This window comes from Camellia sinensis, chromosome 3 (genome assembly GCF_055761805.1).
Source record: "Camellia sinensis isolate YWXY chromosome 3, ASM5576180v1, whole genome shotgun sequence".
In the NCBI taxonomy this organism is placed as follows: domain Eukaryota; kingdom Viridiplantae; phylum Streptophyta; class Magnoliopsida; order Ericales; family Theaceae; genus Camellia; species Camellia sinensis.
The window spans coordinates 148757572-148829660 of NC_138963.1; the positions used below are offsets into that span (position 1 = coordinate 148757572).

General features: G+C 35.7%; 2 protein-coding genes and 1 long non-coding RNA gene across 5 annotated transcripts in view; 2 read left to right on the forward strand and 1 right to left on the reverse strand.

The window, feature by feature from the left end:
• The first annotated feature begins 4715 nt into the window (after positions 1-4715).
• On the forward strand, positions 4716-16986 carry LOC114290280 (replication factor C subunit 3). Its single transcript, XM_082921121.1, has 9 exons — positions 4716-5011; positions 5120-5336; positions 11657-11736; positions 11828-11987; positions 13337-13418; positions 15332-15461; positions 15646-15709; positions 15785-15853; positions 16544-16986. Exons 1-9 carry the CDS (start codon positions 4861-4863, stop codon positions 16641-16643), a joined length of 1053 nt encoding a protein of 350 aa, XP_082777247.1. The 5' UTR covers positions 4716-4860; the 3' UTR covers positions 16644-16986.
• A 1077-nt stretch (positions 16987-18063) lies between these two features.
• Positions 18064-37256, reverse strand: LOC114290283 (protein CELLULOSE SYNTHASE INTERACTIVE 3). Of its 3 annotated transcripts, none has more exons than XM_082921122.1 (8): positions 37110-37256; positions 36595-36725; positions 36147-36246; positions 32724-35787; positions 29242-31786; positions 19343-19797; positions 18798-18914; positions 18064-18573 (listed from the first exon to the last, which is right to left on the reverse strand). In XM_082921122.1, exons 3-8 carry the CDS (start codon positions 36206-36208, stop codon positions 18397-18399), a joined length of 6420 nt encoding a protein of 2139 aa, XP_082777248.1. In that variant the 5' UTR covers positions 36209-36246; positions 36595-36725; positions 37110-37256; the 3' UTR covers positions 18064-18396. The 3 variants fall into 3 exon arrangements, with proteins under 3 accessions (XP_082777248.1, XP_082777250.1, XP_082777249.1); XM_082921124.1 differs by having other exon boundaries at positions 36147-36243; positions 37110-37242; XM_082921123.1 differs by having other exon boundaries at positions 36147-36272; positions 37110-37242.
• Positions 37257-68666: 31410 nt separating this feature from the next.
• The window catches only part of LOC114290284 (uncharacterized), a 5041-nt gene continuing 1618 nt past the window's right edge, over positions 68667-72089 (forward strand). Inside the window, exons 1-2 of the long non-coding RNA XR_003638960.2 lie at positions 68667-68883; positions 70133-70189. This is a non-coding gene — a long non-coding RNA (uncharacterized LOC114290284). The remainder of the gene's footprint in view (positions 68884-70132; positions 70190-72089) is intronic.

A 72089-nucleotide genomic window follows, 5' to 3' on the forward strand; every position in this document is an offset into this window, starting at 1 on the left:
TATCTCAAGCATAAAAAAAATAATTAACTAATTAATTTCTACATTAGTGCCACATCAGCCGATCCACATCATTTCGGGCAAAGCTGGGCTTACATAAAATCGGTGGATCTAGCACCACCCAAATTTATGTCTTATGGCCTTAAGAGTAAAAAAAAAAAATTTTTTTTATTATTTGTCAAAACCTGAAAAAACAACTGTATAAGCATTTATCAAACACCACTTAAAAATGTAACAAAACAAGTAAAAAAAAAAAGAAGAAAAGACAACCAAATAAGCAAATCTCAAACAACCCTTACTTTTTTAAACTACAATTGTCAAAGCAATAAAATAGGATATACATACGACTGAGTAAGGAATCCAAAAAAATTGGCAATTGAATCAGTTGAACCTAATCCGATAAGTTTAGTCTGGCTTTTTTAATCCATGGTTTGATTTTGATTTGGAAAATTGGGGAACTGGTCTCCATATATTGGTTATGGATTTAAGTCTATGGTTCCAAATTGGAACCGAACCAAACCGTGTATAACTTAAGTCATAAGCCTACCATACACCCTGATGCATACGATCCTAACCTCTTGTATATAAAACTAAACCGAAATTCATACCGTTTCAGTTTTCTCTTCTCTTCTCTATGCTGCTGTAGACACCCTATTTTGACCAGCCTTAAGACTTAGGCGCTCTTTTCTGAACACCACATGATAAAAGTTTAGGTGTGCTAATCTTACAAATTCTCAGCAAAAAGTTCAAACTCGGGCTTTAAATCCAACCTTACACCCGTTTTGGCCAAAACATTTGGTTGCCTAGTTTCAAACATTTTTACAATATCTCGAGGTTCGCCTTTTTAAACTTCAAAAGCTGTCTTTTTTAGTGGACCCAGTGAAGGATATATAGGGGGAATGAATTGAAATGATGAAATCCTCTGAAAAACTTGTTTCTCCTTTCAAGTCATGCTAGCTTTACCCTATTGATCTAACAGTATGTTTTTCCTCTGGCCGTACAACAATTCATGATTGAATGAAAAATGTAGTCAGTCGGATGAATGACGGTACGATCGGCTGAAATGTCTTGATACAGAGCATTTTCGAGAATTTTGACTTTTTTTGTGACTTTTTCACAAATATCTTAGATATTTTGGCCCCTAAAGTCTATAAAAGCATGACCCAACTTCAATCTTGGGGGTTACCAAATTTTCAAAGGCTAAGGAACTTGTTTTGAGAGCTTATCACTCTACCTCTCCTCCAACCTCTATTTTTCACACACCCACTACCCAAACTCCATCGAAGCTCAATTCCAAGATTTTTGCTGAGGATTTCAAGAACTCTAAGCCATATCTAAAAGATCTTGAGAGTGCAAAGAAGGAGTTTGACAATCAAGAAGCTTATCCTCTTTTAGGAGGTGAAACTTTTGAACTTTTCTTATTTTCTCCACCTCTTTCTCTCTCTTAAGCTTTGAATATTGTTGCTCTCTACTGTAATTACATGATAGGTCCTCGTAGATGTGGTTGGAAATAAGAGGTAGCCATCTATCTATTGAGTTGATTGATTTTCCTATTTATTTGTGCTTTTGCATTCTTATCCTTGTTTTGTAAGGCTTTGATTAATATATGTAAAATGGAACCTTGTGGATGTGATTGGGAATTAGAAAGTAGCCACCTATCCACGAGTTTGATTATGTAAAGTAGTTTCTTTAATAGTTTTTGACACTTTCTCATCACCTATATAATCATTTAAGCATGTTGTTTCATGTGCTTCAATCCATACTCAATTTTGATGAGTGCATATGGTTATTGCATATAGTCATTTGGATGATCCTTGAGATGTGATGTTGAGAAGGTCGTTAGTTTGTGTTTTGTTTGTTGTTTTCCTTGGAAGCAAAGTAAGCGATTTTATGTCAAAGATGTTGAGAACTCTTTCCTTGATCTTTTGTGAACATGGAAGATGATGGAAACATCCTTGTTCTATGAATAGGAGATGAATCTTCAATAGTCTTTGATGAATCTCTTACTTTGAAGGCAAAGCTTCCACTAAGAAATAATGTGCATTAATCTACTCTCTCAAATTAATAGTATGAATTTGGGTATTAATCTGCCCTTGTTCACATGATTGTAGGTTCTCATTAATTTTTTGGGCTTGAATTTTTTCAAATACCTAACTCTTTTCATTCGATTAATTGTTGTAAATATCTGTTGTATATAGTTTTGTGTTATTAATTTGTGAGTTAACACTTCTCTACCTCTTTCTTGGGTCTAATTGTGAAAGAAAGAGGTAGAAAGGATGAACACCTCATAGAAGGTGTATTTTGGTTCTACTTTGGTGTTGTTGCACAAAACAATGTTCATATCAGAGGTTAGACATAACCAACATTTTTTTCCATTCGGTCGAATGAATTTATGTACAACCCAGTGAACCTTGTTCCCAAACAAAGTAGAGCATAACAAGGTAGTTTCTGGGAAGTGCTCTCCTAGACATTTTGTGGTTATTGTTTGTAGTTTGCTTTTCATTTTAGTATGATTTGTTAGATTCCACTTAATTTGGTTGACTCAATTCCTTGTTTTAATAACCTTCAACACCACGTCATTTGTTCAATTCTTTGTTGTAATGACCTTCAATCCCACGTCTATTCATTCATTTCTTGTAATAACTTCCAACCATAAGTTTTTCTATCCCTTTCATTTCTACGCTTTTGATATATGTTGTAAAGCATTATGTTTTATTTATCATATTCATGACTTGAACCCATTTTTCATGTATCTGGGTTTGGCTCATTTGCATTTGTGAGATTTATCATTTCCAAGATGATTATGTGCACTCTCTCATGCCTTGAGATGATACACATGTCATGTGTTAGTAGCCGAATCCCTAGGTGCATTTGATGAATGTATTACATTAGCTATTTGTATATAGGATCATGCATATATCTTTGACATATTCTTTGGCTTACTACTGTGCATTTTTTAGCTTTTGCATCTTGTATGTGCATGTTACTTACTATACCAGGCATTATACCATGTGGCTATATGCATAAGTAGAATATCTATATGAATTGGATGTAGGTTGTTTTTCTTGTATTAGAATGCGTTTGATTCTTATGTTTTTGAACTCCCTGTTTTTGGAAATTGTGCAAAAAGATTTTCTAAAATATACGAAATCATAGTAAAGCCAAAATAGTGACACAATCTATACTCATTTGCCTTAGATAATAATGATAGCATTATTAAAATTGGAACATGAACATATGGAAATTATAAAACTCACATTATGACTTAATAGAGGTTGATCTTTCGATCGGGCAAGTGGGGCTACTCAATTCATGATATTCGCCCCTCATACCTAAGTTTCTCAATTGAGACACTTTAGTTATGACGCACAATGACCTTTGGCACGAGTCACAGGTTTCCTAGTTTTCCCAAAAAATTAGGTGGTGATTCTGAGATCTGGTAATGTAGTCCATTTTTTTGGCAAAGGTTTTTTCAATAAAATGATTTTTTTGTACAAATTATAGGATTTGAACTCTCATTTATGTTTTCACATTACACTTGTGAGATTAGATTAGGAGATTAGGAGTCCGAACGGTTAGGTGCGCTCGGTAACCCTGAAAGGCATCCTAGAGCTGCTAGAACTAATTTTTTTAAAAAAATTATTTAGCATAATTTTAATTCTATAATTGTTTTTGCCACAACAATATTTATTTGATGGGAGTTTTATACTTATTACATGTTGAACAATATATTTCTTTACTAGATATTATATTTGTTTAAGTTAATGGTAGAATGATATATTTATGTTTTGAAAAATCATAGGTAGATTAATGTTGAACAATATTTGTTTATTAGTAGTTTGTTTGGTGAATGTTATATGATTTTTCTTGTGAACATACTCTGTTTGGTAGAGCTGTGGGAAAGTGCTTATAGCTTATGCCTAAACAGCTTATAGCTTATAACTATGAACATAAGCTGATTTCTGACTTATAAATTAAGTATCTCCTGTCCTACTCAAAGAATAAGCTGATTTCTGACTTCCAAAAAGCTATAAGCTATAAGCTAAACCAAACACATCAAAATAGCTTAAATTAAACTAAAAGTTGAAATAAACAGCTTTTAAGCTGCACCAAACAGGCACATTATGTGGGTGTTTGGGAAGTGGGTTTTTATGTAAGTTTTTTTAGTTTTAGGATATTATTGGAGATTTTTTTTTTTTTTTTTTGTATTTGGGAAGATAGTTGGGTTTTTTTGTAGTTGGATGTGATGTTTGTGAGAGAAAAAGTGAAATAATTATGAAGTTGGATGTGATATTTTGTTTGGATTTTTTTTTTTTTAGTTTTGCAAAAAATTTGTCTTTTAGTAAAAAAAAAAAAAAAAACCCCAATACACAAACTTTCCAAACACCACCGTATGTAGTTCTAAATTGAACCGAACCGTATTTAAATGGTTTGGTTCGGATTAGTTTAATGATTTAAATGGGTTGATTTGGTTCTAATTTTTATAGAACAGTATACAACAAATTGGTTATGACTTTATCAAAAATCGAATTAATCCGAACCGTACTTATCCCTAGATATACATACTAGATGGCAACCAACTAAATAATATACTTATTTGCTATATCATATTTCTTCTTTATTTTTTTACATATTTTTTTGTTTATAAAAAATTAAAAAATCAACCCCAAACAGGAATCAAAAGTGTAACCCATAAAAGTAACGGGCCGAATTTGACCGAAACCGACTTCTCCCGGTCTCAGAGAAGTCGGATCCTTTCTTAAAAACTTGGCGCCATCACTTGCCATATTCTGCGCGCGCAACGCTCAGTTACAGTTACAGTCTGTTTAGAGAGAGAGAAAATAGTAACTCACCAAGTCAACAATGGCGGAGGTAATCTCCCTCATGGACATCGACGATGACACTGGAGACAAAAACCACTCTCTCAAAAACACCAAAGCCATTCCCTGGGTCGAAAAGTACCGCCCTCAATCCCTCTCCGATGTCGCCGCCCACCGCGACATCGTCGATACCAGTATCCATCTCCTCCCTCCTCCTCCTCCTCCTCTCACTTCCTAGGGTTTATATATATATATATATGTGTGTGTGTATTTTGATTTCATTTGTGACTTTCTTCGAACAGTTGATAGGCTTACTAGCGAGAACAAATTGCCGCATTTGCTTCTCTACGGCCCACCTGGTACTGGCAAGACATCGACCATTCTTGCTGTGGCTCGCAAGCTCTATGGATCGCAGATGCACAACATGGTTTTGGAGCTGAATGCGTCGGATGATCGTGGAATCGATGTTGTCAGGCAACAGATTCAGGATTTTGCTAGCACTCAGAGCTTCTCATTTGGGTAATCCCTTATTCTGTGTTGTGTTAGCTGTTTGAACTGTTAGTATATAATTGTTAGTTGAATAGCTTTAGAATTGTTAATTAGTATATCATTGTTAGTTGAATAACTTTAGCTTTAGTATATACTTATTAATTGTATAGCTTTCGGTGGTAGTGGGTTTGTGGTATCCAATGCCTCAGATTTCTCTCTATAAAAAGAGAGTTCATTCTCTTTGTAACATACAATAAATAGAAACATTTCCAGAGTCTCTCTCTCGCTCTCTAGTTTCTCTCACTCTCTCAAACTATTCTTTCATGGTATCAGAGCCCAGTGTTACATTTCTGGCAATTTTGGTTTAGTCCCGAATACAGTGGCACTACATCAAACTGTTCGAAATTTTCTTCTGATTCCAACGGCACCAAGCCCGTTCTCAGAAAGCCTAACACGCGCCCACACGCGCCACCCTTGTCCTCGGCGCGTCAACACTTCCGCCACCACTCGCACACGCGCCCACACGCGCCATCTGCTGTCACTCACTTCCGCCACGCGCCCACACGCGCCCACACCTCCGCGGCTCCCATACGCCGCGCCTGCTACCGTACGCGTCTCGTGCGCCGCTTCGCTAGTGTGCACCCGCGTGCGCCAAACCAGCTACTGTGCGCCGCGCCTGCGCCTGTCTGCTACCGTGCGCCGTCGCCTTCCTGCCAACGTGCTCCTCCCTGCACTCTGCTAACGTGCGCCGCTGACATCATTGCTGACATCATCTCTGTCCAGCATACCTTTCCTGACTATTTTCGACCTTCCGGACTCACTGGTACACTCTGTTTTACCTAATTTTGCTCCTACGGGTCTATTCCTATTACTTTAACCCTACTCAACTAGTATTATGGATCGTCATGATGCCTCCCATCCCATTTCCGTCATTTTAAATGGTTCAAACTATGTTCTGTGGGCCCAAGCCATGTCCTCCTTCCTCAAAGGCAAGAAGCTCTGGCGAATTGTCACCGGGGATGTGGCTAAACCAGTAAAAGACAGTACCACTACTGAAACTCCTGTTCATACTGCTACATATGAAGACCGACTTGAGGAATGGGACAGTAAGAATTACCAAATCATTACCTGGTTTCGTAATACCTCTGTTACCTCTATCAGTCTTCAATTTGGCCGCTTTCAGCTTGACTCTGTCACTACTCCTGCGAAAGACATCTGGGATTTTTTGAAAGAACGATACCAGACTACTGGTCTTGCCCATCAATATCAACTTCAGAACCAACTTCACCGCATGCGCCAAGAATCCACTCAGTCCATTAATGACTTCCTTTCTCAAATATACTCTGTTTGGGATCAGCTTGCTCTTTCAGAACCAGCCTGGCATGACCCCGAAGATGCCGTTCTATTTACTCTCCATCGCAACCAGCAAAGGTTGGTGCAATTTCTCATGGCTCTTACCTCCTCTTTTGAGCCCGTACGTGCCTCTCTGCTTCATCGCCATCCATTGCCCACTCTTGAACAAGCAATATCTGAGTTGCTATCAGAGGAGACTCGTCTCAGTACTCTTCAAACTCATCATGTGGACTCTGTTCTTGCCACTCCTCCGTCCCGGCCTTCATTTACCCAGCGGACCACTGCTTGCCTCTATTGTCAGAATCGGGGCCTTCCTTCAACCCATCTCCTGGTCAATTGCCCCGTCAGATCCTGCCGCTACTGCAACAAACTTGGTCCTGGTCATCTGCAACAGGATTGTTTTCGCAATCCATCCCGCTCATCCTCCAATAGCCACTCCTCTCGCGGTGGCTCTTCCCGGGGAAGCTTTCATCGTTCCGGCAACCAGTCTCATCACACTGCTGCTGCTGCTTCCGGGAATCAGTCTCATCACACTGACACTGCCACCTCTGCAGGGTTCTCTGAGTCACCTGCTCCATCTACCCCTCGCTTTTCTCCAACCGATGTAGAGGCCATGCTCAAACAACTTCTCTCTCCAACTGGTACACCTCCTCCTACTGCTTTGTCTGTAATCCCAGGTAACTCTTCTTGGTATTTTGACTCTGCCTGTTGTAATCATATGACCTCCAGTTCTACTATCTTTTCTTCCTTATCTTCATCTCCTCATATTCCCTCCATACATACTGCTGATGGTTCCCTCATGTCTGTTCGTCATGTTGGTACTGTTTCCACCTCTTCTTTATCTCTACCTCACGTTTATCATATCCCTGCTCTTACCTTAAACCTTATTTCCATTGGTCAATTATGTGAACTTGGTCTAACTGTCACATTTTCTGCTACTGATTGTTTGGTACAGGACCCTCAGACAGGGCAGACTATTGGGATCGGCCGTAAGCATGGACGTCTCTATGAACTCATTCACCTTCATGTTCCTGCCTCTCCTCAGATTGCTGCTCCTACATCTACTTCCTCATTATCTCCCTTTCATCTTTGGCATTGTCGCTTAGGGCATATTTCTGTTAATCGCTTAAGGTCTTTGGTTTCTAGTGGACAGTTGGGTCATGTAATTCCCGATAATTTCGATTGTATACCCTGTCAGCTTGCCAAACAACCTGCTTTATCATTTAATAAGAGTTCTTCTGTTTCTCTTGCACCTTTTGATCTTATACATTCGGATATTTGGGGGCCCTCCCCTACTACCACTATGGGGGGATCCCGCTATTTTGTTGTTTTTATTGATGATTTTTCCCGGTTTACTTGGCTTTTTCTCATGAAACATAGATCTGAACTTAAACACATTTATTATCGATTTGCACAAATGGTCCACACCCAATTCTCCAAAACCATCAAAATTTTTCACTCTGACAATGCTATGGAATATCGGGATTCCGATTTCCTTTCCTTTCTTCAGCTTCATGGTACACTGCCTCATCGTTCCTGTGCTGGCACGTCCCAGCAAAATGGCCGCGCCGAACGGAAACATCGACATATTCTTGACACTACTCGCGCTCTCCTTCTCTCTTCTTCCTGCCCTGAACACTTTTGGGGCGAAGCTGCCCTCACTGCTGTTTACACTATCAACTGTGCTCCTTCCCCTGTCATCCATAATCAAACTCCCTTTGAACGTCTGCATGGCACTCCCCCTCCTTACGCCAATCTCCGGGTTTTTGGCTCTGCCTGCTTTATTCTACTTCAATCCCATGAACACACCAAGCTTGAACCTCGCTCTCGTCTTTGTTGCTTTCTTGGGTATGGCATTGAATATAAAGGCTTTCGCTGTTGGGATCCTCTCTCTCAACGTCTTCGTATCTCCCGCCATGTCGTTTTCTGGGAACACCGAATGTTTTCCTCGCTATCCTCCTTTCACTTACCCAGACTTTCCACTACTGCACTGTTTACTGATCCTTCCTTCGATCTTTTCTCTGCTGATTTTGATACAGGTTCCTCCTCCATCGAGACGCCCTTGCTCACCCCTGATCCTGTCCAGCCTGCTCTACCTGAAGGTCTACCTCTTGTTGCCACACCTTCTTCTCCACCGGCTCTTCCTCCCACCGATCCTCCTGCGGGTCGACCACACCGGGTAACTCAACCTCCTATCCATCTTCGTGATTATATTGTTGGATCTGCTACCTTCTCTACTTATGAACCTACCTCCTATCGTGAGGCTTGTACTAATCCTCTTTGGCAGCAAGCTATGACTGATGAACTCCATGCCTTGGACAAAGCTCATACTTGGGATCTTGTTGATCTTCCTCCTGGCAAGACTGCGATTGGCTGCAAATGGGTTTACAAAATCAAAACACATTCTGATGGCTCTATTGAACGCTACAAAGCTCGTCTTGTTGCCAAGGGTTTCAACCAAGAATATGGCATTGATTATGAGGAGACATTCTCTCCTGTTGCTCGGCTTACCTCTGTTCGCAGTCTACTTGCTGTTGCTACTGCTCGCCACTGGGGGATCTTTCAGATGGATGTCAAAAATGCTTTCCTCAATGGTCATCTTCTTGAGGAGGTCTACATGCAACCTCCACCTGGGTCCACTTTTCAACCTCATCAGGTTTGCAAACTACAGCGTGCTCTCTATGGTCTCAAGCAAGCGCCTCGTGCTTGGTTTGCTACATTCAGTTCTACTATTCATGACTTCGGATTCACCTCTAGCTCCTATGACTCTGCTCTTTTTATACGGACTACTTCTCATGGTACTACTCTTCTTCTTCTGTATGTGGATGATATGATTATCACTGGTAATGATAAAGCTGGAATTCTCCACCTCAAACAATTTCTCCACCAACAGTTTGAGATGAAGGACCTTGGTACTCTTAACTACTTCTTAGGCCTTGAAGTCTCTCATGATTCTACTGGGTCCTATTTGTCCCAGGCCAAATATGCATCCGATCTTCTGGCTCGTGCTGGTCTTACTGATTGCAAAACTGCCTCTACTCCGGTTGATCCTCAGATTCGTCTCACTCCTCTTGATGGGACTCTTCTCTCTGATGCTACTCTTTATCGCCAGCTCGTCGGCAGTCTTGTCTATCTCACAGTCACTCGCCCTGACCTTGCCTATGCTGTTCACATTGTCAGTCAGTACATGTCAGCTCCTCGCACTCCCCACTATACTGCTCTACTCCGCATCCTTCGCTACCTCAAAGGCACTATGTTCCATGGTCTTCACTTCTCGGCTTCTTCCTCTCTTGACCTACGTGCCTTTTCCGATGCTGATTGGGCTGGGGATCCTACGGATCGACGCTCCACCACGGGATTCTGCTTCTTCTTAGGGGATTCTCTTCTTGCTTGGCGTAGCAAAAAACAATCCCTCACTGCCCGCTCTAGCACCGAAGCTGAATACCGAGCTCTTGCTGATACTACTCAGGAACTTCTCTGGCTTCGCTGGCTCCTTGCTGATATGGGTGTTTCTTCATCTGCTCCTACACCTCTCTACTGTGACAATCAGAGTGCCATTCAGATTGCTCACAATAATGTTTTTCATGATCGCACCAAACATATTGAGATTGATTGTCATTTCATTCGTCAGCATGTTACCTGTGGAACTGTTCATCTTCTTCCTATTGCTTCAGTCGATCAACCCGCTGATATCTTCACTAAGGCTCATCCTCCTGGCCGCTTCAATGATCTTGTTTCCAAACTCAACTTGGTTGATGCTTTCCCTCCTTGAGTTTGCGGGGGGCTGTTAGTATATAATTGTTAGTTGAATAGCTTTAGAATTGTTAATTAGTATATCATTGTTAGTTGAATAACTTTAGCTTTAGTATATACTTATTAATTGTATAGCTTTCGGTGGTAGTGGGTTTGTGGTATCCAATGCCTCAGATTTCTCTCTATAAAAAGAGAGTTCATTCTCTTTGTAACATACAATAAATAGAAACATTTTCAGAGTCTCTCTCTCGCTCTCTAGTTTCTCTCACTCTCTCAAACTATTCTTTCATGAACAATGTTTTTTTGGTGTTATTAGTGTGATGACAAGTGGGTTTTTGTATGTGAAATCGTCGCAAATTGGTTGTCCTAATCCTATAATGTAAAACGTATAGTTATATTTCATTTATATTTCACCTACATTTTCCCTTTTATCTTTCAAAATTCCTCCCAAAATCCATGAACCAAACACAGCTGTAGAGAAACAAAATGCAAACAGACTGACTTGAACTCAAGACTTCCCAATATCAAATTTCGGTTACAACTCTTCTTTCTTCTATTAAATGGATGATGTTTCCAATTCACTCTTCTCTAGTCTCTCAAATTGATTAGGGTTTATGTATTATGTCTCTCTTGTCTCCAATTCATTTTTTCTCGCTCATCTCTCAAATAGTTATATTGTTTCTATTGAGTCTACTCTCTAGGAAAGGCATGCATGCCTAGTTATTTATCTCGCAACTCTATGTGCCAACCATATCATAAGAGTTGATTTTCCAATAGTCTGTTTAAATGTATATATTTTTATTTTTGGTTATTTATTTTGGTGATTTTAAGCCTTTTATGTGATTACATATTTCTTTACTTGTATATAAAAAAAGTCTTTATGTATTCTTCTATTCATGCCTTGTTTCCCTCATTTATTTCAGACAATCAGTTTGATGCAAATAATGGTAGAATTGTCACAAGCATTGGTTAGTTATTAAAAAACATGAATTTAATTTAACCTATGCAAAAATGGTCTAATATAAAGAAAATATAAATCAAGACTCAATATGTAAGGCCCTAAATGGCCCTAACATCCTTTTTTATATTGCAATCATTGTATCCCGATTGTGCTTGAACCCTGACATTGTAGAGTAATGCTTATAGTACTCTTACTATGCATGGATTGAGGTAATTTAAGTGGGATAGTATAATAGATTTCCCTCAAGTGCATAAATTACATAAGCAATGTGATCTTTTTGCAGTGCAAAATCAGCCGTGAAGTTGGTCTTATTGGATGAGGCAGATGCCATGACAAAGGATGCACAATTTGCTCTGCGTCGAGGTAAGAACTATCACATTATTCTGCTTCTTAATATGATTTTTTTGTTTGTTCATTTTTCTCACACACTTCGTTTTCCATGTTCAAATTGCAGTGATTGAGAAGTACACAAAAAACACTAGGTTTTCTCTTATATGTAACCATGTCAACAAGATTATTCCGGCTCTACAGTCAAGATGTACTCGATTTCGGTTTGCTCCTCTTGATGCCATTCATGTTTCCGAAAGACTCAAACATGTTATTCAGGCTGAAGAGTGAGTTCCATACAAATTTTTCGGTTAAGTTTATTTATTTTTGCTTTTTCCCCCTTTTTATCATTTCTGTTCGGAATGCTTTGCTGGGAATTCCCTGTAAGGATTATGTTTTTTATTTTAGTGTTTTTGGTAGCACTAATGTGTTTTCCTTATTTCTGCTTTGTCTTGTTTTCCCCTTTTTCGGGCTGGGATACATATATTCCCTCTGTTCCAAATTAATAGTCCTTTTTGAAAATTCAAACTTTTTAAGGAGACATATTCATTACACTTTGAATTCAAATTTTAAAGGATAAAATTCCAAAAATACCCTTCTATTGTCATTTTTAAATATATTTATAATTACTTTACAAGGGATAATTTTTGAAACTTTTAAATTTAAAGTTTTGACTTTTCAAAATGGACATACATTTTGGGACAACAAAAAGTGGAATAATGGACCAATAAAATGGGATGGAGGGAGTACATTTTGTTGTTGTCTACATTTGTTTTTAATGACTCTCAGCTGTTGTGGCGTGACTGACAAATGCTGTTGTAAGATGAAAAGCTTTAATTCCATTTTTTGGGATATTATTTCTCTTATATATTGGGCCATTGCTTGTCTATAAGGCATCACGTGATTTGAAACAGATGTCTCTTTTGCAGTTGTGCTCACTGCCTTAGTATATTTAACATAGGAGGATTAGATGAAGGCGTCTTAGCCAATTTTCTTTCACGTTGCCCGTGATAAGTTCCATTGTAATTTCTCATTATTGTTTCCCTCCTCATTTCTTATTCTATTTCTTCTCATGTTCCTTATCCTTCCTTCATATTGTAGGTCCTGCACGAGGGCTGGGTTTCTGGCTATTATTTACAATTTTTCCTTCAAGGAAAACATTAATCAATATTTCACTATTTTTCTGAAATCACAGTAACCACCCAGGTCCTCAGCCAAGAGAACTAGCATAGTGAATATATTATTAAATATGAAATTGAGAATATTGAGTAGATGAAAGGACAAATAATTTGTGAGAAACATGTTATAACAAAATTACATTTTTATTTATACGCATACGTATATACATAATATGCATATGTATTCTCATATTTTCAATGTATCAGTATCTTACTTTTTTAGAAATTTTCATATCAACATATTTCTATCGTATTGTACAGTTATCCTGTATATGTATCAACCATGTTTCATAGCTGCTTTTATCTTCCATCTGTATCCATGTTTCATAGCTGCCCTGTTACTGTTTTACTTTATTACCCTGAAAAATCAAACATATGTGACGCTGCAGTTATTTTGATTTGGTTGTACTTCTGCTTCTTGAGCTATGGATTGATATTACATGATTTCACCTAACTAGGCTTGATGTACGTGAGAGTGGCTTAGCGGCACTTGTTCGGCTTAGCAATGGTGACATGAGAAAGACTTTGAATATTTTGCAGGTTCTAAATCTTTTACTCCTTGCTTTTGTGTGTCAGTGCATGTGTGTGTATTATTATCTTTCAGATTCATAAGCATATGGGAAATTGCAAGTGGGTTCCTCACAATGCTACTAAATAAACATCATGTCAATAACAACCTGGTAAAACTGAAAGTACTAGTATGATGTTATGATCACACCTTTGATATTCTGTGTTCAACTAATTTTCACCTGGTACGAGGATTTATATTCTTACACCCTCCCATAATATTTTTTGGGTTGCACATTCCACAAAACCCACTGTTGGTTTTCATGTTTTCTCAATGATCCTCACGCCCACCAAATTTCTGGTCAATTAGAGTCAAGTTATAGTTCGTCCATATATCTCTCCAAATTAGAGTTACATTATACATAAAATGTGATTATATGGATGAGGTAGCTATTGATCTTTGATTGACCTGAATTGGCAAGAGGTGGCTCAACCATTAGGTTACTTAGCCTATCGCCTAAGGCCCTCAAGAAATTTTTTATTGATGAAGGCCCTATTTTTCGGAAGGCCTATTAAAATAAGGCCTCATTTTGTTGTTTAGTCTAAAGTCTCAAAGAACCTTGAGTTGCTAGTTATTATAGAAGCATGAAATGGAACAGTGGATTTTATCAAAGTTATTTATTTATTTATTTTTTTAAAACATCTAATCTAGGTAGCTCCTGCCCCTAGATATTCTAACATCACTGTATAAAAATGGAAAATTGCAAATCGGTGAGAAAAAATGAATATAATTGAAAAAACATGGTGCAAGTAGGTCTATGCTCTAAGTAACATAGACACGGACAGACAACACGATATAGACCCGACACCGATACTTCGATCTTTGAAAAATGCAAGGCATGACACGCTTGGGACACTTTAAAGTTTTATATTTTTTATAAATTTATTATATCTCATATATACGAATAATTTATTCAAATATAATAAAAAAATGTAACACAACACTTATTTTACGTTAAAAAGTTATATATTTCATAAATTAAACATTAAGATATCATTTACATAGCAATTACATTCTAAACGATGCAAAACAACTACTCCCTCTGTCCCATTTTATTGTTCTATTATTCCATTTTTTGTTGTCCCAAAATGTATGTTCACTTTGAAAAGTCAACTTTAAATTTAAAAGTTTCCAAAATTATCCCTTGTAAAGTAATTATAAATATATTTAAAAATGAGAATAGAAGGGTATTTTTGGAATTTTCTCATTTTAAGTTTGATTCAAAGTGTAATGATTATGTCTCCTTAAAAAGTTTGAATTTTTAAAAGGGACTATTAATTTGGAACGGAGGGAGTATATAACATTGTATTATACATAATGTATTTAGGATGCATAGGTTGTGTTACGAAGAATGGAGAACATTGTTATAAAGAAGGGATTCATCATACAGGACATATTTGGAGGGATTCATCGTGGGCTCTTCTAAATGCATGAGCACCAGTGTTGGACACTTGGCACTTGGGTGTATGTGATATGTGTTGGACATACATATGTAATTGAACGTTCACCTAGCGAGCATATTAGTTTGAGTTTACCATAAAAATATGCATAAAATTCTCATATTATGCATGAAACGTTATATGGCACCTTGTGAACACTGCTCACCCTAATAAAAAAAAAACCAAAAGTATGTTAAGGAAGATAATTATTTTGCTGTGTCACCGTATCCTTGGACATGGAATTAGATGAATCAGACACATGGACACGGACGCGCACCTGAAACTAGTACCTGAGTCAATATAAAGTAGCAGTTGTGTAAGAACATTCTAATAAAAAATTTCTGGGCATATGTTGGATTTCTTGTTTTAATTTGATTTGTCTATATGATTTGATAATCTGTGGTTTTAGAGTCACATGCTTGATTACTTCTCTTTGATATATGCAGTCAACACATATGGCTTCTCAGCAGATTACAGAAGAAGCTGTATACTTGTGCACTGGAAATCCATTGCCCAAAGACATTGAGCAAATATCACACTGGCTTCTGAATGAACAATTTGCAGTTAGTTTTAGACGTATCCAACAAGTGTGGTTTAGTAATGCAATTGTTATAGTAGCACAGTGCAAGTATACAGGAAATTTTGCTACTGTATTCTCTCTCTCTCTCTCTCTCTCTCTCTCTCTCTCTCTCTCTCTCTCTCTCTCTCTCTCTCTCTCTCTCTCTCTCGTGTCCTCCTTTGGCTACTTAACTATCTGTAGGAATATCTGAAATGAAGGCAAGGAAAGGATTAGCTTTGGTGGATATTGTAAGAGAAGTAACCATGTAAGTGCTCATATTCTTGGTGTTAACTAGGCATGTTATTTGCTTGATCTCATCTTTGAAGCATTGTATGAACAGGTTTGTCTTTAAGATCAAGATGCCACCGGATGTCCGCGTGCAGCTAATTAATGACTTGGCTGATATTGAGTATGTAACATTATATCCATGTTTTTCTCTATATTTCTCTATGCCTTGTTATTTGTCCTAGAATGTACCACTAGACTGAGGTCTAACAATAATTTCACTTTCAATTGCAAATAGATGCCTAAAAATAGGTTTGGTGACAGATGCATTTATTTAAAACATTTCGCACAACCACATGATCAAAGAATGGTTGAAAAAGTCGTGTTGTCCTGAGGCTCTTGATACTTCCCATAACTCTTTCTTCCACCTGTATGTTGTACTTCACGGACTTGTATAATTCAAGTTGGTTTGGGTGCATGGAATGGAAGTTATTCAGGAAAAAAGAGATGTATTAGGAATCCTCCCAAACAATACATTCTCTCAAACCTTAAATGGGCATGGATAGAAATATGGATGTTGTACATTGGTCACCTCTTCTCTGTAACATTTTAGCATAGAACAGTCAGTTAAGGCTTTAACATAGCATGTTACATGACCCACATGGCAAATAGATCACCAGAAGCTTGACACATGGCTGTGGTTATCTTAACCATTGGAATAAACTAGCACAAACTGTAAGAAATAGTAAACAACCACTTCAGATTCTTCTTACGATTATTTTGAGAGGTGCACACATAATGAGGATGGCTTTAGATTGAGCACATGCTGATGTTTTAATTGCATTGAATTGTATGATTTGTTTTGGTTTTGCAGGTACAGGTTGAGTTTTGGGTGCAATGATAAATTGCAGCTTGGGTCACTTATTGCTACCTTTGCACGAGCTCGATCTGCACTGGTTGCAGCTGCAAAGTAGTCAAAGTTATTAGATGGGCGCTTGTTGCATTCTGTATGCGTATGATTTGTTTATCATCGTGTTGCTTAAGTAAATAGTTTCATGATGCTTTCTATCTCCTATCTGAAGCTGTTGAAGTGTGAAGAAGGTCTAAGCTTTGTACCTGAAGACTTGAGGCTGTTAAGTTTTGGCCTTTTCCTTTTACCCTAGAGGTATCAACTTGTACACTATACCCAGCCATGTTACTGTATGGTCTCTATCGGCCCTGCTTGACCTGTATGCTGCACCTCTCTCTCTCTCTCTATATATATATATATATTTGAACACATTGTAGCTTGGAGTTTTTGATAATCACTTACTCAAATCTATATTGTTTTAACTTGTGATACAATTGAGTGTTCGAGAGAGAAACCTTTATTTATGAAAAAAAAAAGAAAGAAAGAAAGAAAGAAAATGAGAAACAGAAGAAAATAAAAAGAGTAATATTAGAGACTCCAAAAGTTTTATCAGTGCCTTACATGAGTGTGTGACTTACACCATGTGGGTGCTAGAGACTCCAAAAGTTTTTACCAGTGTCTTACATGGGTGTGAGTCACACCATGTAGGTCTCACACTTATGTGAGACATTTAGTAGAAATTTTGATAAAACTTTCAGAATTTTTAACATTTTTGAAATAAAAATAAGTGATTTCCCCTCGTGTACCAACCAGAGAATTTCACCAAAAGAAAACAACAAAAAGAAAAGAAGTATTGAAGAAGAATGTGATTCCAACCCCAACCCCAACCCCAACCCCAACCCCAACCCCATTCTTTCCCTATCTCATTAACGCTGTGTTTGGTTAAGAGATTTGGTAATGAATTTGGAAAGAGAAATGAAAAAGATAGTTAAAATGTAAATAAAATAAACTTATATTTTACTTAATTTTGCACACATTTTCCCTTTCACTTTCCAATTTTTTTTTCAAATCCCTCAACCAAATACAATGTAAGGTGATTCCGGAAGTGTTGTGAATATGGTTCTGTACTAGTACAGTTTGACGTGTACCATGTCAGTAAGAAAATGAGGACTGAATTGTTAAAAGAATAAAAATAGTAGCAAAAGTTGAAAAAATTATACAATTTTGTAAGGTTGTATTTAGATTATGAATTTAAATAAAAATTTGAGAAGGGCAAAGTAAAAAGTAGGTGAAATAAAAATAAAATATAATTACATTTCACTCGCCTTTTTCTTTTTCCTTCCTGAATCTCTGATCAAATCTATGTTTGTTATCTATTTTAGGTGACATTACTGCTAGGATCATGGCACCATCAATCATCAGCTATGATGGATAATAGTGCAATTACAGACCAAGAAATTTCTAAAGCAGACAATTCGTGGATGGTAACTTTTTTGAACATGTAGATACATTATTTTGAAAAACAAAAAGCACGAAGTATAGTCCATTTACCTCTGTTAAAGAGTGGGGGAGCACTATGTGCAAAAAAGCTCTGCTCCATCCTCTTAATAAAAATACTCTCTCTAACATGTTTAAATAACTAGCACCTACAGACTGATCTGTACAACAAACTTCTAGAAATGACTCAACCTTTCACATTTTACAATGGCAGCATAAAATTACAAATCTGCAAAACTGGATCTTCAGAAGATATTGAAACCCGTGAGCAAATGAACCTCCCAAACTCGATTTGGGATGCAACAATCATTGATGTTCCTTTGCTTGGCTGTTGCATATCTTGCCACGGTTGACTTCACTGCACTTACCTACAAAGTGGCTCATAATTCATCACCTTCATTAGATATGCTGTTGGACCACGTAATCTCAATTTCAAGTGTTCGGGAAGTCCCATCTTTCGCATCCTTATTGCTGTCTTGGTTAAGGCTGAAGAGTCCACTGTATACTCCTTCACTTACCACTTTGTCAATTTGGATCGTCACTCTACCAAGACTAGTCTGAAAAAAAAAAAAAAAAAAACAATCACCCACAATTACAACATTGAAAACCATTTAGAACAGAGTTGCCAGTTACAACATGCCACATCATTTCTAGGGGTGAAAAAAAAAACAATGATTTAATCAAGTTTTTTCAACTTCAATAAAATGACGATAATGATCATCTTTAACAACCGGTTGATGAGAGGCTTGAAAGTAGACACATCACAACTAAATCTAATTACCTTTCCAAAAGTAGTTTTGCTTTTGCACAGTATGTGTAGTTTTTGTCCCTTTGGTGGTACATCAAACGCCCACGTAAATCCTTCATTCCATTCTGGAGAGGTACTGTTGCTCACTACCTAACAAAATAAAGAACCATTTTATGATGAAATCTAGCTATATGTCGATGATATGATAACATCTAAACTATATTCACTTCTTATCATATCACATAATTTATGACTACCTTAACAAAATTAAAAATATGGAACAATAGCCTCATATTCCTAGATTGTTCTTAGTAGAAAAAGCTTTGATATAGAAATACTTAATACATAACCCAGGACCACTAAATAATTTTCCACTAGAGCATGGACATCCATGTGGACACCACGCAAAATGATGCATAACTATCCAAAAAGATCAATGTTAGTAAATAATGAATGCTCAAACCTCACACAATAAAGCGGTAAAAGCTCACACAATAAAGCGGTAAAACACACACACACACACAGCAAAAAAAAAAAAAATTAGCCAAATTATTTCTACTCTTATTTGAACAATTCACCTTGGTTTGCCGTGGAGGACCATTGCCAATTGTCAATTGACAGAAAGCATTTGTCCCTCCCATGACTTGCTTAAGGTTGTTTCCACGTTCAATGGTAACCGTCAAACAACCTGGTAAGCAATGTAATAGGCTGTCTGCTCTCTCCTGGAAACTTGGCGGACATGTTTTCATCAGCATTTGAAGAACAGGAATGGCTTCAGCCGCAATCGTGGCTTGCGATTTTGAGATATCTATAGGCATGTTTGACCATGAATTTTTCAACAAGCATAACGTGTCCAATACAGAATCCTGAGCAGCTTCACTCCCGGACTTGAGTGCTGCTACCAAATGGGGAACGCATAGAGTAGCTGCTTCAGAAACGTGGAGCTTAGGAAAGTTGGTGAATATCACATGTATGGTTTTCAAGACTTCCTCGGTTAAAGTTTCCGTGGACTCTGACTCTTTCCCTAGTGCCGCTGCATGATGATGCAATGAAAGAAGCTCTATATTAAGTACAATTTGCAGAAAGAAAATTTACATTGTTCACAGCAATCGATGTGTAACCCCAAATAAATAAATAAATTTAATTAAGTGTTCATTATTCACAGCAATCAATGGCGGAGAAGTCCATTGATTCTCTTTAGTTAAATTGGATCACCACTTATATGTTCATTAGTGTTCACAACTCCTTGGCATCAAAGCACTACTAGAAGAGAAACTCCTCATATCTCTATCTGAAATAATTGAGGCCGCCATAATCATGAATAATATGCTTAATTATCATGTATCACCCTCTATCTGAACCAATTATGTTGTTTCACTCTTTTTTTTTAGACCAAAATAATAGAAGTTTTTATCTATATTGTCACCTTTCATCCACGAAGGATTAATGGGACTTGAAAATCTCATCTACACATATGATCAAATATTGCAAACCAAAAAATAATGATAACAAATGCTATCCTATTCTTTCTAGTCACCCCAATAATCCATTGGTCCCTCAGTGTTAATCTTTTCCCACCAGTCAATTAAAAAAAATGGAAGACAAAACAAATAGAAAAAATGGGAGGAACCAAAGTATTTGAAGTTGACCAATCTGAGCCTGTGGGGCCAGCAGACCATGAGGGGCCAGCAGACCAAACATAAAGCAGTAGCGAGAGTAGCAGTAATAGAGGAGGATGTGCCAGAAGAACTAGTAGTCAAAGTCCCAAGTTGAGTTGGAAGTTGACCAATCTGAGCCTGTAACTGCTGTAAATAGGAATACTCAGAGACCTAGAAGCATGAGAGGCCTCCACTAAAGCAGCAGTGCGAGGTGTGCCAAAACCACGAGGGCGAGAAGGTCGTTACCTCAACTTAGGATGAAGTTTAAAGCAGCGCGCCTTGACATGACCAAGAGCCCCACAATGATGACAGGTAACTAAACCAATAGAACCCCGGGAACCAGAGTTTACGGCAAGGGCCATCTGGTCAGATAAGATAGAAGTCACTGGAGTAGTGGTGTGCGGAACCAAACGCTGACCACGCTCATCACTATCAATGGCAGCAAATGCCTCATAGAGGGATGGCATGGGGGATGTGTTTAAAATTTGAGTTCGAAGAGATTCAAATTCAAAGTTTAAACCCATCAAAAACTGGCAAGTGTGCTAGCGAGCAAGACGACTGGACACGAGCGGCGACGTCTGCTGGTAACTCAGTCAAGGGCTCATATTGAGCCAATTCCTCCAAACGAGCCTGAAGGTATCCTTTGACATAGAGCGACCTAAAGTAGACTATGAGGTACGAGCAATGTCTTGATAGAGCTCAAAGATGCAAGCATCATTATGAGCATAGGCATACATCTGAAGCAAGGCATGCCAAAGACTCGAAATAGTGTCGTAATAAAGAAACATGTGGTAAATATGGTCCTCCATGGAGTTGAACATCCATCCTAGAATAGTGCAATTATTTATATCCCATTGGGCACGTGTAGGATCAGTCGTTGCAGGTTGAATAGAAGATGAGAGCCAATGGGCCTTTCCCTTTTCCCTTAAATAGAGTTTAATGGAGCTGCCCCAAGCAGCAAAATTTTTTCCATTCAACGCCACACTCGTAATGCGATAAACAGGAGTGTCATGAGAAAAGAAAAATCAGAAGTCACTGGTACAGGTTTGGTGAGTATATTGGAATCAACATGGGATGGGTCAGTCATGGTGGATTAATAAGGGCTAGAAAACACAAAATCACAACAACACAGTCCAGAAAAATACAAGAAGCCGAAAAAAACTCAATGGCTAGTCCAAATAAATGCTACCGAATAAATCTGGTAGTCCACTAAATTAAAAAATGATAAAAAGTGCATAATACATCAGTACCACACCCTAGAGAGGGGAAAAAAAAGGACTGAACTGCCATAGAAGAGCTGCCGAAGCATCTATGGCTAGGAAACACCCTGGTCGGCAGCCAACAAGACCCTCAGCAGCACTAGGGCAGCCTGCTGAGGGGTGTAGAGGGTTGGGTAGGTGGTTTCGGGGGGTCAAAGTTGGCTGGGTGGGGCTGTTGGGTGAAATAAAGGGTTGGAAGGGGACCGTCGACACTCAAGGAGAAAGGAAGAAGATGAGCCAGTGGCTGGGCAGAGAACTAGGGTTTCTGTGCTCTGGTTGTGATACCAAAAAGAATCAAATGAATGATTTGGCTTTCCATGAATGAGGTAGAGGTGCCGTATATATAATAGATTCATGATACAATTTAGGAAACAATATAAATAAGGAAACAATATAAATAAGGCACTAAATCAGTGATCGACAATCACAGATTATATATATAATACTAAAAATAAACTTGAGACACAAAAATAGTCCTAAAGAGGGCTCCAATCATGAAAGGGCCTCTGAGATATAGGGCTCCAAGCTCAACTCCCTGGAGAAGACAAATAGGCCACCGAGCCCTCAGAATTTGTTATCATAGCAAAGAGATCCTAAAAGGCCTCTCTCAAAGTTCCCTGCCCACACCACATGTCATGCCAAAATTGAACCCTACTTCTGTGAGAATATTATGCTAATTGTGAAAATATATTAGATTGATTGTGTGAATATTAGATTGATTGTAAGAATATAGGTTTATTCTTATTTCTTTTTTTAGATTAGGTCTATATAACTCGGTTGTACTCTTTGTATTGTATACAAGGCCTCGTTTAGGAACTCTCCTGTTCAGCCAAAAAGTTACTAAATTAGTCAAAAAACCACCAACTCATACAAAAAAGTCAAAGATTCTCTTTTCTCTCTACTTTTTGCACATCTTTTCGTAAAAAGCCAAAAAGTCATCCCAAACATACTAGTTTTTTTTAGCTCATATTTTAGCCAAATAGCCAAAAAGTTATTAAATTAGCCTGTTCCCAAACGAGGCCTGAATATATAGATTTTTTTCAGAAATCTTACATGCTATTAGAGCCATGCGTGAAATCCTAGCACCATCGTTGTCGACTTTAGTTCTAGCCTTTTCGATTAAAGTTCTCTTCTGATTCTCTCTGTATTCTTAGAAGTCGTGATTGCATCGGAATCACAGTTCACGACTCACCCATCTGGTTCGCAATAAGCACCTCTGTGTTTGACTTGCCTCACGTGAATGAAACTTTGGAATCTTGTGTCTCGCGAGTCTCAACTCTTCTTTCTCTGTGCATCGACGACTTGGTCTTTTGAATAGTTGCTAAAGTTGTTGATCTGAGCTGCCTCTTTTTGGACTCATGATCCTCGTCTCCATCTGAACATGTGATCGCGAGTCTTTGACAACACATATGGGTTCGACTTCTAGAGCACATGTAACATTTCTCTCTCGCTTTGGTTCACGAAGACTCTCTCTGTCTCTTGCGAAGGTCTCCTTCTCTATCGAAAGTTTGGTTCTCTCTCTTGCTGGTATTAAGTTCGTAAAACCCCTCTCAGTGGATCGACCTTTGAGAAATCCATCTCCTTCCCTAACTTCGTTTACTGGTGTTGTATCTCTCTCTCTCTCTCTCTGAGTTAGGTTAGACCCGCGGGTAATTGACCCATTTGGTTTTTTTTTTTTTTGAATTTATTACATTTAGACCCTTGGTTGCCTATTTTGCTCTATTTTGGGTTTATTACACTTGAACCCCTCAGTTTTTTGGTTATTATGATGTCTTTGGCTTCGGATGAGTGTGTCTTCTGCCATCAGAAAGGCCATTGGAAATCTCACTGTCCTAAGAAGGAATGTCTATCTGCCTCGCCTTCTCAGCAGTTTCCAATCCAGTTCTGCGCCCCTCCTCTGAGTACTTTTCAGCCTCCCGCCAACTTTACTGCATCTACTCCAACTCTTGATCTTGACTTGGCTTCCTTGAGTGCTTAGATTAGTCAGTTTTAGCATATACTGTCTACCTCCCAACCATCCCCATCTGCCTCCATTGTTTCCTCTTCATTCAGGTTTGCTTGGATTTTCTTCAGGAATTTCTTCGTCTGTCTGGATTTTTGACTCTGGTGCCTCTCATCATATAACTGCCCATCTCTCTTTATTTCAAAATTATACTCCCCCCTTTCCTGTTACTGTTAATGCTGCTAATGGGTCTGATATGTCTGTTATATATGTTGGGTCTGTCTTATTGTCTGTTATGTCCGCTGTCTCTATTCCATCTGTCCTTTATATTCCTTAATTATCTGTCAGTTTATTATCTATCAGTCAGCTTGATGCCTCTGGATTTGATGTCATCTTTTCTTCTTCTATTTGTTTTGTGTAGAATCGGATGTCCAAGCAGCGAACTAGGACCGGTTGTAGAGTTTGAGACCTCTATGTAGTGGAGAGCTTGCATCTACCTATGGCAACCTCCTCGACTGCCTTTTTCTCTTTTCAGGTAGATTCTCCGTCTAGTCATTTCTACTTGTGGCATTCTAGATTAGGGCATTTGTCTGCTGATTACTTATGATCTTTAGCTCAGTTTGGTATATTAGGTAAAGTTTCTCCGAGCAAACTTACTGAATGATGGGGGCGTAAACTTGCCAAAATGATAGCCTTACCTTTTATAAAAGTACTTTTATATCTGATATACCATTTTCTTTAGTTCATACTGATGTTTGGGACCCTTCTCCTGTTCTCACCGAAGGGAATTCTGCACACTATGTGTTATTTGTTGATAACTACACCCGTTATACTTGGATTTATCTTATGACTCATAACTTTGACTTCTACCAGATATACCGTACCTTCCAATCTATGGTCACTACACAGTTTGGGTCTACTATTAAATTGTTGTGGTCTGACTTGGGCGGAGAATACTTTAAAACTGAATTATGTGAATATTTGACCAATTTAGGTACCATTCACCAAACTTCTTGTACTGATACACCTGCCCAAAATGGTCGAGCTAAGTGTAAACACTGTTATCTCCTTGAGACAACTAGGTCTCTCTTTCTCTCTGCTTCCGTTCCGGCTCTGTTTTGGGGTGAGGCAGTTCTTACTGCTGCTTTTCTTCCCAACTGTATGCCTACCCCTCTTCTTTCTAGTCGGTCTCCTTATGAGGCTTTGTTTTCTCAACTTCTTAATTACTCCCTCCTTCGTGTGTTTGGGTCTGCTTGTTTTGTCCTTTTACCCCGTAAAGATAGGACCAAACTTAGTGTCCGGTCTGTTCTGTGTCATTTTGGGTTACAGTCTCACTTAAAGGTTATCTTTGTTATGACCTTATTTCCCATTGCCCTTATGTCTCCCGCCATGTTGCCTTTCTCGAACGTCTACCTTACTTTCAGCTTCTTCCTCTCACACCCTAGTTTCCAAAGAAGATTTGGTTCATATTGATCGCTTTCCTTTTGAGGTCCCGTCTGATGAGTACATCTCTATTGTTCCTCCTGAGCTTGTTCTATCTTCTCCCCTGTTGAGTGCCTCTCCACTGACCCCTTGAGGCTATTCCTACTTCTCCTTCTACTTCACCTCTGGCTACTTCTCCCCCGACGGCTTCTCCTCCTCCTCCATTGTTAGTTTATTCTGGTCGCAAGGCTCTTCTTCCACCAGTTGTCTCTACCCCTGCTGCTGATTCTCCTGCTTTTAACGACCCTAATCTTGTTAACCGTAAGTATCCCCTTCGCATCCGTAAACAGATCGAAAAACTTAGTTTTGCTAAAACATGCCCTTCTTCATATTGTACGTTTTTGTCTGCTATTCATTCTTTTTCAGAACCTCAATCTTATAAGGAGGCCTGTCAGGATCCTCGTTGGATTCAAGTTATGAAGGATGAGTTGTCTGCTTTACAGAAAACTCGTACTTGAGAGTTGGTTCCTTTGCCTGCTGGTAACAATCTGATTGGTTGCAAATGAGTCCACAAAGTCAAGACTCATTCTGATGGTTCCCTTGAGCGCTACAAAGCTCGTCTAGTTGCCAAAGATTTCTACCAGGAGTATAGTATTGATTATGAAGAGACCTTTGCTCCTGTTGCTAAGATGACTACTGTCTGTACTTTAATCTCTATCGCTGTTGTTCATTCTTGGCCTCTTTATCAAATAGATGTTAAGAATGCTTTTCTTAATAACCATCTCACTGAGGAGGTTTACATGCGTCCTCCCTTTAGCCTGCACCATTCCTTTGGACAAGTTTAACATCTTCAACGTGCTCTGTATGGTTTGAAACAATCTTCTCGTGCTTAGTATGATCGCTTTTAGGCTGCTGTTACTGAGCTGGGGTTTCATCCTTTTGCTTCTAACTCTGCTTTGTTTCTAAGACATACCTCGACTAGTTTTGTTGATCTCTTACTATATGTGGATGATACGATCATCACTGGCTCTGATTCTTCTACTATCTTTGAGGTCAAGCAACATCCCTTCCATACCTTTGAAATAAAGGCTCTGGGTCCATTACAGTATTTTCTTGGTATTAAGGTAGTTTCTTCTCCTAAAGGCTACTTTCTGTCTCAGGCTAAATATGCCAATGAGTTTATTCACCGTGTCGGCTTTACTGACACTAAGATTTCTGATACCCCCCCATTGAGTTTAATGTGAAGCTTAACACTACTGATGGTGTTCCTCTAGATGATCCTATTTTATATCGAGAGCTTGTGGGTTGCTTAGTCTATCTAACTGTCACTCGTCCCGATCTTGCCTATGTTGTTCATGCGGTTAGTCAGTTTGTTTCTGTTCCTCATTCTACATATTGGGCTGCTCTCGTTCCAATTCTTCGCTATTTTCGAAGTACTATATTTCAGGGCTTACAGTTGTCCTCCATTTCTTCTTTGAACTTGGTAGCATATGTTGATTCTGATTGGGTTGGTGATATTACTGATCGTAAGTCTACTTCTGGCTTCTGTATGTTTCTTAGTGATTTCTTGATTTTTTGGAATAGCAAGAAACAGACTGTTGTTGCACATTCCATTGCCGAGACTGAGTCTTAGTTGCACGAAGCGGGAGTGGAGGCGGGAGCAGGGGAGCGTGAGCCGATAGAAGTTTCTTAGGTTGTGAGTGCCTCGGGGAGTGCTTATATATATATATATATAAATAAAATTAATTCAAAAATTTAGCATGTATTTGTTTTTTGGAGTGGCTTTATTTAAATATATTAAAAATATGTTTAGTTTGGTTTGATTTGATTTTTAAAAATAAAAAATATAATTGGTTTGGTTTGATTGGACTTTACTTTTAAAAATATAAAATATGGTTAGTTTAGTGAGAGAGAGAGTCACTGACCATATAAAAGAAAGAAAAAAAATAAGATAAAAGTTCAACGCAGAGGAAAAGAGAGAGAGAGTGACTGCGAGAGAGAGAGAGAGGGCGACTGAGACAGAGAGAGAAGATTAGAGAAGAAGAAGAAGATCGAAGCAGAAGAAGAAGAAGAAGAAGAAGAAGATCGAAGAAGAGTAGCTAAGTGTACCTTAAATAACAGCCGACGAGCTTAAACGACCATCAAAAACCGACTAGGCCTTCTCTCTTTCTTTTCTGATCTCTCTTTCTCTTCCGTGCTTCATAGCTTCTGAGTTGTTTTATTTCCACCAACGATCTCATCTTGGTTAGGATCGCGTTTCTCTCTCTACAGAAACGCGATTCTTACACGTTTCTTTCTAAGAAACGCGGAATCGCTTTTCTTACGAAGATTCGTCACCTCGTTACACGATTCCTGCAACTAAGGGTTGAGTACTGTGCTATGGCTCATGCATTGCTGAGATTGTTTGGCTTCGTTGTCTCTTATCTAATTTGGGTGTACCTTAGTCTTCTCCGACCTCTCTTTACTGTAACAATCACAGTGCTATTCAGATTGCCCATAACATTGTCTTTCATGAGCGGATGAAACATATTGAGATTGATTGTCATTTTGTTCGTCAGCATCTGCAGTTTGGTTCCATCTCGCTTCCTTTCGTTTCTGCGGCACTTCAATTTGTTGACTTCTTTACCAAGACTCACACCACTGCTCGTTTACAGTTCCTTTTTAGCAAACTCTCAGTGTTTTCTGCTAAAACACCTTGAGTTTGAACGGCGGTGTGAGAATATTATGCGAAGTATGGAAATATATTAGATTGATTGTATGAATATTAGATTGATTGTAAGAATATAGGTTTATTCTTGTTTCTTTTTTTAGATTAGGTCTATATAACTCGGTTGTACTCTTTGTATTATATTCAATTGAATATACAGACTTTATTCAGAAATCTTACAACTCCCTCCACCCACCTTAAAGCAAGAATGCGAAATGAATTCATCCCTAACCCTCATAATGTTCTTCCAGATCCCCACACCATGAGCTTCCTGGATTCAAGTTGATGACCAATCACCTCAATCATGTCCATACTTGTTACGGATAACCATTCTCCATAAACTCTCTTTCCCAAGCAAAGCACCATAAGCATTTCCCCAACAGAGCCTTATTAAATACCTCCAATTTTCTAATGACCAAATTCCCCTATCACAAGGCAAACACACCTTCTTCAGATCTACCAAGTGATATTTAAACTTCTTCCCCATGCCTCTCCACCCTCATAAGCTTTTCCAATTTTTAAGCAACTGAGAGAGAGAGAGAGAAAATGGAAGGAAATAAGTAGGCAAACTAGATAAGGTGCTTTTGATAAACATAAGCCTGCCCCCTTTAGACAAGGGCTTCAGAACTCTAAAAACTTGTCGAAAATTATACAAGTTGCTCTTGTTCAATGTAAGACTGCCCTTTTATGAGTGTACCTTTGTCTTCTATAATCTAAGAAACATGAATAAATGTGTCCAACAACATACAAATCCATAAAACTATAGATTTAAGACTCAAATTGATCCCAAATATATATAAACAAAATGTCCAAGATGTGCTTCATGTGAGGTTCAAATTTGTGGTTTTTCTTCTTCACATACCCTGCATCATAACATCGCTCTGGAATAGAAATGGAAACTAGAATGAATAAATGTGCCATTGTTTGGTAGAGTGCCAGCATTTCCACTTGCTATTCCAAACAATGACAATGCAAAAGGCCTACTAAAACATAAGTGGTGCCACAGTAGAATCCAAGTCAACAAATAAAGCTTTTATTAAGTGCAATTATTCAATTTCAACTGCCCAACATGCTCAATATGGAGCTAATATGCAAACCAATCTTCGGATTGCTTTGATTCCAACTCTCCACTTGCTAGATTTAAATATCATGACTCAATTATAAATGAACTCCAATAATAGCAGTTTATGTTGCCTTAATTTATATAAGAACGATGTTTATAACATTTATGAGTAAACCTTGCACCGTGTCACACTGATGAAGGTACACTATTGATTGTGTAAAATTTCCAAAATAAATTTTATTGGAAAAATATACCAATGAAGAGGTGAAAACTAAAGTTGAACATGGGTTGATCCAGATGCCAATGATATATGAACGTGTATAAATTGTTGAAAATATACACCGGGCATGGGACATAGAAACTTGCAATAATCAATATCAAGAAACATAGTAAAAGAGAGATTGCATTGTTTCAGTGGTAATTTACCTGTCAAAGATCTGATAAGCTCATTTGATACATATTCTTGAAGTGTGTGATTTGAAAATAAAAATTTGATGAGCAATGCTGCCTGTCCTGCAACCTCTGAATTGGGAGAGAGAAGAAGTTCCAGAATTACCAATATGCCTCCAGCTTCTGCAACAGCTCGCCTATTTGTTCTGCTGCGCATGACAAAGTTTTGCAATGCACAAATGGCCACCATTTTCATTTCCTCTGTTGGCTGATCTTCAAGCAAGCTTAACAGTGCACGACATGCGGAAACGGAATCACTGGCTCTAGCAAGTCCTTCATGCTGGGAGAGGTCACCAAGAGCAAGAGCTGCAAGAAGCTTGCCAGACTGTGATCTAGTTTGTGGGTCTAACAGATATTGTGCTAAAGGCGCTATTGCATACTTGGAAACCTTCATTTCTCGTATCCTCACATTGTTGAATAAAGCTTCAAGTAGCCTTCCAGACTCTTCTTCACACTGGTGAGATCTTAATAGATCTAACAGAGCATCTACTGCACCTGCTTCAGTCATCAGTTCGGCATTCGAAGCATCGGTTGATTCTTGAACAGTCAGGGCATTAAGAGCCACTGTTATAGTACTCTCCTCTGCTGAGTACAACATCTTCACAAGAACAACTAATGGAACTTTGAAATAGTAATCATCATTTGAACGTAGAACATTGGAGAGAACCAGAGCAGCTGATTCCCACAATGCATGGGGTGGTTGAGGGTCATCTTGAACGACAACCTTTGAAATCTCAAATATACCCCCAGCATCAGCAACTGCCTTTGGCCAGCTTACAGAGATATTTTCCAATGCTTTAATTGCTGTTTGCTGCAAGTTCAATATTCCAATTCCAGCAAGTTGCACAAGAGGCACAACTGCATTTTTAGTTGTTATATCTTGCTTAAAGTGCTCCTGCGCAAGAAGATGACTTAGCAATTCTGTGCCAAGCTGCTGGATAGCTTGAGACGGTGATTCCAGAAATGAAATCAGAGGCTCAATGACCTGGCTAGGAGTAAGTTTTAAAGTTGCCAGGCTCTGTGGTTTCTCCAAAATATTAACAAGTGCTTGCAGGGAACTATGCTGGCCCCAAAGACTAATATCTGGACGAAACAACACCAGAAAAAGAGGTTCGACAATTTTTGCTGCAGCTGAGGTTTTAGAAATTGCACTACTATTTGTCAAGATGCGGAAGAGTTCAGCAATTGTGCAACATAATGTACTGGGCGCTGTGGGAAGTATCTCAAGACAGCTATCGATAATGCCAGCTTTGACCATATCCAACTTGCGGGGAGTCCGGTCTTTCCCCAACTTAATGAGAGCACAGATGCTAGCCTCTATAAGCCGATTATTTGACCCAGAAACCAAACCAACAAGAAGATCGACGATATCATAAGCGGCTGCAAACTCTACTTGCTGTTCATCATCCAACAATCTTTCAAAAGCACAAACACTAGATTCCACTGCTGTACCCATATCAGATTGCATTAGTGATAAAAGAGGCTCTATGCATTCAGAGGCAATTGGCATCGCTCTGACTTTTGAATTACCAAAAAGAGCAAAACAAAGCTGTGCAGCATTTGTCTTCAATTCCAAGCAAGCTGTGGAAGACAAAATTTTGTATAGGCTCTCAAGGGGATTCCCTTCCACATCAGTGATCAGAACTGCTTTTGAAGGATTTCCCGAAGTAAACTTAACCAAGGTGGCAAGAGCAGCATGTTGCTCACTTTCTGATGCAGCTTCAAGCATGTCAACCAAGGGCTGAACTGCTTGCTTGGCTAATTCAGAATCCTTAATGTTCTCTGCATTGAAAAGTTCATGAAGAGCCCTAGCAGCACTCAATCTTGCACTTCTTGACCCCAAATGCAGAACAGCTACGAGCTGATTCATGGAACTAATTGATGCCTCATAATGAAGAAGATCAGGATTGCTAAATAATATTCTCAATAGTTCAGATATAGTCGCCTCAGTCAAGTCCTGAGGACTCAACGATAGGTACTTTGTTAAAGCATCTACAGCTCCAGCTTCAGCCATAATTAGTTTGTTTGTATCACTGCCATCTGCAATACGAGTCAAAAGGCGAACAGCAGTTGGAGGGGCACCTGGTCTATCTGGCATTGGTCTCAAAAGATCCACTAACAAAGGGATAGTTTTGCGTGCAGTGGAACCAACTCTCACATCTTCAATTTCAAAGAGGAGTTCCAGAACTACTTGATCCGGATTTTTTACCAGAGAAAATTCTTCAGATAAAGCCACAAGGTTTGGCATATCTGATTCTACATAACCAATTATAGTTATTAACCCTGCAACTGCACCTGAATTTGCAATTGCAAGATTCATTCCCCTGCTTCCATTACAAACAAGACTAGCCATTGCCTGGGCAGCAAAAAACCTGTCAATTACTTCTTCAGATCTCAGCAAAAGTGCAAGCGAGGGAATGATGCGCATTGTTGCAGGAGATGAAACAATATGTGCATCTTGAAACAATATAGCCAGGAGCATGGCACTTATCCATATGCCCTCAGTATCTTCAAATTCTGCCTGTGAATGTAGAAAATTGTTTGGATCAGCTACCAAACATATGCATTTTAAGCAACTCTAAACATAAGAATTTTAGACCATGCATGCAAACCATCTAACCCTGATCGACAAACTAGCATGCTCCATTATCAGCCGACACTACCCATAAATAAATAAAAAAATGAAAATTTTAAAACAGAAAAAGGTAGGTAACATTCAAAAGTTATGGTGACATCTTGTATTTTGAGCATCTTTACCTATAACATGTTTACAATATTAAAAAAGATAATTACATATTGAAGTCCCAAGTTGAATCCCTTCTCTTACCAGTCCCTGCACTCTATGCCTATTCAGTCTTTTGTTCTCCGTTTCCGTCAATAACATAAGAAAGGCAAAAATTGAATGCAATTAGTAATACTACTCTATTTTCACTAGCTCATATAAAAGTTTTTGTTTTTCATTTGCATAACATGAACCACAAGTGACTAATTTGAGGCAGCATTTCAGTTAAACCCTAAAACATTATGTTCAACACAAATACATCCCTCCCTCTGCAAATCCGCAGCTATAATTTGCAAGGAAATCCTAATTCGAAATTGTAGAGTGAATTAAAAGGCTGCAGACAGACAGCAAGATAAAATATCACTACCCTAGAGAGCAAGAGAGAGAGAACAACTTACCAGTTATACTTTTAGTTTTAGACCGTAAACAAACTCACTGCTGACACAAAAGTCAGTTTTACCTCAGTACAGATCATGTTGACTGTACAAAAATTTGTCAACTCATTCTATAAGTGGGAGCTCATTCCAAACAGACTTTGGTTTAGTATGCATCAAACTTAAATCTGTAACTATAGAGTAGCATTTAGATTCACAACATTGCTAGCAACAGGTTATTAGTGTCATTTTATTGAAATGTAAGCCACAACAAAGAATGAAAGAAAAAGTGAAACACCCACCTGTGGATTGGATGTATAACTCACAAGCTTATCATAAAGGGCCTCAAGTGCCCCAGCTTCCACTACAGTAAGTTTGTTCTTTGGGTGAAATGAAGAAATTATTGATAGCAACCACAAAGCAACAGTTCCTCCCAAGACAGTGGCTGGATCAGGAACCTCAAACTCTTCCTGAAAAGGATTTCTTTCTGCAAAACCTCTAGGAGTTCTGACTTCAATTTCCAGAGAGCAACAACTAGAATTTCGCTTCATCATATCTACCAATGCATATATCAGGGGTTTCAAATATCCTGACCCAACCAGTGCATCCATTGACTGGATTTTGTGTTCTTTAGCAGCACAGATGAGCAATGCAGCTCCTCCAACTCTCACCTCTAAACTGGTGGAGTTCATTATTCTATTAGCCAGTCCACCAACGGATCTGGGTTTTGCAACCAACATATCGCCTAATACAACTGGTTGATCCCCACAAAGCCTAGACAGAATTTCTATAGCCTTATCCTCCACCAGAGGAGGCCCCTCAGCCAGGCAGCGTACAAGAGGTTCTAAACTTGAGGGAACTTCAGAAAGGGCAGACCATGGAGGATCTGTAAGGTTCATGCTTTGTTTTGTTCTCGCCAATAGTGCAACTACTTCTAAAGCATCAGCAACATCAGTCCCATCCATGTCCATTGCATTTAAGGAATCAGCAATAGAAAGAACAACAAATCGACACTGAGCATTACTCTTGAGTACATCACCAACTGGAAAATGCCTTAGTAATTGGAGAAGGGCACATGATGCATTCTTCTTGCCTTCTGAAGTGCCTTCCCCCAATAGTCTAGTCAAAGCAGAAACAAGATCTTCAGCCAGTGCTTCTGCAGCTATCTGGGGATCAGACAGAAGATTGGCTAATGCTGATACAGCAGTCTCGGCGGAATCAATGGAAGAAGTTTTTGCCAACTTGATCAGAGGCTTGACATCCCCTTCTGCAATGTATGGCATTTTGTTGCTAGACTTAGTGTTGGTTTTACGGGATAAAGCACCCAAGGCTCGAGCTGACTGTGCAGCAATAACTTGAGTTTTGCTGGTCAAAAGCTTCATGCAAGGATGGATGACTTCATCAGTTGCAAGTTTGTCACAAATATCTTCTCTGGAGCTAAATAGATCTGCCAGGACAGAAGCTGCATACTCTTGGGTTTCTTCATTTGAGGAATTGAGAACCTGAACAAGTGATCTCAGCCCTTTATTAGCTACAGCTCCCTTATGCACAAGATCGGTTTGTGAAGACATAGTGAGTACATGACCCAAAACTCTAATTATGTGCGCCTTTGAGCTTGGAGAGTCACCCAGGAGCAAAGCTAGCAACTGATTAATGGTAGCAGAATCAGAAGTTCGGATAAGCTTTGTTAGTGCTTTAGCCGAGGCTTCTTGCCCCTTTGGTCCACCGCTTTTTAAAAGCCATAGGAATGCTGGAACAGCTCCAGCACTTTCAACGCAGGCTCGAATATCCTCACTGTGACAGCACAAATTCCACAGAACATGTGCTGCATACTCCCTTGCCTTCTGGGATCCTATCTCTAATAATTGTACCAGTGGAGGAATTCCCCCAGCTGCTGTGATTGCCCACTTACTGTCATCAACTTGGTTGGTCAGAATTGTTAGTAACTCAACAGCATATTCCTGATGCTGTTCACCGGATAATCCCAGCAATGATATCAGTAACTGAATTCCTTCTCTCTTTCCAATGGCCTCCCAAATATCCACCCCATCACAGCATAAGCTTATTAGAGAACGTATCAGGTTCTCCTGCACATCAGCAGAAGCCATCGTTATGAGTCCAATAAGCACCTTCTTTGCTTCTTCTTGGTAGAGTGATCTTGAGACATAGGTGTTGCCATAAAGGCTGGCCATGGCCTCAAGGACACGCTCCTGGACCAGCTTATTGTCTCGAGGTTTTAGTAGCATTACTAGGATGTCCTCTATCTGTGTTGCATTAAATGGTTCTTCGTCAACACCAGATTTCTGCTCAAAGACCATCAGAGAATAAGCAAGCGCTCCAATTATATCAGCAACAGGAGCAGTTAATCGTGGGGCCTGGGAAAGTTCCCCAAGATATAGTATTAGAGCAGACATTCCACCACATATGTTTGCTAAAGCTCCTGTTGCATGCCCCTGTAGTGCCTGACCACCCTCCCCTTGCATACCCTCTTTAGAAGGAGCAACTATAGCTCCAATGAGAACCGGCACACCATCTGCATCAACAATAGCTTTCTTGGCCTTGGTTGACTTTGAAGAAAGAGCCTCCAAAGCATCAGCAGCACTGGCACGGACGGAAATATTATTGTTCTGACCCACAAGTTGAAGTAAAGCTTTGACTGCTCCAGAATCTAATACTTGTGAGATGCAATCACTGAATGCTAACATCAAACGGGCCAATAGAGAAGCTGCATTGGACTGAGCGGCAACATTGCCTGAACAAAGCAGACTCACAATAATATCCACTCCTCCAGCCTCAAGGGTTGCTCTCCAGTACCCATCTTTATCGCCGCAAAGATTTCGCAAAGCCCCAGTGATGAAACCTTCTACAACTTTGTCCTGCTTGTTTTTTGAAATGAGCTGCTCCCACAAGGTTGGTACTACACCTTCTGTAACAAATATTTTCATTCCCACATGATCATCTGAAAGTCCACCGGATGAAACTTCATAAATTGCTTCTGCTGCTGCCTTCCTTGTGTCAGTTGACTCTGACTTCAAAAGTGAGAGTAATGGTGGGATGCATCCACCCAGAAGCACCTTCAACCGTAAATCTTCATCCTTGCACATGGTGCTCAGTGTTGCAGCAATATTTACTTTTGCCGTATGAGTGCCACTCCTAAGAATGGATATGAACAATGGCATTGCTTGAGCATGTGAACCAATAACAGTCCGTGCTTCCTTTCTAGCTCTGGCAATACCTAGCAAACGGAATGTAACAAGTTCTTTTTCATGTGGTGAAGACATGTTGGCATGAAGCTGCTCAATAAAACGAGCAACTGTAGCCATTGTTTCCTCTGAATCACACATTTCTGTTGGTCCATTTGAATCCCTGCAAAGCAAACAGTGAATCTACTTGTTAATATTTAGAGTATATTGCCCTCAAGAAAGAAAGATCAATTTAAAGTAAAGTGTAGAATTAATGTTTTTGGTTACAACACCAACTGATTATGATGAAATAGTTTATGAGAAATTAGTAGATATCAGAGCATCTGTTTTCTCTTATCTATTTTAAATTTCTAATCTAGTTTATTAATGTATGTACATTCTTTTACTGTTTTTGGTTGAGTCAGTATTTACGACTTTATCTTTGGAGAACAAGTGCAACAGATGGGTAATTCATCTTTAAGTGAGAACAATATAAACTTCACCAAGTTGTTATGCATCAAGCTAAAAGAGAGCAGCACTAACCTACGCCTTGAAGCAGACAAGGATCTGAGCTCCCTTGGTCCAGGAGAGGGAGACTTCGACATCTGCACCAACACTCTACTTTGCGTTCTCCTTTAGTCTTCTGTGCAGTGAGGTAACCAATCAATCCTACCAGATGAACACTAAATTACTATACAAAGATTATAAATAATGGGAAAAAAAACAGCACAAAATTGTTTTCCAATTGAATTTGCGGAAGATCCAAAATCCTAAGTAATATTTATAGACCCAAATTCAAATAAAAACACACAGTTAACAGAATTTACAGAACACAAGACCCAAATCCAAACAAGCTTAATTAATTCCACACAAAAGAAACCCAATTCAGATATGACAAAAACATTAAAATTAGTCACTCATTTCTCTCACTGAGATAGACAAACAAGATGTGCCCCATATATGGAGATCAAATCCAAACAATAACTCATACCTTAGCTGAAAAATACATATGCTGGAGGTGTTCTTTCTTTCAAACTAACCCACATTCCCCTCCTCCAATAAAGAAGCATCACACCTTCCAATTCATCTTCATGGAATCCAATATACATACCACCACCACTACTGTACACCAAATTACATCAATGTTGAACAATAAGTTCGACCCAGTAAGCTTTTCTTACAATTCAAATCAATCAAACAATCGGTATAACATAAAAACAACAACAAAATTAAATAAAAATAAATAAATTCAAATGCGAAGCAGATTACATGCATGTAATGTATACATTTGTATTAAAATTGGCTGTCATTGATGATATTTAAATGTGTAACTATGGAATGTAAACAAAAACAAATAAAGAAGAGTATGGAGATCAGATCAGGAGAAGAATTAACAGAATTTAGGGCTAAAAGAGAGCTAAAATTTTCAGACTGGCATACAAAATTATACCCAACACAATAAACAAAAAGTAGATATGAAAACAAAGAAAATGAAAATGAAAATACCTCGAGATTTCACCCAAAAAAAAAATAAACACGTAAATGCGAGCTCCGTCAATGGATGGATAAACGGAGGCTCGGAGAGAGAGTGTGTCTGATTAGTCTTTTCCGTTTTGCTTTCTCAGCGTGTGTGTGCATTCTTATCTTTCTCTCTTCCCATTTTGGTTTTTATTATTTTATTTAATTTAGGGGTTGTTTAACATGTTTTAAATAAATGTATTTTTTAACTTTTTATAAAAAAATGTATAGAAAAATAAAGGGAAGATATTGATTGATATGACCTAAAAAAAATAAAAAGATAAAAAGTGTAGACTTATTTAATTTTTCCAAACTTAGCCTTAATGTGTACATATATAGTTTAGCAAAAATTAGTGATTTTTTTTAAATATTTTTTTGGATATAACGTTAGGTGTAACAATTGTTTTGTTGTGATAATGATAAATTATTATTTTGAGAGATTTGTTTGCGTTATCTTGAGAAGTTTAAATAATTTAATAATTTTTTTTTATCAAATCTCTCATATAGTGTGGAATCTATCTATCTATACTATATATATAAACAAATGTAGTGGAGTATGAGAATTCTCCAAACTCTTAATACTAAATTCTTATGGATTCTCTCTCCTACATGTCACTTCTCAAGTCTATCCTCCCACTTTTCCTAATTTTTAATCATTTGTCAATTATCTAAATCTCAAAAGCTAAAAGGATTATATATATTTAAATAAAATGGTAAATATTTAAATATGAACAACAAAGAGGTAGAGATAAAAATATAAAATAAATAAAATAAAAAGATAACTATTCAAATTTCAACTACAAAACAATATAAAGAGTCAAATAAAAGATAAAAAAAATAACTATATAAAAAATATTACGAGTCAATTAATTATAAAAATAAAAAGTTAACTATTTATATATGAACAATTAAAAAAAATCTCCAAACTCTTAATACTAAATTCTTATGGATTCTCTCTCCTACGTGTCACTTCTTAAGTCTCCCCTCTCACTTTTCCTAATTTTTAATCATTTGTCAATTATCTAAATCTCAAAAACCAAAAGGATTATATATATTTAAATAAAATGATAAATATTTAAATATAAACAACAAAGACGTAGAGATAAAAATATAAAATAAATAAAATAAAATGATAACTATTCAAATTTCAACTACAAAACAATATAAAGAGTCAAATAAAAGATGAAAAAAATAACTAAATGAAAAATATTGCGAGTCAATTAATTATAAAAATAAAAAGTTAACTATTTATATGTAAATCAAAGTATAAACGTAGCAGATGAAAAATTATGGTCATACCTTTTTTCTGCAGAATCTGAATTGAAGGATCTCGTGGGTAAATCACGTGCTTCCTAAATTTGATCAATCAACCCAACAATGGAGTGATATTACAGAATGAATATCACCCACACAAGTCACAGTGCAAAATAGCTCTTGATCGTTGTATTTTTTTGGAAAGAGTCAGTATATAGGAAAAACATACGACATACGTTGTTTTTCTCTTAGTATTACTTTTATTTAATATATTAGTCATTTTGATTAATTATAATATGCCTTTGTTAATCTACTTTTGATTGTCTGAAGTAATTCTTAGATAAATTAGCTATTATATATGTGATGATTTACTAATGTATGATAGTTTTTTAAAATTTTCAATAATGTGAAATATTAAATATTTTTAATGATGTGAAGTAAGATTTATATACACAAACCAAATAAAAATATTAAAAAATATAAACAAATAGCAATTTTTTTATTTTTTGGAAAATTTACCCATAAATCCTATTTTTCTGAAAAGTTGAACCATTTAGTCCTAAAAGTTTTCTTATGCACCATTTAGTTCCATTTTATTTTGGTAATGTTGTTTATTTAATTTTCATTATTTTGGAGGTTACAATAGTACCCATTTTGTGGAATGTTTGTTTCCTAAAAATCTGCAACATCATAAAAACATCACCAACAACATCAATTACATCACCAACGGTGGTGGTACTGGATCGGTGTGTCATCAATGATTGTGAGACTGGCAGATCCAGGGGGTTCGGGTTTGTGACGTTCAAGAATGAGCAGCCGATGAGGGACGCCATCGACGAAATGAACGGTAAGGATCTTGACGGGCGCAACATCACCGTCAACGAGGCCCAGTCCCGCGGAAGCGGTGGTGGCGGAGGCCGCGGGTTCGGCGGTGGTGGTGATCGTGGTGAGGGTGGATACGGTGGTGGTGGTGGATGTCGCTGATGTTGATGATGGAACTAATGTTGATGATGTTGATCATGGCCCTAATGTTTAATGATGTCTAGCACTGATGTTGATGATGGATCGGCCTTTTCCCAACAAACGTTGCAGATGTTGACGATGTTGATCATGGCGTTGATGTCGCTGATGTTGATGATGGCACTAACGTTGATGATGTCGATCATGGTGCTGATATTGATGATGTCAATCATGGCGCTGAGGTTGATGATGTTGATCATAGCACCGATGTTGATAATGTTGATGATATTGATGACGACTGCTGCCCTATTTCCGTAATTTGACATTATCAAATTACCAAGCTTGCCCATTAGTCTTACCACTCACGAACACAATGTATATGCCCTCAATGGTAAATTCCCTTACAATGGGACTGTTCAGTTTATAAAATAACATTTGGGATTAAATAGTATATAAATTATTAATTTGAGATTTATTAGTTTATCATTTTTTTTTAAGTAATTATTAACTTTCTAAAATGTCGTGCATCGCACGGGCTAACCACTAGTTTATACATATATAGATTTGTATCAGTTCCACGTTACGTGTGTGATTTAATAAAAATTTTATTAAATTATTTAGGGCTCATAGTATTTTTTTTATTTTTAAATTTTTTTAATCTAGTGTATCATCTAAAAGGCCATAATTAGTTGTCCACGACAAATGGTGGAATGATACGGAGAGATAGCTTTATGAGGTAGGGAAATAAATGATACGTACCGATGACATGTCAATAGATAAAATAACAAAAAGATGATACATTGATAGATAAGTGATATAAATAATAAATACGTATAGTAGTAATACGATCTTAAATTATTATGATTTTTTTATTAAAAAAATAGAATTTTCTATCATTCAAGAAGTTTTAAAATTAGACTTATGCCCTGAGTTGTTTAATTATATTTATTAATAAATTAAAAAAAATCATTTATTTTACGTGTGTGATTTAATAAAAATTTTATTAAATTATTTAGGGCTCATAGTATTTTTTTATTTTTAAATTTTTTTAATCTAGTGTATCATCTAAAAGGCCATAATTAGTTGTCCACGACAAATGGTGGAATGATAGGGAGAGATAGCTTTATGAGGTAGGGAAATAAATGATACGTACCGATGACATGTCAATAGATAAAATAACAAAAAGATGATACATTGATAGATAAGTGATATAAATAATAAATACGTATAGTAGTAATACGATCTTAAATTATTATGATTTTTTTATTAAAAAAATAGAATTTTCTATCATTCAAGAAGTTTTAAAATTAGACTTATGCCCTGAGTTGTTTAATTATATTTATTAATAAATTAAAAAAAATCATTTATTTTTATATCAGTAAAATATATAATAATATTTTAACTAGTAATTTTAACCGTTTGTATCCATAGAATATTTGTTTGATTTTATTTTTCCCCAAGTGTAGGAGGGAAGTAGCCAGTGACGAAGGGAGCTTTATTTGCAATTGTTTTTCTCGCTTCACATTATTATTTTGTTTTGGTCTTTTTTTTTTTTTTTTTTGACAATTAGGTTAAAAATCAGTTTTTTTTTTAAAAAAAAATTAACAGCTTTTTTAAGTCACATTACATTTTTATTTTTTTATATAATTAAAAAAATTAAAAAGTTAATTTTTAAATATTAATAATTAAATAAAAATATGCACCAAAAATACCAATTAGAGATGGGAGAAAAGTGGAGATAATGTGGGTGTTGTGCAAGAGGCATATCATTATTGTGTCATTTCAGTTTATTTTGAGATTTTGTTTTGATAATTCAAACGGTTAACCTTTTAGGATACATTATATAAAAAATTAAATTCATCAAATATCATTAATTATTTCATAAAATTATATTTGTTTTTATAAAAATGAATAAGAAATTTAATTTAAATTATAATACTAAATACAAATATGATTCGATAAAAGTATTGTTAATATCCGATTAACTTAATTTTATAAAAATATATTTTTAAAAAATAAACAATTAAAATTATTAAAATAAATATTGGGTTGGTTTGGAAAGTAGGTTGACTTTTTGACTTTTTTAGCCTGGGCTAAAAAGTTTGATTTGGGAATGATTTTTTAATTTTTTTGACATTTTTTATGAGAAAATAATATAATAATTATGAATTAAATGTGATATTTTATTTATTGTAACTAAAATAATCTATTTTATTTTTTTTAACTATTATAATCAATTAAAATAGACCCAAATAATGGCACAATAGCCACACCATCCATCTCCAATAAAAGTAACGAAGGAGAAGACGTGGGCTCCAGCTCAGCTGCACGTGCTAGAGGAACATCTTCCACGATAAACACACTCCTAATGCCTACTCACTGTACAATTCATTATCCATAAAATTAAATTAACAGAGATTTAGTGTAATTTTTCAAATGTGAGGAGGTGAACTGTAATAAATATAAATCTTAGTGTCAGTATAATTTATCCAATTTAATTATTATTTCTACATTTTATTTTGGTAGGGCCTTGTTTAAAAACAAAAAACAAAAATTTCATCACTGTCAAATTTTTTATTGCCATTGTCAATATGTTGAAGCATCTTATCAAAATGTCTGTTTTAGATCAAGTTGCAGATTTTGCGATATTTATCTCTTGGGAATGTTGTCAACACAATTATTTTAATTTATATATTAAGTTATGATATCTAATAAAAAAAATTATATAATTTTTTTTTTTATATACAAAATGATAGATAGGTTTGCATCAGTTTATTTTAAATTAAATAACTTATTATTTTGAAAACACTATTCGATTAAATTTTTTTGTATAAAATTTCTAATTGTAATTAATTTTTCTTACATTAGATTTGGGGTGAGTGCTTGGACAACACATGTTCTGTAACGTCCTATGTAATTTATTCAGATCATATTTTGATGATTGGAGTTGTTCATATTATGAGATTCATTGAATATATCATTTATATAAAAAATGAATTTAATCGGATAAGTATAATCCCATGATCATGCCGATTAATAACCTTAGAAATTATTAAAATTAGCTAACCATTTAATTTTTCTAAACACAAACGTGGTTATGTTGTGGGTTATAAATGTCTAATAAACTTAAATTTTTTCATGGATGATCCTGTCAAGAAACCCTACATTATAAACGGTTCGAATTATTAAAATAAATTTGAAACATGCCTTAAAAAACTCACAATACAATGCTATTCCTATCAAGGATAGCACACACCCCAAATCCATCACTTAGGCCCTTTTTTTCCCTTCAAAATGTTTTCCAAATTTTTTGGTATAATGAAAAAATAAAATTTAATAAAAAATATTTTTCATAATCATGAAAATCAATTTATTTGAATGAAAAATATTTTGTACTTTTAAAAAACGTTGTTTGAATTAGAGTCTAAAATGTGACCATCTCCATTCCGCCACTATTACTCAATAGCTGCCTCTACCTTTGCCATTGTCACAATGATCATCACCGCTATCACAACCAGTACTTCTGTCACTATCGTTACCACCACTAATATAACTATTAATATGATAATATATAATTTAAACCATATAATTTAATATATATTTTTTAAAATTATTTTTCATAAACCAAAACAAAGGGAGCATTATATAATCAACCCACCAAACCAACTGTGCAACACTTTCATTAGATACCACATAAAATTTAATGGAAATGACCATACAGAGAGATATGATTTTGAAATTGCACATTAGTGGGACATTGAATGATTATTTGTATTTTTATAGTGGTGTAAATGTATTGTGTGCATGATATAAATTCTGAATCAGCAATGGTAGAGGGCCCAAATTTTGTGGCTCAAATGTGGCTCAAATGGCTAAAACGACGTCGTTTTGAGTACAAAACAACATCAAAATGGCCAAAACGACGTCGTTTTGGCCATTTGAGCCATATTTGAGCCACAGAATTAGGGCCTCAAACATTTTTCATTCTGAATATACATGGTGTAAGTTTTCACTGTGTGTCAGTTGCACGGCAAAAATTTCCATCTACATTGTAATAATTTTTTTTTACTGTTCCACTTATTTGTAATTTATCCTCACATAAAGTTACGTATATTAATTTATATATTATTTAGTATACTAACGGATTATGTGATATAATTTTACAAATTTTATGTCTTTATAATTTATATAATAAATAAATTTTATAATTTTAAAGTGAGAATATCATAATATATATTGATACACTAATTAATATACTAATTACATATACCATCCACGGTTTATCCTTTGATTTTTCTCCATGCGACGCAACCTGATTTGTTTGGAGAGCAATGTTTCTACCATTTATTACCAAACACTCCTCTGACCCCACCACGTGAATATGGAAAGTGTTTGGTATGATGATGAATAAATTGTTTTGAATATATGCAGACATAGGAGATTTTGTCCCTTGTTGTGACACTATAGTAATTGTTCGGGGATTTTTCTATGATACTTGAAGATAGTTTTAATGTACCATACATGAATGATTTTGGACTTTTAGATTTAAAAGTAAAATAAATCTAATTATTTACTGGTAATGATTAAAATTAGGTTAAAAAATCTAAGTAATTTCATAAAAAATAAGATAGTTTTCAATAATTTTGAAATCAAAAAGTAGTTTTCAACTTACTATAATAACTAAGTACACTTACTATTTGATATGATTATACTTACTATTTTTAATAACTATACTTACCATTCAATTATTAGTAAAATACACTTAACTTGCTATTCAGGTAACAGGTAAACTTAAAAAATTAAGGTATAATAAATTTTGAAAATCTCTAAAATAAATATAAAATTTATAAAATAGAATTTAAGAAAAAAATATATAATATAAATGTGAATTCTATACATTTTATGAAATATGATTTTTTTTATTATTTATTTATCTACTTAATAGCAATAAATGAAACCTAGTTTCCTTTTCATTTATCACACTTGAAAATAATAAACGCAATTAATGAAGAAATATAATTAATAAAATATAGAAAATTTTATAATTTATTTGAGAATTCTATGAACAAAATTTTATATTTATTTTTAAATTTTTTGAATATTTGAAGATTTAAAGATAAGATTGTTGTTGATTTGGAACTCTATAGGTAAGAATCTACATCTCTATAGTCTCTATCTCTTTTTTTACTTTAACTTTCCATGATATTTTGAATTTATAAATTTTAATGTTTTGTTGGAACAACATTTCACCTAGTTAAAAGAAAAATTATGAGATTTAAGTGGTAAGAAAAAAAAAATCAAGTTTGATGAAATAGTAAGTGCAGTCTTAAGTTTAGTTTAAATGATTGATTAATCAAGTCTACTAAAATAGTTAGTAGAGTCCCATTGAGTAGTAAGTATTGTTTAAGTGATGAGTCAAGTTTGATAAAGTAGTAAGTGTTGTTTAAGTGATGAGTCAAGTTTGATAAAGTAGTAAGTATAGTCTCATTTAGTAAGTGTTATTTAAATGAGTGGTAAGTCAAGTCTGATGAAGTAATAAGTAGAGTGTTATTGAGTAGTAAATGTGGTTTAAATGAGTAGTAATTAAGTCTGATAAAATATTAAGTATGGTTTAAATGAGTGGTTTCCAATTTATTACAACAACTATTCCACATAACTACACTTACCATTCAAACATTAATAAAATGCACCTAACCTCTAAAATAAATATAAAATTTATGAAATAGAATGTAAACCAAAAAAAAATGTACAAAATAAATATGAAATTTATAAATTTTATTATAATTTTTTACATTTTATGGAATATGATTTTTTTTTTATTTATCTACTTAATGGCAATGAATGGCAATAAATGAAACCTAGTATCTTTTTCATCTACCACAATAAATGCAATTAATGAGAAATATGATTAACAAAATATAGAAAAATTTCAAATTCATTTGAGGATTCCATAAACAAAATTTGATGTTCATTTCTAAAACTTTCGAAGATTTTAAGATAGAATTGTTGTTGATTTGGAACTTCTTAGGTAAGTCTCTCTCTTTTTACTTTCACTTTCATTATATTTTGAATTTTTAAATTTTTATGTTTTGTTGGAACAACATATCACCGAGTTAAAAGAATAATTAAGAGATTCAAGTGGGAAGAAAAAAAAAATCAAGTTTGATGAAATAGTAAATATAGTCTTAAGTTTAGTTTAAATGACTAATAAGTCAAGGACGTTCATTTCTAAAACTTTCGAAGATTTTAAGATAGAATTGTTGTTGATTTGGAACTCCTTAGTTAAGTGTCTCTCTTTTTACTTTCACTTCCATTATATTTTGAATTTATAATTTTTTATGTTTTGTTGGAATAACATTTCACCTAGTTAAAAGAAAAATTATGAGATTCAAATGGTAAGAAAAAAAAATCAAGTTTGATGAAATAGTAAATGTAGTCTTAAGTTTAGTTTAAATGATTGATAAATCAAGTCTAATAAAGTAGTAAATAGAGTCCCATTGAGTAGTAAGTATTGTTTAAATGAGTGATAAGTCAAATTTGATAAAGTAACAAGTATGGTCATTGAGTAGTAAGTGTAGCTTAAATGAGTGGTAAGTCAAGTCTGATAAAGTAGTACGGATAGTCTCATTGAGTAGTAAGTGTGATTTAAATGAATGGTAAGTCAAATTTGATGAAATAGTAAGTCCAGTCTCATTGACTAGTAAGTGTGGTTTAAATGGTTGATAAGTCAAGCTTGATAAAGTAGTAAGTAGAGTCTGATTGAGTAGTAAGTGTGATTCTAATAAAGTAGTAAGTATAGTCTCATTGAGTAGTAAGTGTGGTTTAAATAAATGATAAAATAAAGTAGAGTCTTATTGAGTAGTAAGTGTTGTTTAAATGACTGATAAGTCAAGTTTGATAAATTCGTAAGTAGAGTCTCATAGGGTAGTAAGTATGATTCAAATGAGTGGTAAGTCAAGTCTAATAAAGTAGTAAGTACAGTCTTATTGAGTAGTAAGTATGGTTTAAATGAGTGATAAGACAAGTATTGAGTAGTAAGTATGGTTTAAATGAGTGATAAGTCAAGTCTGATGAAATAGTAAGTACAATCTCATTGACTAGTAAGTGTGGTTTAAATGGCTGATAAGTCAAGTTTGATAAAGTAGTAAATAGTCTCATTGAGTAGTAAGTGCGATTCTGATAAAGTAGTAAGTACAGTCTCATTGAGTAGTAAGTGTGGTTTAAATGAGTTTAATTATCATTAAAAAACACAATGCTTACCATTCCTTCTCATTCTACTTGCAACTCTTTATGACTCAACTTACCACTTACCACTTATCATCCATTTTACCACCTAGTATTTTACTTACCATTTTCTACTTGTTCTTTCTTAATTAATTATGCTTATTGCAGATGGAAGACAACACTGAGCAAAACAAGAATAACATTATATATGAACTAGATGATGACGACGGTAATGATGGTGAGTATAATATTCATAATGAAGATGATATCATCAATTCTAATGATATTCCAACTAAAAGAGATATTAAGCGTCTAGATGAATTAACTGAAAATGATGTGTTTGAAATGACATTTGATTCAGAAGAAAACGGAGAAGGATTTTATAATTCGTATGCTACGGTGAAAGGCTTTAGTATTCGAAGGGATCAGTTGTATAAGGACAAGAATAATATGGTTATATCAAGGAATTGGGTATGTTCAAAAGAAGGACACAGACAATCCAAATACCTTGAGGTTGAAGAACGTAAAAGAGAACCAAAACAATTAACTAGAGTTGGTTGTCGTGCTTGTTTTCGTATCAAATACAATCGGAGTACTTCCAAATATGAAGTGAATGAATTTTTCAAAGAGCACAATCATTCCATGATAGGGCCTCTTGGTGTTCAATTTCTTCGCTCACACCGGAATGTTATGAGTGCCGACAAGGCACAAGGCAATGCAATGCATCATATTGGTATGAGGACAAGTCACATTATGGACTTTGCTGCACAACAAGCAGGTGGCTATGAGAATGTTGGGTTCATACAGAAGGACATGTACAACCATTTTGGGATTGAGAGTAGAGCGCAAGTTGTCGATGGTGACGCAAAAGGTGCTTTGGCTTACTTATGTGGTAAAGAAGAGCAAGATCCAATGTTTTATTATAAATATGATGTAGACGAAGAAAATCGATTAAATAATTTGTTTTGAACTGATGGTGGATCTCGAACATATTATCTATATTTTGGTGATGTGTTGATGTTTGATACTACGTATTGAACAAATACGTACAACAAACCTTTTGTGATACTACAAGGTGTGAGCAACCACTTTCAAACGATTGTTTTTGGGTGTGCACTGTTAACTTCCGAGATAGTAAAGACATACATATGGGTGTTAGAGAAATTTCTTGATGCGATAGATCACAAGATGCCTTTATTCGTAATCACTGATGGGGATAAGGCCATGCGTAGAGCAATCAAAACAGTTATGCCTACTGCTCGACATCGATTATGTAAATGGCATCTTAAAATGAATGCTCTTTCCAATATCCACATAGAGGGATTTCTTCATAGCTTTGAAAAATGCATGTCAATGCAATGTACACAAGAAATGTATTGAATTAGAGTGGAAGAACCTTGTAGACAAGTATGGCCTTCATAATAACAAGTGGATTGTAGATGTATATTGCAAGCATACTCCATGGGCTGAAGCATACCTCCATGGACATTTCTTTGCTGGTGCAAAAACCACGCAACGTTGTGAGAGATGAATGCATTTTTGAATCGATTCCTAAAGGTGCGCCTAAGGCTCTTTGAATTTGTAAGGGCATATGACAGAGCACTTGCAAGACTTCGCCATAACGAGGCTAAGGCACAATCCGAAATTGAGAATACCACTCTTATTCTTTCTATAGGTATAAAAGGGATTGAAAGACATGTAACTGATATATTTACTCGTGCCATATTTTTCAAATTTCGTGAACAAATAAAATCCGAGCAAGTGTTATTTATGTCAGGAAAAAATGATATAGAAGATATTCACGTATACTATTGGTCTATGTATACACATCCAGAATCCACATGGAATGTACAATATCGGCTAAGTGATCATGCCATGAAATGTTCTTGTTTGTATTTTGAATCATGTGGAATACCATGTTCCCATATGGTATTAATCATGAAAATGGAGCATTTGAAAGAAATCCCTTCTAGTTGTATATTACAAAGGTGGACCAAAAATGTCAAGGCTTCCACTTTACTTGGTAAGACCCCTTTTCCAGAATGGTTACGCAAACAACACGGTTTGGTGCATTGTTAAGTGAATGTACTGAGATGTGCTATTATGCTTTTGCACTTAACCAATGGATACGAAGAAGCTAGAGATGCAGTGACAAAGTTCACATGTCGAATGAAAGATTTGTATGTCCAACATGTTGAAGGAAATGGAACAAAAGGAAAAAGCAATGTTAAAGGGACATGTTTGCATTTTGGTGTTGGTGATCCTCTCTTTACAAAGATGAAGGGGATTCGTTCTGTTGCAAAAGATAAGTTTTCAAAGCCAAGAAAATGTGGTCATTGTAGGTATCTAACAATTTAATTTATCTAGTAAATAATTAAATTTATATACTAAGTGTAATGTGTTTTCTTACAGAGGTACTGGTCATACGAGGAATAAGTGTCCAAAACTAGAAAATGAGAATATTGATTCTTTTCCTACACAAGATACTTATGTATCAGGGGCAAGCATGTTGCACCAAGAAGGTGGTTTCAATGTCGACCTTACTTTTACTAATAGTGACTACAATATAATGGGATGTGGTTCCAGTGGGCACCCTACTTTTGCTGGAACTGACTACAATATAATGGGATGTGATTCCAATATCTATCCTAACTTTGTGGTAATAATTTTTTTTAAAACTTTTATTCACAAATTTTATGTTTCAGAATTTATTAATTATTGGTTACATTATGTAGGTACGTACATGCTCAGAAACTCTTGACAGCATTTATGGCCGTGTCATAAGAGGGACAATGGACTTGTCAAAGTGATTGTAGCAATCTTCGAGACAATCAAAGAAATCAGTCTTATATTTTTATTTTTTGTGTGACATTACTTGTTGTGTAAGGCTTATATTTATAAGGCATATGACTTTTTATAGGTATAAGACAAATGATAGTGTAAGATTTTTACCATTCTCAAACACAATACTTACCACTATGATTTCATTCATCATGTTCATAACAACATAATGGTAAGCAATGTAGTAAGTGGAGTCTATTTTAAGTGGTAGTAAGTGAGGTTTATTTGAGTGGTAAGTAAAACCCAACAAACTGGTAAGTAGAGTCTTCTTGACTAATAAGTATGATTGAATAAAATAGTAAGCCAAGAGTAATGAAGTAGTAAGTGGAGTTTATTTGAGTGGAAATAAGTAGGGTTTATTTGAATAGTAAGTGAAATGTAAAAAAGTGGTATGATATATATTTATAAGGCAATGCTTACTAATTGTTCTTATGCTACTTACCATTTATCAACACAATAATTACCATTATGATTTTATTCACCATGTTCATAACAACATAATGGTTTTCCATGAACACATAAACTATTTGGAAAATAGTTTACAAAGTCATCATCACTATCATCAGAGAAGTCTGAAATGTCGGGATTAGAAACTAGCAATGAATTTTCAATGATTGATGTGATAGCACTGTCACAATCAAAATGAGATTTTTTCTTGGCATATTCAATATAATGAAATCTATCCAATCTTCGTTGCATCTGTGTATTCTCTCTCTGTAGCCTTGATATGACTGTTGCATCATTGCATGATTTGTTTCTACATAGTTCAGCTGAACATGCCCTTGGAACCCGTAGCCCATGCCATCGACAATATATCTCAAGTTCACAACATTTTTCAAAGAGGTCTTGCAATTGCAAGTTATTTCTGTCAACATTGACACCGTGTGGTGGATGATCGTATGCATGACCAACAATTACATGACCCACATCTGATTGCCATGGATCATGCATGAAAAGAGGTTTATTATGGAAGTGGCGTTTGGTTCCATACCATGTCTTTCCTAATGGATCAGTATAGGAACCTATTGTTGGAGGTGTTTGAAAATCATCATCACTACCATGACTAAATGTAGAGCTAGATGATGCAATATTTTCAGATTTTCATTTAGGCGTTTTGAATACTGAGGCTTGTAGTGAAGTGTGACGTATACAAGGGAGGTTTAATAAGAGTGTCACATGTGATCTATTAGTATTATTTTATTCATTGTTAATAGTCACATGTGAATAGTCATATGTACTAATGTCATGTTCAATCATATTCAAACATTTGAATGGTCAATAGTCATATGTACTAGTGTCATGATCAATAATTTTCAGTAGTCACATGTGAATTATATGAGTCTCATTCAGCACTAAGTGGGGTTTAATTGACTTGCAAGTGAGATTTATTTAAGTGGTAAGTAGAGTGTCATTAACCAGTAAGTATGGATTAATAAAATGGTAAGCAAAGAGTAATGAAATAGTAAGTAGAGTCTATTTCACTGATAGTAAGTGAGGCTTATTTGAATGGTAAGTGAAGTGTAAAAGAGTGGTAAATATAGTCTATTTTTAATGGTAGTAAGTGAGGCTTATTTGAGTGGTAAATAGAGTTTTTTTAACTAGTAAGTATGATTGAATGAAATGGTAAGTCAAGAGTAATAAAGTATTATTTTAATCATTGTTCATAATTGATACGACCCAAACCCGCCCCTATGGGTTTAGCATCGTAACCAGCCAGTAATCCGTGGACTACCAAAGGCCTCTGAACAGATCAACAAATAATAAGGGGCTGCAGAAGCAATAATACAAAATAGATAAGGTCCAATGAGCTGTGATAACGTACATGGGACAGAACATTTCAAAACTGATTTATATATATATATATATATATGCCAGTCCAGATACACAATATTTACAAGGTATACACAGATTGTACTTCCCAAGACCTGACCTTACAGAACATATACAAAGACTAGCATGAAATACAAAACAGCCTAGACGTTAAACTTCGATCGGAACCTCCTCGGGAGGCACAAAGGTTGGCTGACAAAACGGTACGGAAGGCCATCAACTCTGGCCCTAGTCATGTGCCAGCTCACCTACATACATAATATAAACTGTGAGTGGAAGCCCAGTGAATAATAACAGGGTAAAGGGGTTATATGAATGATGTCCAACACAAGTTAGAATCCAGCGTTTAAATCAGAGCATAATCAGACTTCAACAGAAACAGATTCATATACATTTACATATTCAGATTTTGCATAAGATCATACATGGTACACCTATTAGCTATCAGAACAGATTGGTCCGGAGACCCACATACATAGTTGGTACCAACGACCATAAAGGTCCATAACTTGCGCGCAAGTAGCCATGGTATTGTTACCCCCAAGCAAGGGCCACGTGCAGATTAGCCACGGTATTGTTACTCCCGGGCGAGGGCTAGATACAGATTGGCCGCGGTATTGTTACCCCTGGGCGAGGGCCACGTGAACTAAGGGTGCCACAAATACTTTTCAGAAAATTGGACATTCATTCATAATTCATAAGATAGCATTTCAGAAAACAGATCATACAATACCAGTTAGAAAATACTTCAATTGAACATAACTTTACAGAGTTATTACTCACAGTGGGCTTGGAGACAGACAGACAGTGCAGATCGATCAGACAGGACGTGGCGCGTGACCTACATGACACATACAGATACACACTTGCAACACACATTCTAATTGTACAAAACTTACGTCAATAGTTCTTAGTGTGTTTCTAGCCTTAAATCCTCACTATAGAGTCTTAAACATGGCCTAGGAATGCCTAGGATGGAATAAGGATGCAAAGATGCACTTTAAAACACTTTTCAAAACTTTGTTGAAACAGGGGTCCCGTTCGAGCGTGGCCTTCTACGCTCGAGCGGACATGTAGACAAAAGGAATCCGCTCGAGCGTGGAGTACCCCGCTCGAGCGGACTACAAGCTACAGTAAAAGTACTGGATGCATGAAATTCACGCTCGATGGGCGTTCGATACCCGCTCGAGCGTGAGACACAAGTCCTCGCTCGAGTGTGCATTACCCTGCTCGAGTGGACTAAAAGCACAGGCAAAGTACTGGATACACGAAATTCCCGCTCGAGCGTCATTTTACCCGCTTGAGCGTACTGCACGAACTCAGTATGTACGCTCGAGAGTGGAGTTCCCCGCTCGAGCGTGAGTTCAAAATCTGGAATTTCTAGATTTGAACCTCAAGCTCAAAACTCAACTACAATGCATCAAATTCGATCATTTTGGGCTAATTTTCTAGAAAACACTTGTAAACTCATAATATGACATGTTTCAAAGATCAATTTGCAAAATCAAAGTCCAAAGGTAGTTCAATTAAACACAATTTTCAAAGAAACTTCTAGAACATGATGGATATGTAATATGCATGAATTTAATCAACTTCAAGACTTCCAATTCATGCTCCTAAGAGCCAATTCTTTCAAAAACAAGATGAAATCATGGACTTTAACCAAAATGTAAACATGTATGCAAGAATTTTCATGAAAACAACTTTAAACTTCAAGATATGCACATGCATGCATGATTTAGTTCTAAATTCAACATTTCAAGCCACAACTAGACTTCTATCACTAATATCACCATGGACCATGCTAGAACAACTCAAATACATAAGTGAGGGGATGAGTCTCCTACTTTAAGTCTTGAATTTTAGGTGAGGAAGCTCAATTTTGCAAATCTTTTACCAATTCCTCAAGTCTCTAAGCCAAATCTCAATGGAAGGTAAGTTTTCTCTTCTCTCACTCTTTTCTACGTTTTTGGTCACAAAAATGGCTGAGGAAATGTTTTGAAGTGTATGCAATTGAGTTCTAAGCAATGGTACCTACGTGGCCCACTAATGGCAATGTCGTAAATAATTGAACTAATGTAATTTAATGTTATTTAATTTAATTTAATCGCTCCAGACCAAATTTTAATTAAACCTACCATAAAATTCTATAAATCTTAACTAGCACATAAATCAAGTCGATTTCTGATTCGGACGCCGATAAGGCTTTCAATTCGCAATTTAAAGTCAAAGACATGAACAGATCATTTTATCGCAAACAGATAGAAACACATAAATAATGCAATACACATGCAAATAAATCCCAAATCCTTCCTAAATTACTAGTAAGCATAATTAATCATGAATTAACATTAATCGGAGGTCGGGGTCATTACAATAGTCACATGTGAATAGTCATATGTACTAATGTCATATTCAATCATTTGAATGGTCAATAGTCATATGTACTAATGTCATGATCAATCATTTTCAATAGTCACATTTGAATTATATGAGTCACACTCATCAATAAGTGGGGTTAAATCGAGTTGTAAGTGAAACTTATTTAAGTGGTAAGTGGAGTGTCATCAACTAGAAGTATGATTGAATAAAATGGTAAGCAAAGAGTAATAAAGTATTAATTGGAGTTTATTTGAGTGGTAGTAAGTGAGGCTTATTTGAGTGGTAAGTTAAGTCTAATAAACTAGTAAGTAGAGTCTTTTTAACTAGTAAGTATGATTGAATAAAATAGTAAGCAAAGAATAATAAAGTAATAAGTGGAGTTTATTTGAGTGGTAGTAAGTGAGACTTATTTAAGTGGTAAGTCTAATAAACTAGTAAGTATGATTGAATAAAATAGTAAACAAAGAGTAATAAAGTAGTAAGTGAAGTTTATTTGAGTGGTAGTAAGTGAGGCTTATTTGAGTGGTAAGTTAAGCCTAACAAACTAGTAAGTAGAGTCTTTATGACTAGTAAGTATGATTGAATAAAATGGTAAGCAAAGAGTAATGAAGTAGTAAGTGGAGTTTATTTGAGTGGTAGTAAGTGAGGCTTATTTGAATGGTAAGTTAAGTCTAATAAACTAGTAAATAGAGTCTTTTAACTAGTAAGTATGATTGAATAAAATGGTAAGCAAAGAGTAATAAATTAGTAAGTGGAGTTTATTTGAGTGGTAGTAAGTGAGGCTTATTTGAGTGATAAGTTAAGTCTAACAAGCTAGTAAGTAGAGTCTTTTTAATTAGTAAGCATGATTGAATAAAATGGTAAGCAAAGAGTAAAAAGGTAGTATGTGAAATTTATTTGAGTGGTAGTAAGTGAGGCTTATTTGAGTGATAAGTTAAGTCTAACAAATTGGTAAGTAGAGTCTTTATGACTAGTAAGTATAAAGAGTAATAAAGTAGTAAGTGGAGTTTATTTGAGTGGTAGTAAGTGAAGCTTATTTGAGTAGTAAGTTAAATCTAATAAACTAGTAAGTAGAGTCTTTTTAACTAGTAAGTATGATTGAATAAAATGATAAGTAAATAGTAATAAAATAGTAAATGGAGTCATTGAAGTATAATAAAGTCGTAAGTGATAATTAATTCAAATCCTGCCCATGTACAATCCACATCCAAATTACTAAAAAATGACAAAAATCATATGACTAAAATCCATTTACTCTACATCCTCCGCAAAGCAAATTCAGTTAAAATTCACATAATTCAAGTATGAACATGCAACAACATTGATACATGACAATTATCTATCGCAAGCCAACTATTCACAGAGTTGTCGTGGCAATCTCGTGCATTTAAGCTCTAATAAACCTCCAAAGCCAATTGATTTGATAGCTTCTTTTTGTAATGGTTAAAGCAATTGTATTAACTCTTAAACTGAGTTCAATGCTGTCCGAGTTGTAGCCAAACACAATAACAACAAATACATTAGACCAAATTTAAATTCCAAAACATATTATGAAAACTTAATCCTATATTAAAACACTACAATTAAAACATATTATTAATATCATTAATTTTTTATAGTGTTCTTCTGACACACTGAACGTTTAATTAAATACCACATAAATATTTATAGTTCATACTTATGGGTGTATGTGATAACATATTATTAAATAATTAATAATAAATAAAAAAAAAAAACTGATTTAGCACTGGGTTATATGGGATTAATTAGGGATTTTTTAAGGCCAAATTAACAGAAATATGAAATTCTAATACTGGTTAGGTCAATTAAAATTAAAGATAGTAAATAAATAATAATATGGAATAACAATAATAAATCTGTAAAGTAAAAATAAAATAAAATAATTAATTTTATGATGCTACATGATTTATATTAGGAACATTGAAACACTTAACACCTAAACAAATAAATAAATGAAAAAAAAAAGGGGTTTGGCCCAGCAATGTTTATGGAATTCGGCCCAAGAAAAGAAAACAAAAAGGGCCCAAGCATATGTATTAGGAAGATAATCCTTATCCATAAAAGATTTAAATCTTATAATGGATCTTCAATTAATAGCTCATATCTCTAGCCTCATGATGCCTCCAAGGGAGAGAGGCTACGTGTCCTTCATCCCTGGACTCAACAAACAGTATATAAAGGGGACTAGTGGGCTGTGATTCAGAAAAAAAACAAAGAGAAGAAAACGAAAGAAAAACAAAAAAAAAGGAAGAGTAAGAAACGAGAGAAATATACAAGTAAGGAAAGGAAGTTCTGCTAGTAAAGTAAAGGCTAAGGGTTATACTTAAGGTGAGATATGTTATACCTTGATTTACCATTATATGTTTTACAAATGTTTTGAGTTACCATAGCTTATTTCAAACAAGTTATATTTGTCAAGTTATATAAATAAAAGTTATGTTTATAAATATTTCAGTTGCGTGGGTTACTTTCTAAACTCTATTTACTTAAAAGGAGACCCATGGATATATTAGTTTAAATTTTAGTATATATTTGATTATAACCTTATAAACAATTATGTTTTGTAAGTACCACCACGAGAGTCCCACGCCTTGGGGGACTTAAATAACCACTGGCCTCTGTTTGACTACTTTGTGGTCCTTTGTTTGTCATGGATCCACTGACCTCTGTTCTGACTGTCACTTCTGTGACCTCTGTTCTGCTCTGTTTTATACCGTGGTTATGATTATTATTTACATGATTTCTGTATTCTGCCACTTTAAATAAATTGTCATTTTAAATTAAATGTTACAAATGTTTTAGCCTAATTAATTATCCATGTATATTTTGTATTCCCTACACTTGGCATAGCATTTCTCACTCTGCTGTGTGCTTATAGCTGTTATCCTTTCAGGTGACGAGATGTGAGGGAAATCCATAACCTTACCAAATGGAACCTGCATATGGACTGATGATGAATCACTATTTTACCTTTCTTTCTTTTTTTATTTTTGCTTCCTTTTGTCTCTATTCGGGGCTGGTCACTGAATAATAAAATAATAAAAGCCCTAAAAATGTATTTCCTTTTTCTTAAATAGTAAGATGTAGTAAAATTTCTGTTTAAGTATTTTTAGTTGCGCAGCTTAATCTACTTCGAATGAGAATAAGTTAGTAAGTCACGATTCCAACTCTAAGCCCTGGGGTTGGGTCTTGACAAAGGTGGTATCAGAGCAACGGTTCGGAAAAAAAAAAAAAAGTTATAAATAAATCTATAACTAAAACTATATAGATAAAAATAAATAAATAAATAACTAAATAAATAAATATATATATACATATATGAATATATGTGGTAAAATATAATAATAAATAATTACATGTGACGTTAGTTTTCCTGTGTAAAATCTCACGTTTATTCTGGTGTTGTAGGATGTCAGAGATTTATCTTGATGATGCTTTCTAGAATGACCTCCAGGCCATCAACTTAAATGAAATTTTAGCCGAACACCTTGCCCCCGCCCCCGCTTCCCCTGAAGGTTGGGGAGATTCTGAAGAGATAGTCAGGGAATTACACCCAGGTCTTGGCCGATTGATGGGACGGCCAATTTATATCCAGGTTGACCCTACAGACGTTCCACACCTATTATGGAGGCACAACCTTGACCACACACGCAGACGTTTTCTCGGACCATCTCGCGTCCTTGGCGTCGCCCCGGGTCATGACCGCCCGCACTATATTATAGGCCCGCTACCCCCAGAGTTTGCAGCCAGAAGGGGGAATATGTACCCCGAGGATTATATTCTCACCACAGTTCCAAATCCACTAGAGATCATTAATATGCAAAATGTTGACTTCGAAAATGACCTGCCATATGTTGAGACACCTGTTTGGATTGTCGACCGAACATTTGTGGGTCATATACGGTCTATCCCCATTTTCGCGGTCCAGGTAGCATGGGTGTGTTTTGGTGTAATCCAGTTGGGGTGGGAGTTCGAGCTTTTTATGCAGCACTATTTCCCCTGGTTTTTCGGCCCATCTGACCCACCACTCTAGATCTGGCTAGTAGAAAATCTTTTGTATACTAATCTTGATATGCTCTAGTCCTCTTTTTGTTGACTTTTGTTTTGTTTACCACAGGGATGGGACACCAATATATTTTGACTAATGTAAATGTGTAATGTTGGCAGTTTATATAAATATAAAGTATACTACATGTTATGCTATATATGCTGCATTGAAAATATAATATCTCGTTTATTACTTGTAGAATGGCTAATGGTAATGGGAGTGAGTCGTCAGTTAGTGGTACGGAATCAATGGAAAGAGTAATGGAAAGAGCGGTTGCTAGTTTTCTACAAACCTTGCAAGCTAACATCAACAATGGGACGCCGGGACAGCAAGAAGGGTCGGTTACCATAAAACAGTTCCAGGATTTGAAACCTACCATATTTACTGGCGGCCCAGACCCAATGGTAGCAGACGCTTGGGTTAAAGACATGGAAAAGATTTTCCGTGCCCTACCTTGCACCGAGAGGCAAAAGGTAACGTTCGCCACCTTCACTTTCAAAGACGATGCACAGGAATGGTGGCTTCTCACTCTGGCCAAAGAAGAAATTACGACTTGGGCAAGATTCTTGGAAGTATTCTATGAAAAATACTTTCCAGATTCATTGCGGGAGCAGAAGGCATCCGACTTCATACATCTTAAGCAAGGAACCATGACGGTGGCCGAATATGAGAGCAAGTTCACACAACTCGCTCGATTTGCAACATACGTCATCCCCACTGAAGTTCAAAAAGCAAGAAAATTTGAAGCAGGGTTGGATGCTGGGATTAAAGACAGACTTGAGGTCTTGAAATTGCCAACCTATGCAGAAGTGGTAGACCGGGCGTACATAGCGGAAAAGGAAATTAAAGCCTCGCGTTCCGGAGAACCAAACTATAAGAAGCGATTCTGGGAAAGGGATAACAGAAGACCGGGTGTTGCACCTCATAAAAAGGTAAACATGGGCACAACCAGCTCAGGCCACCACGGTCCTACCAACCCTCGAGGTGGCACTATTCCAACTTGCCCCACTTGTGGGAGGATTCATTGGGGACAATGCCATTGAGACACGGGAGCGTGTTTTAGATGTGGACAGTTTGGCCACTTGCTAAGAGATTGTCCAAAGATGGTTAATCCTACAGCCAGCCCCTCTGGCCCAGTCAAGAGAACTGTGGGACCGGAAGGAGAAAAGAAGGACCAAAACCGCCAAGGTCGGGTTTTCGCTTTGGTACCTGGAAAACCGAAAGTTACCGAAAATGTTGTGTCATGTACACTTTCTATCTGTGGTCTTTTAGCTCATGTCCTTATTGACTCTGGGTCAACTCATTCTTTTGTTGCACCACACTTTGCCGCCAAGTTAACATCAACACTCGAACCATTAGGATATACATTGTCTATGTCTTTTCCTTCTGGTAAGTCTGCTTGTAGTACTGATGTGTACAGATCTTGTGTTGTATTCCTAAAAGGCAAAACCTTATATGTAGACTTAATTCCCCTCCGCATTGAAAACTTTGATGTAATCTTAGGTATGGATTGGCTGACTGCCAACCACGCCTCTATCGATTGTAAAGCCAAAAAGGTCTTCCTCAAGTTACCAAACCAACCCAAAATTGTTTTTGATGGGGCTGAAATTTCCAACCCTTCCTATATCATATCCTCCATGGTGGCTCCACGACTCCTAAGAAAGGGTTGTGATAGTTATATTTGTTATGTGATTGATACACAAAAAGCGGCCCCTACCGTTGATGCAATTCCGGTAGTTCGAGAATTCCCGGATGTCTTTCTTGAAGATTTACCCGGTATTCCAGTTGATCGAGAAATCGAATTCACTATTGAAACCCAACCTGACACGCAACCTATATAAAAAACTCTCCTTATCGCATGTCGATGACAGAATTGAAAGAGCTGAAGACTCAACTCCAGGAACTCCTGGACAAAGGTTTTATCCGACCTAGTACCTCACCTTGGGGAGCTCCAGTATTGTTCGTGAAGAAAAAGGATGGCACGATGAGATTATGCATCGATTACCGGGAGCTGAACAAGGTCACCATCAAGAATCGATATCCTCTGCCGCGAATCGATGACTTGTTCGATCAACTTCAAGGCGCACAAGTATTTTCCAAAATTGACTTACGTTCTGGCTACCATCAGCTAAAGGTTAAAACGGAAAGCATTGAAAAGACGACCTTCCGAACCCGTTACGGGCACTACGAATTTCTTGTCATGCCTTTTGGCGTCACAAATGCCCCAGTAGCCTTCATGGACCTCATGAACAGAGTATTCAAACCCTATCTTGATGAGTTCGTTATCGTTTTCATTGACGACATCCTCATATACTCCAAGTCACCAGAAACTCATGAGCGGCACTTACGAATGGTTCTACAAACACTACGTGATCACAAACTCTACGCCAAGTTGGAGAAATGCGAATTCTGGATCACTAGTGTACACTTTCTCGGTCACGTTATTAACAAAGACGGCATCTCGGTTGATCCCCAAAAAGTTGCAGCAATCGTGGACTGGCCACGACCTACTAATGTGTCAGAAATCCGAAGTTTCTTGGGTCTAGCCGGTTATTATCGACGCTTCGTGCAAGATTTCTCAAAAATAGCATCGCCCTTGACCCAACTAACTCAAAAGAACACACCCTTTGAATGGACTGATAAACAGGAGCGTTGCTTTCAAGAATTAAAAGGTCGACTTGTATCAGCCCCTATACTAGCACTCCCTACCGGAGCAAAGGGGTTCGTAATTTATAGTGATGCCTCATACAATGGGTTGGGTTGTGTTCTCACGCAAGACGGAAAGGTCATTGCTTATGCGTCACGATAATTGAAGACTCACGAGAAGAACTACCCGACTTACGATTTGGAATTGGCTGCGGTGATCTTTGCTCTCAAAATCTGGCCTCATTATCTCTACGGTACAACATGCGAGATTTATACTGACCACAAGAGTTTAAAATATCTATTCACGCAGAAGGAACTGAATATAAGGCAACAGCGGTGGTTAGAATTTATGAAAGACTATGAGATAGAGATCCATCACCATTCGGGCAAAGCTAACGTGGTAGCGGACGCACTGAGCCGAAAATCGACGAGAAGTTTGGCATGCACTCTCGTTTCCCGCAAGGTCAATGGGTTGCTCGCCAATGTAATCGTGGAGCCTACATTGATTGGAGAAATCAAAGCACGCCAATGGGAAGATAAACTCTTGAAGAAAAGGGTACGAGGAACAAGGGAACACGCCTGATCCTGATTTTATGATGAGCAATGAGATACTGAAATTTTGAAATCGAATTTGCATACCCGACATCCCGAAACTCAAGAAGAAGATACTGGAGGAAGCTCATAACTCAAGATTTGCAGTTCACCCTGGCAACACAAAGATGTATCATGATCTGAAGGAACATTACTGGTGGACCGGAATGAAAAGAGATATAGCAAACCATGTTTCTAAATGTCTACATTGTCAGAAGGTTAAAGCAGAACATCAGAGACCGGCGGGGCTACTGCAACCATTCCCTATTACTGAATGAAAATGGGAACACATTACTATGGATTTCATGGTCGGGCTACCACAGTCTTTTTCAAGAAATGATGCAATATGGGTTATAGTAGACCGATTGACAAAATCAGCACACTTCCTACCAATCAAAATCATATACGCTCTGAATAAATTTGCCACTTTATATATCAAAGAGATTATTCGGTTGCATGGTATTCCAGTTTCAATCGTGTCTGACCGAGACCCTCGATTCGTGTCTCACTTCTGGAATAAATTGCAAGAAGCGTTGGGAACTACACTGAAGTTCAGCACGGCTTATCATCCACAAACTGATGGGTAATCCGAAAGAACAATCCAGACGTTGGAAGACATGTTACGTGTATGCGTGTTGGACCTCAAAGGTAACTGGGAAGAGCACCTACCTTTAGTGGAATTTGCCTATAACAACAGCTATCAGGCAAGCATTGGAATGGCACCATACGAAGCTCTGTATGGAAGGAGATGTCGATCACCCCTGTGCTGGACGGAAGTTGGAGATAGGAAATCGTTAGGCCCCGAAATCGTGCAAATCACAAGTGAGAAGATCCAACTCATCCAACAGCGGATTCGCACTGCTCAGAGCCGCCAGAAAAGTTATGCGGATACTCGGAGACGAGACTTGGAATTTCAAGTAGGAGATCATGTGTTTCTCAAAATCTCACCAACAAGAGGAGTGATCCGATTCGGATAGCGCGGAAAGCTAAATCCACGTTACATCGGGCCATTTGAGATACTGGAAAGAATTGGTCCTGTAGCCTATCGTCTTGCACAACCTCCTGAGTTATCTAAAATCCACAACGTGTTTCACGTATCAATGCTCCAACGATATCTCGAGATCCAGAACATGTCATCGACTATGAGAACTTGGAAGTGCGAGAAGATCTCTCTTACGAAGAACAACCAGTGCAGATTCTCGATCGTCGTAATCAAGTTCTCCGAAACAAGACCATACCGCTGGTAAAGGTCTTATGGCGAAATCATCATACCGAAGAAGCTACGTGGGAAACAGAAAACCAAATGCGAGTCAAATACCCACACCTCTTTGAAAGTTAAGGTACGTCAAGTTTGGGGACAAACTCCTATTAGAAGGGGAGAAATGTGACACACTGAAACGTTTAATTAAATACCACATAAATATTTATAGCTTATACTTATGGGTGTATGTGATAACATATTATTAAATAATTAATAATAAATAAAAAAAAAACCTGATTTAGCACTGGGTTATATAGGATTAGTTAGGGATTTTTTAAGGCCAAATTAACAGAAATATGAAATTCTAATACTGGTTAGGTCAATTAAAATTAAAGATAGTAAATAAATAATAATATGGAATAACAATAATAAATCTGTAAAGTAAAAATAAAATAAAATAATTAATTTTATGATGCTACATGATTTATATTAGGAACATTGAAACACTTAACACCTAAACAAATAAATAAATGAAAAAAAAGGGGGTTTGGCCCAGCAATGTTTATGGAATTCGGCCCAAGAAAAGAAAACAAAAAGGTCCCAAGCATATGTATTAGGAAGATAATCCTTATCCATAAAAGATTTAAATCTTATAATGGATCTTCAATTAATAGCTCATATCTCTAGCCTCATGATGCCTCCAAGGGAGAGAGGCTACGTGTCCTTAATCCCTGGACTCAACAAACAGTATATAAAGGGGACTAGTGGGCTGTGATTCAGAAAAAAATAAAGAGAAGAAAACAAAAGAAAAACAAAAAAGAGGGAAGAGTAAGAAACGAGAGAAATATACAAGTAAGGAAAGGAAGTTCTGCTAGTAAAGTAAAGGCTAAGGGTTATACTTAAGGTGAGATATGTTATACCTTGATTTACCATTATATGTTTTACAAATATTTTGAGTTACCATAACTTATTTCAAACAAGTTATATTTGTCAAGTTATATAAATAAAAGTTATGTTTATAAATATTTTAGTTATGTGGGTTACTTTCTAAACTCTATTTACTTAAAAGGAAACCTATGGATATGTTAGTTTAAATTTTAGTATATATTTGATTATAACCTTATAAACAATTATGTTTTGTAAGTACCACCACGAGAGTCCCACGCCTTGGGGGACTTAAATAACCACTGGCCTCTGTTTGACCACTTTGTGGTCCTTTGTTTGTCATGGATCCACTGACCTCTGTTCTGACTATCACTTTTGTGACCTCTGTTCTGCTCTGTTTTATACCGTGGTTATGATTATTATTTACATGATTTCTGTATTCTGCCACTTTAAATAAATTGTCATTTTAAATTAAATGTTGCAAATGTTTTAGCCTAATTAATTATCCATGGATATTTTGTATTCCCTACACTTGGCATAGCATTTCTCACTCTGCTGTGTGCTTATAGCTGTTATCCTTTCAGGTGACGAGATGTGAGGGAAATCCATAACCTTACCAAATGGAACCTGCATATGGACTGATGATGAATCACTATTTTACCTTTCTTTTTTTTATATTTTTGCTTCCTTTTGTCTCTATTCGGGACTGGTCACTGAATAATAAAATAATGAAAGCCCTAGAAATGTATTTCTTTTTTCTTAAATAGTAAGATGTAGTAAAATTTCTGTTTAAGTATTTTTAGTTGCGCAGCTTAATTTACTTCGAATGAGAATAAGTTAGTAAGTCACGATTCCAACTCTAAGCCCTGTGATTGGGTCTTGACAGTTCTTTCATTGCATTTTATAAATATTGTGTGTGTATATATATATATATATATATATATATATATATATATATATATATATATTCTTTTAAGATTACTCACCCAAGTCTCAATTATTCACTAATAGGACAATTAATCAAGCCTACATATCCCCCCATTCTATAAACAAAAACAATAGTAGAAATGGGGCCATTATGGACTATCTTGCATTAAAAAAAAAAAAAGAAATAAAACAAAATAAAACAAAACAAAAAAAAAGTCACAAATTAGACCACATGAACTATATTGCTTTCAAAAATAAATGTAATAAAGCATATGGTCACATATACACAATCTCCAAAGCAAACCGGTAATAGATATGTGACCATCATGGATTATCTTACTTAAAAAAAATAATAGAAATAAGACATAGAAAAAAAAAAAAAAACCACAAATGGGCCACCATAGACTATCTTACTTTTAAAAATATAAACAACAAAGCATGAGATAATACAAAAAATTCAACCATTTATTGTCTAGCAAAAAGCGTCAAAGTCCCCATTACCCACCAATGGGACAATTTGTCAATCATTCATGTCCTTCCATTCCAAAAACAAAGAAAGTGCATAAATGATAAAGAAAAAAAAAAAGAAAAAAAGAAAAGAAAAGGAAGAAAGAACATAAAAATGACAAATGGGACCACCATTACTTTAAAAAAATAAGTAACAAAGCATATGAGACAACACAAAATTTATACCCACAAACAAACAAACTCCAAAGCATATGAGACAACAGTATACCTAGTATTCTAGAAAGATTTGGGGATTGAAAGAAACAAATGCTACCTCCAACCACATACTAAAAATCCAAAAAAATACCATACAAAAATAATTTAAAAACAAAAACAATCAATATATATATATATATATATATATAAACAAAAACAATCTCTCTCTCAGCTACGATACAAAGCTATAAAGTTGTATGAGAAGCATAAAATTGACATCAAATTAACCAGATTTCTTCATCAGCAAGGAGAATTAATTATATGATTTACTTGTAAAAATAGAGGACATCACCAGCCCATATGAAGCCTTTGTTGAGTTACTTTCACGGGTAAGACAAATGAACAAGGCTGTAGCGAACTAGGCTGGCAGTAGCACTTTTAACATACTACATGAAAAAGATAGTGAACAATACCAGATCTATGAGAACAAACTGGTAACCATCTTTATAATTTAAAAATCTTTTAATTTTCACAAATTGCTTTTTTATTTATAGTTGCTTTAGTCTAAATGGAACTAAAAATAAAAAGAAAAGTTTAGCAATTTTCTTTGTGTTTACTGGATTTTTTTTTTTTTTTTTTTTTGCATTTCAAAATTTGAAGGCTTTTTGACTAAAACTTCCTAAGAGATAATAATTAAAATAAAAAAATAAATAAAAAAGCACCAATTTAAAAAAAAAATTCCATTGAAAATTTCGTGTTAAAAAAGTGATTATTGTATAACATTACTAAACCAATTCATTCATATTTAGTTGGGAGCAATAGGATGAATTCCTTCTTGTCAAACAATGGCCCTATTTGGTAGAGCTTATTTCCAACTTATTTTAACTTTTAGTTTAATTTAAGTTATTTTGATGTGTTTGGTTCAGCTTAACAATGCAGCTTATAGCTTTTTGTAAGTCAAAAATCAACTTATTCTTTGAGTGGGGGAGGAGAAGCTTAATTTATAAGTTAAAAATCAACTTATGTTCATAGTTATAAGGTATAAGCTGTTAGGCTATAAGTTATAATTACTTTCTCACAGCTCTACCAAACAAGGCCAATGTTGTAATTTATATTACAAAAGTAGCTTTGTATTATTTTCTCAAAGAAGAAGCCAAAAACAATCAATACCTCCACCATTTTCCAACACATTCTTTCCCGAAATGTCCACCCCTCTTCCCCTCCCAAAAAAAATCATCATCATTAGAATCCACACAAAATTTTAATTTTTAATCCTCATCATCAGAATCTCCACCATTTTCCAACTAGGGCTGCAAATGAACCGAGCTGTTCATGAACAAGCTCGGCTCGGCTCGTTAAGGGCTCGACTCGGCTCGGCTCGGCTCGTTTAGTAAACGAGCCGAGCTCGAGCTCGAATATTAAGCTCATTTAATAAACGAGCCGAGCTCGAGCTCGCATAAGCTCAGCTCGTTAAGCTCAGCTCGTTTATCTTTATTTAAATTATATAATAAATATATTATTTATATATTAAAAATATATAAATATATATATAAATAATAATATAAATACATTTTTATATATTAAATAATATAAATAATATTTTTTATTTAAATATTTATATTTAAATAATATAAATAATATTAAAAAAAAATATCGAGCTGAGCCGAGCTCGAGCCGAGCTCCTTAACAAGCCAAGCTCGAGCTCAATAAATGAGCTCGGTAAGTAAACGAGCCGAGCTCGAACTCAGCAAAGCTCGGCTCGGCTCGGCTCGGTTCGTTTGCAGTCCTATTTCCAACACATTCTTTCCCGAAATGTCCACCCCTCTCCCCCCCAAAAAAAAATCCTCATCATCAGAATGCACACAAAATTTCAATTTTTAATCCTCATCATCAGAATCCACACAAAATTTCAATTTTTTTGCTTCCATTACCAAAGAAAACAGAAAAAAAAAATGTCTCTCTCTTTCAAACCTCACAATCTCTCTTCTCGTATCATCCCAAAAAACCAATACCAATTCCAACCTCTTATGTCCTATAACCCCCAAATTTTTGAACTCAATGGGTAGTTTTAATAACCGAGGTTGAACAAAAAAAAAAAAAACAAAAAAAAACAAAAAAGAAACACTTTATGATTTTGAAAACAAAAAAGAAACACTTTGATGCCATCTGGTAACATTGATATGATTTTGAATAAAAAAATAAACACTTTTCACATTATTAATGTTGATATACCCCAAACTTTCAACACTTTTCACAAGGAGTCAAACTTCTAGAAATCCACACCCACAAAATGCTCCCTCTTTCTCTGTCTCGTATGTAGTTTTTTTTTTTTTTAGTTCATATGCATATTCACTGCTTATTGTATTGGACTAGGCAAACCAATCTATAAATATGCATATTCACTCCAAGAGCCATGAACAAGTCTAAAGGTTCAGAAGAAAAAATAAAAATTATAGAAAGCAAACCCTTTTCTTCTTGTTTGTATCAGAGGAAGCCCTTGAACAGAGCTTCAGAGGTTGCACCGGTGGTGGTGGAACAATGGGATCGAGGCGACAACAGGTCGGCGGGGTGTGAGAGAGAAGGGTTTGAAGAAAGCCTCACACAGTATAGAGAGAAAAGAGAGTATAGAGATAGCCAACAAAACTCATTCAAAAAAAGAAAAGAAAAGCAGAACATAACACCATGGATGGGTATACTGTAGAGAGGGAAAGAGACACAAAACATAATAGAGGCAGAAAAAGAGAGAGAGTGTGTGTTAGCTGTGTGTGACTGGTTCAACAGGTCTTTTATTTTTATTTTTTCAATGGTCCAGATTAAAAATTCCCATCTAAAGGCTAAAATTCATTTTTATGTATGGTATCCAAATACCACTTCTGGGTACCATAGTTGAACCCATTGTTCGGTATTTCCACTGTGTTTCTGGGATATGTTACCACATATATACACCCCACCACATGTATATAAAAAGCAAGCATTTTACATAACAATAATGCCAAGTGTCACAAAAAATAAAAAAATAAATTTGCGGTTTAAATTTATTGAGAGAAATTAAAAAAAAAAATTAGAATTTAAGTTAGGTAACAATTTTTTTTTAATTTTTTCAATTTAAATCATAAATTTTAAATTTATTTTCAATATAAACTTTTAGCTTATTTATGTTAAGTATTATTAATAGAACAATAATAGCCATTAAACTCAATATATGTATATGAAAAACATCTAAAATATCCATTCCCATTTAGTTTAATGGCTAAAATATATTTTTTTCAATACTTTTACTTAAAAAAATAGTTGTGTGACTTAGATTGAAAACAAATCAAAATATTACTGTTTAAATTGATAAAATTAAAAATTCAAGATTTATTTTGTTATAAAATTCAAACCTTAAGATTTTTTTTTGTAATTTTTTTTCCTTTATGGTTCAAATTCATCCTAAACATGATTTAAATATAAAATGAGGACTTCTATTTGTCACCACCTTTTTAATTTGGCCCTCACTTTTTGAATTCCCACCCAACATGTAACGATCCTAAATTTCAGGGCGTTCAAAATCCAAATAAATCTAAACTCACAATAAATTTTTTCCAAATAAAACTACAATGTACATTTCTCTTCAAAAAGAATTAAAATAACACATCGGATACAATAATTATCACTACAATAAAATTGACATTTTACAATATCACATCAATGACATATAATAAATGTAAGTCGTAAAATTTTACTTTTACGACTTTCTTTTTTTGCATGTCATAAATAATATCGTAACCGCAACATGTTTATTGTGTAGGACGTTAATGCTAATTATAATAATTTTTTTACGACTTGCAATGTTAGCCGTTAATAATAAAACCTTTTTATGACGTGTATATAATATGTTGTTAATACATCAACTATACACGACCCATATATGCTCGCCGTTAGACATATTTTACTTTTCACGACACACAATTTATGTCGTGAATGATATAACCTTAAAAAAAAAGAAAAAGAAAAAAAGCACCAAAATAAAATATTCTAACGCCAATCACTAAAAAATATTTAAAAAAAAGGAGTTTATCAAAATACAAACATAAAAAATTGTAATTGTAGTTATTCAACAACTAAGAGAGGGAGAAGAGAAAGGGAGACTAGTTAGGTAGCGGCAAGACTTTGACGTAGAACGATGCTATCTCTTTGGCGGCGAGACTGGTTCGGCAACGGCGACGATCAACGGTTCGAAGGGAAAGGGTTTCGTTCTTCTCTTCTGTTCGCTTTGATCTGGAAAAAATCTCAGTCCGATTATTGAGGTATGTTCGAATTCCTCGTGTCTCTCTCTTTCTCTCTCTCACACACCCACACACACATTCACTCAATTTGCTCCTCTTCTCAGTCCTCTTTGCCCAAATTGTAATTGCATCATTCTTTGTATCTCAGTCCCTCTTCTCAGTCCTCTTTGTCCAAATTTGAGGTAATATTGAAACCAACACCGCAACACTTTGAAGCTATTTTCTGAATCTTTGAAGCTATCTAATATCTATTTATGTTTTTCTCGCATAACCCTAAAGTTGTTCGACATCAATTGGTTTAGGGTAAACAAAAGCTGCGACTCTTATTCTTGAACAGAGCTTCGATTCTTCTTCTTCTTCTTCTTCAACATAGCTTCAACTTGCTGCCCTAACAGGGTAGTTTCGACTTTTCTTCTTCTTCTTCTTCTCTATTTTTTGATCCTTCTATGTTCTTCGATTCTTCTTTTCGGGTTTGAAATTCGTAGTTTTTATGCGAGTATTCTCACAGTTTGGCCTTAAAACCCAAAAGCAAGTGCGATTTATATACTTGTATTTTGAAAATAATGCTACAAAGTTTGGTTTTCATTATTTAAGTATATATTATTATTGTCATTATTGAGTTCAAGCATGTGTTGTTGATGAATTTCACTTATCTTTCTGCATTTTTTTTAGTTTTATTTTTTAATCTAACATTGTGGTATGAATTACTTTTGACAAGTTTGGTCAGGTTTGTTAAGTTGATCCCAATCCTCCTGTATGAATCAGTATTGAAACTGAAGCTAGTGATCTATTCTACCAGTTTCCTCTTCTTTTTTTTTGTTTGCAAGTTACATACACCAGGCTTGGGTTCTTCTCTATTTTTTTGGTTAGATAGGGTTCTTCTCTCTCTTTGCCCTATAAATTTAAATTGCAATTTCTGTGCCTTAATTAATTTTTTCTTGCCAAATGCGTTTTTGGCATTTTTTTTTGGGGGTGTTAGTGTGATGTTTGGTTTTCTCTCGTTAGAGTTCAAATCCCATTTTCCCTGTCTGTCAAATGTTCGATAAAATGCATCAATGATGGCCTACTGTGATTTTATTTATTGGATCTATTTTTTTTAACCAATTTCAAATGACGTATCAAAGAGACTCAGTTTTCAAGCCATTGTTCCTACATTGAAGGCAATCATCTTCAATCGAAGCTCTTAACAACCTGTTTGTTTTTTGTTTTGGGTTTCCTTTTCTGTTTTTAAAAACATAACTACATTTCTTGGTTTCCTTCTGATTTCCAGGGTCAATCTTCGAAGCTGATACACAACTAGAATAGCTAACAATCTTTGTATTTAAAGGTAAATAAATATTATTGCTGACTTTTCATTCTTTCTGGAGCTTTCTTTCTTGTTCTTACTTTTGTTATCATTTTCTTTGCTTTTATTGCTTTGGTTTGTTATTCTTTGTTCTATTTTATTTATTTTTCTTTTTCAAGAGAAGTACACTGAAGTCTCAGATTTTGCTTTCTTTTGGCTACAAATTTGTTTTTCAATTTTAATTTTTTATTTATTATTATTATTATTTTCATGTTTCTTAGCTTCAATGTTATTCAATGACTATAGATAAAACATATGAAAGTTTAGGAATTTCACTCTTTGTTACTTTTTATCAAGTAAGGCCACTTTAATCTTTTCAGTGAACTTCGCAAATTAGGTATTTATGAAGCCGACCACACAATTCAAGTAGTTTCTAAACATTTAATGGTAATGTGATAGTCAGACCTTTTTTGCAATCTTGCTTGCAAACCACCTCTTAACTGTTTTTATGGGTTTTTTTTTTAAATTTAATTTTATTATATATATATATATATATATATTTTAATGAATATCTTATCTTATTACCAAATAAATAAATAAAAAGGGTTCTTCTTCTTTCATGGGTACCCTTTATTTCTCATTATTGCAATTTCTTTGTTTGTGTATTTTTAGAAAAATGTTTTATTTTTTATATGTGAGTATTGATGGCTACTTTCTAATCTTTTTGATTTTTAATGTTTAGGATTGTATTAGCTTGGTGATTCAATTTGTCATATTTGTGGGCTAACTTTTTGTTGGATTTTGAGGGATAGATTTACAAAGTTTTTGTGCTTGTCATTTCGTATGGATAATTACTAATTTGTCATTATGGAATTTTTGGGGGTAATTATTGAGATGCTTGGTTTCTCCCTCATTCTTATGGTCAAAAGGGCAATTCTAACCGTGCTTACTTTTAAACATTGGCTTGATTCATTTTGATATTACATTTACATCTAGGTTCAAGATAGAATCTTTTTTTTTTTGTGTGTGTGTGTTTTCCTCAATATATCTTTTAGGAGGTGTTGCAGTCAAATACTTTTTGTCATAGCTGCTTGAAGTTCAATAACTTTATTTAATTGTTCTTTTTTCTGAAAGTTAGAACATATGTTAGTTTGTAGCTTGTAGATACCTAAAAACAAAAATATCCCTTCTTTAGTAAAAGGATAATGAGATTCCTCATTACTCAGTCACTTGCGCTTATTAACTGTTACTATTTTTTTTTGAGTTATAGTTTCTATGTGTTCAACCTTTGATAAAAGTTATCTTTAGAATCTGCTAGTAATATCTTTGGGCTTTTTGCCCTGTTTTGAACTCTCTCAAAAAGCTGCTAAAAAGGGAAAAAGACCCATAGTGTTTGATTCTTGGCTTCTTTTGTTTTTTTAATTTTTTTAATAAGTTATTCCTTAAATGGCTTCTCACCCTTATTTCAGTTGGCCTGGAGTCTTTTGAAGCAAACTTGTGCATTACTGAATGCATAGTGGTTGCATCTTGTCCAATCTAAGACATTTAGTTCCTTGGGTATTAAACTAACATTTTACATTGATGTCTTGAGAAATTTAGAAGTTTATTGTAACAAGTCTCAAACCTCCATTCTCAAATGAATCTCAATTGATCATTGTAATTGTATGCTAGATTGGGCTCTTCTTCCTGTCTACCTGTATTAATACTTGACACTTTTTCATCAAAAATTGCAAAGACCATGGACTTTGGTTATCCCCAAAACTTTCTCCAAATATCCTAAAGTTTTACATCACTCATGAAGAAGTACTATTGCCATTCTTGTCAAAAGGTTAGATGCTTGCTTTACTTTTCACCAACTGTAAATGAGGCTTTGTAAATGAGTTTTGATTTTCTTTAAAGTTACTATTTTAGTTATGGCTCAAACTACAAATTTTATTTAGCT

Bases quoted from the DNA above. Each gene is read 5' to 3' on its own strand.
- LOC114290280 (XM_082921121.1), top strand. From the start codon at position 4,861: ATGGCGGAGGTAATCTCCCTCATGGACATCGACGATGACACTGGAGAC. The intron at 5,012-5,119 runs GTATCCATCTCC...TTCTTCGAACAG, and splicing joins CCGCGACATCGTCGATACCA to TTGATAGGCTTACTAGCGAG. The intron at 11,988-13,336 runs GTGAGTTCCATA...TCACCTAACTAG, and splicing joins CATGTTATTCAGGCTGAAGA to GCTTGATGTACGTGAGAGTG.
- LOC114290283 (XM_082921122.1), bottom strand. From the start codon at position 36,208: ATGTCGAAGTCTCCCTCTCCTGGACCAAGGGAGCTCAGATCCTTGTCT. The intron at 18,915-19,342 runs GTGAATTGTTCA...TTATTTTGTTAG, and splicing joins GTCCTCCACGGCAAACCAAG to GTAGTGAGCAACAGTACCTC. The intron at 18,574-18,797 runs GTAATTAGATTT...TTTTTTTTTCAG, and splicing joins GCAAAACTACTTTTGGAAAG to ACTAGTCTTGGTAGAGTGAC.